Below are 72,089 nucleotides of genomic sequence, written 5' to 3' on the forward strand. Positions count from 1 at the left end.
ATGCCACAAATTAAAATAATAATAATAATAATTAACTTCCTAGCAGAAAAAAATAATTCTCATGTTAATAGAATATAATTTTTTAATACAGGAGAAGCTAAGCCAAGTAAGGTAATATATATATATATATATATATATATATATATATATATATATATATATATATATAGATATAGATATAGATATAGATAGATAGATATAGATATAGATATGTAATTCACTAAAGAGAACACATGCATACACATACACAATCTCATCAGCTGCATTCTATACTTATGTGATGCTTCCCAGGAATTTCTATGAGCTTCACTTTCCTTATCAGTTAAACAAGGAGATTGGGTTATATCCCTTCTGACTGCAACAATCTGTGGTTCTAATATAAAAACCCATTTAGATTGCACTAGAAGATAGTTTTCTCCATGGAATTTTTCAACACAGGCCCAGCTGTTTTTAAAGTTGTATATTTCTTTTCAGAAACAAGATTTCAAGAGAAAAGGCAGATTCCAGTAGTGTAATAGACTGCCATTTTCTATGTATGTTTTTAATTATTATTCATTCAACAAATATTTATTGAGCACCATGGGGTTGCCAATAATATATTCATCACTGTCAATACAGATGTGGTGCTGCCCTCATGGAGGCTGAAATTTATTTAGAGAAACTCTTAAATATCATGAAAAATGCTAAAATAATAATAATTTTTCTTTCAGTGAAAGATTTCCTTATCCTGATCAATATTCAATAGAGCAAAGAACAAGTATCCATGGACAGGAGCTCTAATTCATCTTAAGAGAAGGCAGTGAAGGAAAACTTGAACTCTGCAAGGCTGATCATGCAAGCCCATGTGATATCAGGTGTCCAAACCCCTGGATAACTAGGGGCTCTGCCTATGGCTGCTGTGCTTATAGTCTTATCACCAGTCCAGGCCTCTGAACTGTCATGGGAGATTTCTGCATTGTGCACTCCTGCATGGCTTTCCACCTACAAGCCTATGCAGCCCCTTGCATTTACATATAGTTGCCCTTCAGTGGATATCTCTGGACCGGGTGTCCATATCAAGGGATTTCAGTTTGTTCTAGTGGTGCCTCCAGCTATAATCCTTAGATGGCAAGCCAGCAACCATCTAGCTTCCTCTCCACCATATGTCCTTATGCGTCGCACACATACTATGTTGCCCCTCCCACTCTGGCCAGAGATTTTTCCTCTCACTGTCCCCCAGTAAGATACCAGACCGGAGCCACCCCACGCCCTAGGGAGCTAGAAGAGGCCTTTCCAGAGGGGCTGGCTACCATAGAGGTGCAGAGTACCTCTGTGAGAAAGGCCCCCCCCCACTTCAGCATTTCAGCACTGCCCAACATCCAGCCATGAACTCTGCCCTCTGCCCCCTTCCCCTGTTGAAGACACTCAGTTCAGTCCCCACTACCCCCAATTTCCCTGCAGGTCACCCTGTAGGGCCCACCGCTGCGTCTTTGAGCACTAATCAGTGCCCCGGAACCAACCACCACCCTTTAGTCCTGTGGAGTACAATGAGGTGGGCTCTGCTTGGATTTTTGTGTTTGACCTCAAATTTTTAATATTTTGTTGGTACCAAATTGAACCCAGGGCTGATAAACCACTGAGCCACATCCCCAGCTCTTTTTTATTCTTTATTTTGATTCAGGGTTTCACTGAGTTGCTCAGGTACTTGATAAGTTGCTGGGGTTGGCCTCCAACTTGTGATCTTTCTGTCTCAGACACATGAGTTTCTGTGGTTAAAGGCATGTACCACTGCACCTATTTCTCTTTGCCTTTTACATGGCATCTTTTGATCAACAGTTTGAAATTTCATATAAATATAATGTATCATTTTTTTGCTTCATGCTTTATAAGGCCTCTGTAATAGCTTTGTCTACCTGGAGGTATGGACATATTCTCATATGTTTTCTTGAACCTTTATTATACTCGTTTTTATATTTATATATATGATTAAACTCCAATAAAAACTCAGTGGTGTCTTTTGCAGAATTGACTGATTTTTTTTCCACGTCCTGGGTATTGAATCCAGAGAATTACAGGTATGTACTACCACTTCTAGAATTTGAAGAGTTTTCACTAAAAGTAAAATGGAAGAACAAAATGTCACAATATTCAAGACAGTTTTAAAGAAAATAAAAAGGCAGCCTCCTTATTCTAGATATTGAGATTTATTATAGAGACTTTGTAATGGATATGATGTATTATTAGTGCAGAATTCCTAAGTAGCCAAAGGAACAAATAGAGACCCCCCCCCCCCAAACAGACCCTTGCATACATAGAATCTTTGTGCACCACTCAGGTTGTAAAAAAAGAATTATCAATCAGTGGAGATGGAATAGACTTTAATAAATATACTTGGGAAAACTGGTAAAACAGAGGAACATTTCCAAAATAAGAAAAAAAATACAATTCTATCTCATATAATATACTAAAATTTCCTCAAGATGTTTTACAGGATACCTAAGCAATCAAAGGCTGAAGATGTCACCTATTCTGAAGCCTATCATATCCTCTTGGTAGAGAGAGATGGAATCAAAGGTACTGTGCAAAGGGTAGGTATTACTCATCTGCTGCACAAGATGCCACCATGAAGGAAAGGAGGCACGGCTCAGTGAAGCAGTGAGGGACAGAGGTGATATTCTTCATTCTGTCACAATTGAGCTCTTCTTGGAGCATTTACTGATGTCTTGCAACCATTTTCCAATGAATCTTATGCCTTGTATGCTATCTCTGGGTATTTTCTTTGGCTCACTTTCACCTACCCACTGTTTTGTGACAAATGGATTGTGGAATTGACAGCAGCATGGCCATGAACATCTGTTGAGTGTTTCTTCTGTTAGACACATGCAAGTTTTCAGACTGGAGATATATCCTGAGCCACTGTGGTTAAAGGCATGCACCGTGGCATCCAGAATATTCTCACATTTTGCCTTACTTGATTTTCATTGTCTTTTAATTTAGAAAGGTTTACAATGTCTCCCCCTTCTTTTAAAGAATATTTATACTTGTTAAGGAATGGTTGCCTATCTTCAGATCAGAAATTCATGCCCAATATTTTCTTGTTAAACATTAGTAGTTTTTTTGCAGAGGGTAGTGTCCCAGGGATAGAACTCAGAGGCACTCAACCACTGAGCCATATCCCCAGCCCTATTTTATATTTTATTTAGAGACAGGGTCTCACTGAGTTGCTTATTGCCTCATTATGTCTGATGCTGGCTTTGAACTCATGAAGTTCCTGTCCCAACCTCCCCAGATGCTGGATTACAGGAATACTGTATCCCACACCCAACTTTTTTTTTTTTTTTGCTTTTAACACTTGCTTTGACATTGTTACTTTACACAGTAGTTATATAATTAATTTATTACCCTAAACAGGACACTTCTAAGAATAAAAGTGGGTGATAATAACAATTATAAAGAACAACAGGTATAAAATAAGACTATCTTAAGCAAACCAGATGTACACACATTAGATACCTAGAGTTCTATGTACAGTAACAAATGATATGAATCAAATTTCATAGGCAGGATCATATCCTGTCTGGTAAATAACCCTGGCCTTTGCTCTGCATCCCCATTCTTCAGAAAGAGGAAAAATGGCTATATATAAATAAAATGGGAATCTCATTTAATTGTTATGCATAGTTTAAATGGAATATAAAATAGAAGACATAATTAAAGAAAGATGGAAGTAATGCAGAAACTATTTTGGAATAAGGGTTAGGACTTAGGATAATAAGAAGTGAGAATTATATTTCAATAGCTGTAACAGTGTGAGCAAAAGTTAGGACCGGTTGAACAGTTACAGATTATTGGACTAGAGAAAACAAGCTGCTTGGTAAAGACATAGGAAAAACCTAGGATCTTAAACATAATTGTGTCAATGTTTGTCATTAATTTGTAGGTGACAGGTGACCAGTGAGTTTTTGAGTACTGCCCAATATTGCCTGAAGCTCCTGTGTAAAATTGAAATGCACTGTGTCAAGGGTATTAATTGGAAAGTTGAGAAATTGGAAGTATGGAGGCCACTTAGTGTTATAGTTACTTAAGGGGAGAATAAATGTGGTTCTAGAAATAGACTTTCTATAGGTATTCAGCAGTAGGAATATCAGGGGAAAGGAGATGAGGGCAAGAGTCTCCATGTGTGATAATGTGGAGGGCTGTATCTAGGCAGATATGTAGTAAGGTTTCCCAGTTTCAACATATCCATGATGGATGTACTAACCATAATTAATTAACATGAATGGAGCATACTTCCAGATCTACAATACTGATCTGTGTCTTTTTTTTTAGAATCTAATACAAGAAGGACTTTCCTCTAACAAATTTTCTACTGACAGAAACAAGTTTTTACTTATATTTGTGTACTAATTATAGAAATATTGTGGGGGGAAAAGCCAGGGACCCTGATGGCTTTGTTATCCACTAAGTAGGCTAGTATGGTGCCAGGTGTACAGTAAGTGATAGCATATGGGCACACAATAAATTACCTTGAAAAACAACCTCTCAAACATGAGGCCATATGCACATCAAAGCTTACTGCTGAATGAATTAGAATTTGGAGAGTGGAAGTCTTGGAGATAACCAGCTCTGGGACCAGGAACATAGCCATTAGGTCCATTGAACATATCAAGAGAGTTCCTGAAAATGGGCCCAGCACAAGTTATCACAATAAAGAAAAGGGTTTGGGGGATTTGGAATTATTTCTTCTAAAGGAGCTCTATTATTGATGGCATGAGTCACTCTGGACAGGTGTGACAAGCTGAGCTGAACTGATTGTGACAAGCTTAAGTTATAAAGGGGAATGACAAGAAAAAATTCAGTGTTGGATGAGTATTATCAGAGAGGAATTAAATTTTTATCTCTAGGTTAAGAGACAAACAATTTGTGGCATTAAAAAGTAATATATGTTTTTCCCTTTTCTTCTGACAATCATCCTTGACTCCTAAAACTGCTCCACAGATTCTCGTTCACTGCCCCCACAATACAGAAACTGATCCTGGACTCTCTTCTTGGTTTTCACTTTTCTGCTCTTTGTGATTCACCAATCCTCTACCATCATATTACCATTCAAATCATGGCAAAGAAACTGACATCAATATACATTTAAGTAATTGTTTTTGGCTGTCACTTTCTGTGGAGAAATAATGCCCTTGTGAAAGCACAGGGTTCTGATCTTCCTGCGGCTGCCCAAGGATGGAAAATCATCATCACTCCACCAGGAAACCTTTCTCTACTATGGTCTAATAGACACTTTCCTCTCTGCAATTGTATTTGGCATAATCTGCATTTCTTCTTTCACCCTTGTGGTGAAAAGTAGCTATTAGACTGATGAGTTTTCCAGGATCCAACCTTCCCCACCTTCTCTCTCACGCTCACCTCTCTCCTAATCAAAAGAAATGTGTGTGTATATACTACAATTTGGCACCTGCTCATAATTATTCAGAAACATGGCTGTTTTGGAAGGAGGGTAGGAAGCCTGAAAAATCTTCCTTGTCATAGTGTGAGAGGAGAATAGACAGGAGATGGGTGACTGTTCATCTCCCCCTTCCCAAACATTGGTAGTTCACTGTGTAATATTAGTTTTCTTCCTTTGTGTCAATAAAACAGGAAACACATACATACAGTAGGTTTCACTGTACATCTGATTGCCTCAAATGCATCAAACATAGAACCTGGCAGATGGAAAACTACTTAACAAATTTTGCCCACAATGTTGAGAAAAGTAGAAACTAAATACCTAAGTACACAAAATAAAAGTGTATGTGGGAAGGAAAGTCAAGTGCTGCCACTTGGGTCTTCAAAATGTGTCAGAATATTCTTTAGAATAAATAATTGATAGTTTTCACAGAGGAGAAAAAGTAAGAAAATTTGAACCTGAACTTTGATGGGGTTGGGGAAAGCACTGGGGGATGAGCATTCTGAATCTCAGCTGGTAGCATAAATGGATATGATATTCTCTTGGAAGAAAACAGTGCTTTGCAGGAATGGGAAATTAGAACAGTAACTAAAATAGGTATGGTTATTGCTAATTCATGCATACATAGGACATGCTAAATCATACTAAGTGTTTGGTTTTTCACTAGAAATTCCATTTCTAAGGAAAACTTTGGGAAAACAGTAATAGTCCTAACTTTATCAATATTATTCACAATCAGAGATATTAGGGGCAACCCAAGTATCCTACTGTATGAGACTGGATAAACTGGTGGACATATATTTGATTATATAGATTGTATAGCAAAGGGAATATTGAAAAGATCACAGATAGATGAATTCTACAAAATCCACAACTGTCCCTTCTAGTTTACATGGTTCGTCTTCTGTTTCTTTATCTGTAAAATGCATATGAGAAAAAAAAGTCTTGCCTAATAAGGTCATAGAGGTATCTAATGAAGACTGTATCACTGTGGCTAGGACATGGTGGATATTTCTTAAATGTGAGCTGCTATATAGAGCTATGAAATACCAAATGTTAAAACAGAAGGGAGAAATCCAAATGCTATTGTATGGTGAAACGACATAGTATTCTCTTCCTCTCTCCTTCCTCTACTGGTCTTCTGTTTATTAATTTATTAGTTTTCAAACTGGTGTTTTATAGATGTACATAAAGTTGAAATTCACTGTTGTATATTCATATATAAATATAATTCAGTCCATTTCATTCCACAATACCTCTCTTTCTCTATCCCTCCACCTTCCTCTGACAATCTTTTTCCACTCCACTGGTGGCCCATCCACTATCACAGGCTTTCCTCTGCTTTGATCAGCCTCTTTCACTCTAGCTTCCCCATATGAGAGAAGCATTTAACCTTTCACCTTATGAATCTTGTTGTTTTCCATTTCCATCCATTTATCAGCAAGTGCCACAAAAGGCAGCTGGTGTGGTGACCTTCGTGTGGGCCTCATGTGGCAAGTCAGTCTGCAGCCTGCCGCCCTTCTTGTGCCAGGACCTGGAGTAGCAGAGAGCAACGTGGGCAAAGGTGTTGCCTGAGGTGTTGGGCTCTCCGGGAATGTTGTCTGCTTCTGGGTGGTGGTGGTGGCCATGCATATACTGGGTGAGACACAGCACAGGCTGTGGCAGGACAGGGCTGGGGAGAGGGAAATGCATGCTTTTCAGCAGGAACAGGTGGAATGGAGCGCCTAGGGCTACACACATAGTCCTGACACTCCCTCTCTTTCTCAGAGCTCACAGCCAGCCTGTGTTCCACAGCCATACTAGCGGTCCTTAATGAGGAGTCTGTGCCTGAGCCTGAGGGTTAGTGGACTACCCAAACCCCAGCACCCATCCATGGAGTGAGGTGTGAGGAAGCCCAAGCCCTGATTTCTCAGACATCAAGTCATTCTGACTCCTGGGCCAGGTCTTCCACAGAATTTGGCCCCCCAATCACAATTCTGCCTGCTAGAGACCTAGAAGTTGTGCCTTCTAGAGCAATGGCATGCTTTATGAGTGACAGTGCTCTTGTTAGAGCATCATCATGAGCTATGCTTTTGATGTAGAAAACAAGTCCGCATTCATTGTAAGACTTTTCCAAGTAGAAATAAGATTAAGGGATAAAGATATTTTTCTAATGTTACCAGGGATTGACCCTAGGGGCACTTAACCACTGAGCCATATCCCCATCCATTTTTTAAATTTTAGCCAGGTCTTGCTAAGCTGCTTAATGCCTCACTAAATTGCTTAGACTGATGTTAAATTTGAATCCAACTGCCTCAGCCTCCTGAACCACTGGGATTACAGGTATGGATCACTGTCTAGCTAAGAAAAAAAATTCTTTTCAACCATCAACTCTTGGTGGATTCTTTCCACTATTTTTATCATAGGTGTGCACACATGTGCAGATGAAGAAGTGCTGAACTTTGTTTTCCTTTTATGAAAATTGGAATTTCATGATCTTTTTACTCCTAGGGGCATGTTTCATGTGTCCCTCTGAATCCTGAAACAATGGGTAGCCCTATATACTTGGGTTTTTTTTCCTACACATGCCTATGAAGAAGTTGAATTTATGAACTTAGTAAGAGATTAACGTTAACAAATAATAAAATAGGACAAGTAGATGGCATAGCGTAGCACCAATCATTTAAAACTATCTTTTTTTCTGGATGTTTCCATTTAATATTTTCAGGCCACAGGTAACCATGGGATGCAAAAGTTAGGCTATGGAAGGACAACTATATGTATTACAGTTTCCTTCCTGGAATTTTCACATGAGGTCATACTCAGAAGACAGCACACTTCTCAGCCCTGTGATCAGATCATGAGTAGTGGCCAACCCCTTGCCTCCCATGACCCCCTCTGTATGTTCTCTTCTTTCCAAATCACACTGGGGACAAGTGCATCATCTGCTTCCACCATGTTGCCAGCACCTGTCTTGACTCTTGTGGCCACTCACACTTCTGCAGCTCTTGCACCCAGTGGATCTTCAAGGACACTGCTTTGTGTCCTGTGTGTCACTCATATGAAGGCAACAGCCACACTGTGATCACTGAGATCTGGGGATAGCTCATAAGAGAGGCTCCCAGGTTAGCAGATTGGATCTATTTCTTTAGAGGAAGCAGATGCAGCCATGCCTTCATCATGGCCAAAGGTCATGGAGCCTGGCCAGCAGCAAGTAGGACAGAGGGAAAAAGGGGCTGGTGGTCATTGTACTACTCTTTCTCCAGTGGAAATTTGAACTGGGGCCATTGTAGCAATGAGAAACCTTTCTGCCCATACCAAAATAGACCCCTCTTGCTTTGGTGTGTACAGAGGGGATAGCCTGATTTCTCATTTTACAGCCACGGTTGTTAAATCTGTCCTGCAGACCTAGGGTGTTGAAGACCTGGAGCAGAGAGCCATGTCAGTGGAACTTACTGGGTCATCTCCCTCAACACACCCCAGAAGTGATCTGTGGTTATCTCTCAGAGTGCTTGTGAGATTGTGATGAGATTATATGGCATAGATGATTCCTCATTTGAAAATGTGCTGTAGTTATGATTTGCTTAACAATTATGAAATACCACAATAAAGTATGTCTACTATGACTTTTTTGATAATGACTATGTTCTTTTTTTGCTCAGTGGGAAGAGTTCAAGTTCTAGACTTGTCAGGATGCCAGGGCATTTGGTGACCTGCCAACCTGCCCTCCCTGGACCACCCTTGACTTGTAGTGGACTGCATGGGCTCAAGGCACCTAGGCCCATGTGTTGGCTCTACTGAGCTGAGCATGTATAGTGGATGGTCAAATAGCACCAGCCAACAAGTCTCAGGCAGACTTAATCTAGCAATCGTGAGTTTTGGTGCACTGCCTGGAAGCTCTGGCCCTAGAACGGCAGGAGTAACCTGTGAGCCACTTCAGCAGGTGAGTATCAGGGGAAACCATATCTATGACTTTACTCTTGTTCTTTTCTCTGTGACTGCCTCTAAAGGGTAATTTCCTGGGTAAGAGGGCTATAAAATAGGAGGATCAAACTTACTATGCTCAAAAATTATAATGATGGACACCACCATCACTGGCTTCTCTGCCACCCCATCACTAGCTGGAGAGTCAGGATGTTGAGATGGGCAACATCAGAGTATCCTGCACTCTAAAGTAGGATTTCTCTCTGTCACCCAGGGTGTTCTAACCTTAAGGACATGACTTGACCTTTTTGAGCTTCAATTTATCTGTAAAGTAAAAATAGGATAATATTCTTGCTGTTAAGTTTCAAGGAACTATGCAACTTCGATCTTCAAGGTGCTCAAAATATGGCATCTCCCAAGGGAAGGGACCTAGAGAACAAGCCAGGCACCAGGGTTTAAGGTGAGTCCTGTCTTCCCACTGGCTTTTTCCAAAGGTACCCATCCCACCGCAATTTGGAGTGATTCATAAAGTTGTGTGTATGTGGGAGAGAGAGAGAGAGAGAGAGAGAGAGAGAGAGAGAGAGAGAGAGAGTGAGTTATTTTATGCTGGGTATCAAGATCTACAGTAGTGTCCTGGATTCAATCCCTATTATTCAAAAAAAAAAAAAAGAAAGTAAAGAAAAGGAAAGGAAAGAAAAAGAAAGAAAAAAAAACTCCAGGGGTAGAAAGAAAAGATTGAGGTGTAAACTTCTTAGAAAGCTCCATCCCCCAAAATATTGCCTGTAACTGGGCTCTATGACACACACCTGTAATCACAACTTGGGAGGCTGAAGGAGGAGGATCACAAGTTGAAGATGAGCCTCAGAAACTTAGCAAGGCCTTAAGTAACTTAGTGAGATCCAGTCTCAATTTCAATTATGACGAGGGATGTTGTTCAGTGGTAATTCCCCTGGGTTCAATTGCCAATACCAAGGAGATTGGTACAGTTGCCTGATAAAACTCATTAACAGTATGTTGTTATTTATCCCAACATGGAGCTCTCTCCATGGAAAAGCCCCCACACCTAGGACATTATTAATCCTATTTGGGGCTCTCTGCATGGAAAATTCCTATCGCCAGGATGTTTGTCAGTCTCAATAAGCTTCAATTGCTTAACATCACAGCTGTCTAAATACACTGATACCAGCTGGAGCAAACAAAGTGCTGGCCATGAAGTTAAACAGATGATTAAGGAGGTAAGATGTTGAGAGCCACAGCGAAGTCAGAATGACCCCTAGCATTTTGCCAGAAGTAATAGTTGAGAGGCGAGACATTACGATGATGCTGGATTGATTCAATTGTATATTAGACCTTTACTTTCCAGTAATAGTATGGCTCTTGCTGCATCCAGCACCGGATACTTTGGAGTTCCTTTTGAGTTCTGGGTTTCAAGAGTGAGTGCTGGTGTGCAGCCCGGGGGAGGGAGTTCCAGTTGGTGTGGTGTGACCTGGAAGAAAGCCACGTGGGTGGCATACATGGGAGTTCGGAAATAAAGTTTGTTCCTGTTTGAGTGGCTCGTGATTTGTGCCAGCAGTAAGATATTAAAAAAAAAAAAAAAAAAAAAAAACTTTGAAAATTCTAATATATTTCTAGGGATCCAAAAATCTATGATATGCTCAAGAAAGACCAAGGAAGGTTTCCAATTTCTTGCTGATCTTGAGGCCATGTATAGGCAGGAAGTAAGTACCAAGAAAGAGTTGAAAACTTCCAGGGGACTGAAGGTAAACTCCTTGACAATGGGTGAAAGTTTGCAAGGTAAAGGGGCTTAGGAAATCTTTGTCCAAGTATTATAAATCACTAACTGAAGAAAGATTTCATTTGGCTGCATGTTACAGGAAATATATACTACAGATTTATCCCAGGAATGTCACTAAAACAAACAGCAACAACAACAACAAACCTTGGAGGATAGAATTTTTACTTTTCAGAATTGCCAAATAATGTTACTAAAAACTAAATTTTAAATCATAAAACATATAAAGAAAGAAAAAACTTGCACAAATTATTAGCCACCAGAAACTGTCTCTGAGGGAACTCAGATGATGGGATTTCTTAGACATTGACTTCAAGTTAGCTACTATAAATATGATCAAAGAATACAAAAGGCTGGGAGCATAGCTCAGAAGTAAAGCTTGTGCTTAGCATAGAAGTTCCTTGGTTCAATTCTCAAGACAAAAAGTAAAAGGAAATCCTGTGGAAAGAATTTTTTAATAGTATGTTAGTGATATCTCACCAAGTAGAGAAAGACAGAAAATATTAAAAAAATAGAAATTCTAGAGTTGAAAACTAAAATACATGAAATAAAAAGTACACTGAAAGACTCAACAATGCATTTGATCTGGCAGAAGAAAGGGTTAATGTACTGGAAGATATGAGAATAGAGATTATGTAGTCTAACAAATAGAAAGAAAAAAGGAACAAAGCCTCAGAGACTTATGAGTTATCAGTGAGTCCACCAGTATACATGTAGTGGAAATGCCAGGAGAAGAGATAGACAAAAGGTTTGTTAGTCATCTTTCTGCTGTTGTGATAAAATATCTGAGATAAACAATTTTAAAGGAGGAAAGGTTTATTTTGAACCACAAATTTCAAAGTTTCCAGTCCATAGTCACTTGATTTCACCCTTTTGGGATCTGTCATGAGGCAAAACATCAAAGTGCAGGAGCATATGTCAGAGGAGGATGCTCATGTCGTGGTGGCCAGGTAGCATAAAGAGGATGGGATCAAGGACAAAATATCCTCTTTGTGAACACACCCACAGTAACCTTTCTCCAATAAGTTTCCACCTCCAAAGTCTCCATGGCCTCTGGATAGCCCATTAATTTTGAATCCATCCATGAATTAATCTATTCATGAGGTAAATGCTCTCAGGATTCAATCCCCCCACCCAATATTTCTCCCCTCTGAACATTGCTGCTTGGAGATCAAGCCTTCAACAAATTATTGGTGGGCATCTAACACCCAAATCATGACAAAGGAAATATTTTTAAAAATTGTAAAAGTCCAAAGTTTCTTATTTCAATGAAAGAGATTAACCTATACATACAAGAAACTCAAAAAAATGTAAGTAGGAAAAACTTGAAAGTTAATCCTATTTCTAATGTCCCACTCTGCCTCCTCCTTAATTAGGATTGATGGGCTCCACACTGAGACACACTATAGTCAGAAATTAAAAACCAAGATGATCTGAAAGACAGAAACAAGAATTTACCACATATTAGGGAACCTCAAGAGCAGCTGACTTTTCAGATTATACTCTGAAAGTATTAAAGGAAAAGACTAAAATTCTTTTTTGGTGGAGTATTGGGGATTTAACTCAAGAGCACTTTTGTGGTTGTTTCACCTGGTGTTTTCCTCCTTCTCTCCTACTGGATCTTTCATTGTGGCTCTTGCTCTGCTGCTCCTTTGTGTGCTGTGCCCACTGCCTTTGGTTGATTCCTTGCCTGTGTCCTCCACACCTCTGCCTCCCCATTTGCTTTCTGAAAGCTGCAGGCACAACAGCCACTCATTGCAACCTAATTCTGCCTGGACAGGAAGGTGGGAAAGGAGCCTCTCGTATCCTCCTGAGCAAAGCTGCAGACCCAGTGCTTTCTAACTGCCATGTGAAACCACTGCAGTATAAAGAATCTGAGAGAGGTCCCTGAGCCTATACCCTGGGCTGGTTTGTGGGTCAGCATAGATTCTTTACACTGCACATCTCTCTTGGGCATCTGGGAGCACCTGTTCTTGACTTCTGAGCAGAGGTCATTGTGGGCATGATGGTCATGGAATGGGAGGTGTGGCTACTGGACACTCTGGAAAGATCCTCAGGAGTGAGAAGGCCAAGAGATGAGTCAAGTCTGCCTGGGTTTGACCACAGTCAGCAGGAGCCCCTAGAGCTTCCTCAGAAGAACTCAAAGGCATCCCCAGAAGGTTGGAGAGCCCACTGTGAGGTCCTCACAACCACCAAGAGTGCTCCCTCCCCACCCACTCTACCTCTGAGCGCAAGGGTGAGGAGGGCAGCATGGCAGCTGGGGAAGCAGATTGACTGCCCCACTCAAGGACTTCAAATGCCAAGTCTCTGCAGGCCACATCATGAGGCTTCTTCTTAGCATCCTGATGCCAAGGCTCACAGCCCTCGAGACCCTTACAGCAAGTAAGCACTCCCATCAGGAAGTCAACAATCTCATCCTAGTACAAAAAGAAGCCAGGCAGATGGGTCCTCCACCTGACAACAGGAACCACCAGACAATGTGAAGCTAATGTGACTCCTCCATTGCTTCTGTTTCAGGTGTGCTGCTGCTGTTCCCCATCTCACAGTGCCTGCAACAAAACCCAGCCTTCCCAAACAGCCAGGTGCCTCTATACATACCCTCCACCATTCTCCCACAGACCCTCTCTCTTACTGGTTCACCCTCCTTTAAGGTTGCCACTCTCTTTTACTTATGATTTAGGCCTATCAGAAGCCCTCTTGGATACTCCCACACCATTCAGCAAGCTGCTGCCAACAAGGCTGAACCTCAATGGCAAAAGAAGAGGGCCTTGCTGAGAGAAACATGAGACAAATGAGACAAGTGTTCACCTGAATACATCTGTCCACCATCCTTTGAGACAACCCTTCTGATTTCTTCTTTGCCTTGCTTATTCTAAGAGACAGAAAGAAGAAAATTCTTATAAAATAATCCATAGCATCCTATGAAAATAAGAAAGGATTTTTCATCTGTCATTCTCTGCACCAATGAAACAGCATTTATTAGCCCTCAGGCAGGTGATGCAACCTTTCTTGAGCCTGTTTTCACATTGCAAAAAGGGAGAATCATAATACCTCATTCAGGTAGTCATGGGATTGAACAAAACAATCCATGTGGAAAATTAAGCATGGTGCCTGCTTCATCCCCTCCACAAATACCACACCTCAGTCTGAACAGGTGAAGTCCATCTGGACTGCTAGGCCTCACTGAGAGGTCACTTGGCCCAGCCTCCAACCCTGAGGTTAATAGTTTACAAGATGTAAGGGGGTCCTAGGCTAGTTCTACGGGATAAGAGAAAATGACTATGTTGACTGGATTCCCTACTTTGAAAACTAGCCTTAAAACCCCCAACTTCTGATTGGGAATCCTGACAAAGAGAAAATCAGGTCCCAACATTCAGATGAAGACAGTGAGTGCCCAAATTTCTAAGCAAAGGGGACATTATTAATGTTATCTGTCCAACACTCTCAGCACCATGCAGCCAGGTATGCAGCAACACCTGTAATCCCAACTACTGAGGAGACAGAGCCTTAAGATTGAAAGTCTGAGATCTAGCTCAGCAAATTAGTTATACCCTTCATCATGATCAAAAATTAAAAGTGCTGGAGATACAGCTAGGTTGTGGAGAATCCCTGGGTTCAATCCCCAGTACTGCAAAATAAAAATAAAAAATTTAAAAAAATGAGGCAAATGTTTAAGAATCCCACAAGGTAACTCTGAGGAACAGTAGTCCTAACTCCCTCTACTCCCTACAGCAAATCATCTCTTTCTCATGTAGATGAGAATATCTGAATTACTAAGAAAAACAATGTCAATAAAAACCACACCCTCATTTTCAGTATATTCCATGTCAACATAACTAAAGCTGTCTGCACTCCAGCATCATAAGTAAAGAACAGCCAACTCATTCCTAATTTCAGCTGTGCTTGTACTCCAAAATACATCAAAAAAAGTTTTCATACGAATAATATCTACATTCATTCATCCTCAACAGGGTATATAATCCTCAATAGGGCATTTAAAAATGCAAACTCCAGTGAAACTACATTGACAAAAGCATATTTTACAGTGTCCCAAGGACCTTCTCCCTATTACTAAGGGAAATCAATAATTAATAAATCAATGATAACCACATGAGCAAGGGATTATCAGTGGTGATAAGACAAACCAACAGGAATCCTGTTATGGGAATCTATGAGAAAAGTCAAGAAGCATTTCTGACACATTCGACAGGAAGATGGCCGCTGCGTACAGAGGTTGTTGAAGTGTTGAGCATGGTACTCAGAGCAGCAGCTTTAATCGAGATTTTGCGCAGCTTGTTAGAGCTCCTTTCACCATTAATCTGTAGTGGACCACTTTGCTAAGCAGCAGGCAGAACAAAGAGATCGAAAAAGAGCCGGGCTGTGGTTTCGCTGCTGAAAATCCACTCCGCGGGAGCCGCCATTTGCTTTCGGATCACGGTGTTGATGTCTCTGTATACATTGTCCAGCAGCCGCATCTAGAGGTTGGAGCTGGGCTGCCTGTCGAGTTCTGTTCTCCGAAAGCTGCGCCTTGGTCGCCTGTTCGCTGCTGCACCTTCAGGCAGAGCCTGCACTGGGGTCGTTCTGCACCCCCCTGCGAGGGGCCCAGTGCTCCGGAGGGGGAAGGTGGAGAGCCGCGGCGGCAGCCACTTGGGTCCCGGGGCCGGCACCGGGCTGAGAGCTGCGGAGGCCACGGCCGCGGGGGCTCTGATACGGTCACAGACAAGCACGGCTCCCGTGAGCGAAACCCAGAGGCGGAGGCAATGGTGGCAGGGTTTTATTTCTAGAAATCTGGACTGGAAACAGAAGCAGCAGTTTGTATAATCCCAATAACTTGCTTAAGCCAGGAAGCTGTAAGGGTAACATGAATACCATTGAGGAGATATAACATGGTGGCAGGTGCGGAGAGATCAAGTCTCTGACAACTTCAACTGCAGGAGCCGTAAATTGTCTAAATGCTGTTTGCTCAGGATCACTAGGCAATCCTGAGCTGACGTGGATCTGGGGTGTAAAGTCAGGGCTCCACAGAACACACACACTGAGCCCAGATCGGCTGCATTCAAGCTCCGGTTCGCTCGCTTCCAGTGACTCAGCACTAACTATTCGGCTGAAATAACTGATTGGCCCTTATGAACTTACAGAGGTAAAAGTCAACCGAGCCTTCATAGGCAGTGGCCACAGGTTTGAAACGGGGATTGGGAGAGACAGTCAGGACCCACCCGTTGCGTTGGTCACCCGACATAGGGAACGAATGGTCACCATTTGCATGGGATACCACCTTGGCAGAGAACTGAGGTAATGGGAGGAGGAGATAACTGCATTGAAAACAGTGGGACAGGGCTCCCAGGAACAGCAGGCCTGGCGTGTAGCCAGTATTGTGGTGAGCATCACAGCTGAGTGCGGCCTGGCTTGAGGAAACACAATAGAAGGCCCTAGATACTCAGGGTTGGAGACCTGCCCAGTCTGGGAGAAAGAGCTGCTGCAATGTGAATGATTCCCACCTATTGAGAGGAGAAGCTTGGCCCAGTGGGCACAGCTCCACCTACTGGAAGAGAAGTCAATCGAACTCTAAGACTGCATTTATTATTATTATTCATTTTTTTTCTTTTTCTTTTTTTCTTTTTCTTTAATTTTAAATTTTAATATGTTGTTGTTCTTTAACTTTTTTTCAATGTTTTTAATTTCTTTTTAATTTTTTTAATTTAATTATTATTTTTTAAGTTTTAATATTCATTTTTTATTATTAACATTATTATTTTTGTAAAAAAATTCTTTTTCTCTTCTTTTCTTTCTTTTTTTATTTTCTAATTTTTTTGTTTTTGTTTCTTTTGTCTTTTCATTTCTTTTCAATTTTCTTATTTCCCCTTCCTTGAATTCCACCTGCCTACTCTCATTCTCTTTAGTGACTTCTTCCCTTCGCTTCTAATATCTTTTCTCCCAAGCATCAAATAAATTTATAAGAGTAAACAGTAACTCAGCAATTAAACAGATCAAGAAGTAATATGAGCAGCATAAAAAAGCAAGGAAGAAAAGGAGTACAAACAATGCAGGACAGCCTAAATATTCAGGCGGACCTAGAGTCAGCAGAAAAATGGTCATATAAAGAACTCAAGGAATACCTTAGACAGATGGAATGAAACCTTAAAGAGAATACGAGACAGCAAATCCAAACAGTGAAAGAACACTTTGAAAATGAATTACATAAACAGATAAAAGAAGAAGTTAAGCATCTTTATCAGGAGATAGAGTTTATAAAAAAAAATCAAACAATAATTCTAGAAATGAAGGAAACGATAAACCAAATTAAAAACTCAATTGAGAGTATCACTAACAGAGTGGAGCAAGTAGAAGCCAGAACGTCAAATAATGAAGACAAAATATATCATCTTGAAAAGAGCCTAGCCAATTCAGAAAGGCTGGTTAAAAATCACGAGAAAAACATCCAAGAGATATGGGATAACATAAAAAAACCAAACCTAAGAGTCATCAGGATAGAAGAAGGTACAGAGATTCACACCAAGGGAATGAGTAACCTGCTGAATGAAATAATTACAGAAAACTTTCCAGAAATAAAAAAGGAAACGGATATACAAATTGTGGATGCATACAGAACACCGAGCACACAAAATCACAGTAGACCAATGCCAAAACACATTGTTATAAAGATATCCAATATACAGAACAAGGAGAAAATATTAAAAGTTTCAAGAGAAAGGAGGTAGATTACATTCAGGAGTAAACCATTAAGGTTAACAATGGATTTTTCATCACAGACACTGAAAGCAAGAAGATCCTGGAACAACGTATTTCAAACACTGAAGGACAATGGATGCCAACCAAGTATTCTGTATCCAGCAAAATTAAGCTTCAGGTATGACAACGAAATAAAAATATTTCATGATAAACAAAAGCTAAAAGAATTTGCAGCCAGAAAACCAGCATTGCAAAGCATCTGGAGCAAAACACTACACGAGGAAGAAATGAAAAACAATAACCAAAACCATCAGTGGGAAGTGCCTCTATAATGACAGAGGGTGGGAGGAAAGCTAACCATGGAGAAACAAACTAAATTAAAAAAAAAGATAAACAAATATGGCTGGTAGTACAAACCATATATCAATAGTAACTCTAAACGTTAATGGCTTAAATTCTCCAATAAAGCGACATAGGCTGGTAACATGGATTAAAAAAACAAATCCAACAATATGCTGCCTCCAGGAGACACATCTGATTGGAAAAGACATACACAGGCTGAAGGTGAAAGGTTGGGAAAAAATATACTACGCACAAGGTCCTCGTAAGCAAGCAGGGGTGGCCATTCTCATATCAAATAAAATTGACTTCAAGACTAAGTTAATCAAAAGGGATAAAAAAGGACATTATATACTGTTAAAAGGAACCATTCACCAACAAGACATAACAATTATCAATATCTATGCACCAAATAATTGTGCTGCGACATTCATAAAACAAATTCTCCTCAAGTTCAAGAATCAAATAGACCACAACACAATAATTATCGGTGACTTCAACACACCTCTCTCACCATTGGACAGATCCTCCAAACAAAAGTTGAATAAAGAAACTATAGAACTCAATATCACAATCAACAACCTAGACCTAACTGACATATATAGAATATATCAACCATCATCAAGTGGATATACTTTCTTCTCAGCAGCACATGGATCCTTCCCAAAAGGAGACCATATAATATGCCATAGGAAAACCCTCAGTAAATATACAGGGGTGGAGATAATAACATGCATTTTATCTGATCATAATGGAATGAAACTGGAAATCAATGATAAAAGAAGGAAGGAAAAATCTTACATCACATGGAAAATGAACAATATGTTACTGAATGATCAATGGGTTACAGAAGACATAAAGGAGGAAATCAAAAAATTCTTAGAGATAAATGAAAATACAGACACAACATATTGGAATCTATGGGACACAATGAAAGCAATTTTAAGAGGGAAATTCATCGCTTGGAGGTCATTCCTCAAAAAAAGGAAAAACCAACAAATAAATGAGCTCACACTTCATCTCAAATCCCTAGAAAAGGAAGAACAAAACAACAGAAAAAGTAGCAGAAGACAAGAAATAATTAAAATCAGAGCGGAAATCAATGAAATTGAAATAAAAGAGACTATTGAAAAAATTAACAAAACTAAAAGTTGGTTCTTTGAAAAAATAAATAAGATCGACAGACCCTTAGCCATGCTAATGAAGAGAAAAAGAGAGAGAACTCAAATTACTAACTTACGGGATGAAAAAGGCAATATCACAACAGATGCTACAGAAATACAGAAGACATTTAGAAATTATTTTGAAAACCTATATTCCAATAAAATAGAAGACAGTGAAGACATCGATAAATTTCTTAAGTCATATGATTTGCCCAGACTGAGTCAGGAGGATACTCACAACTTAAACAGACCAATATCAATAGATGAAATAGAAGAAGCAATCAAAAGACTTCCAACCAAGAAAAGCCCAGGACCGAATGGGTATTCAGCGGAGTTTTACAAAACCTATAAGGAAGAATTAATACCAATACTTTTCAAGTTATTTCAGGAAATAGAAAAAGAGAGAGCTCTGCCAAATTCATTTTATGATGCCAACATCACCCTGATTCCAAAACCAGACAAAGACACCTCAAAGAAAGAAAACTACAGACCAATATCTCTGATGAACCTAGATGCAAAAATCCTCAATAAAATTCTGGCGAATTGGATACAAAGGCACATCAAAAAAATTGTGCACCATGATCAAGTAGGATTCATCCCTGGGATGCAAGGATGGTTCAATATATGGAAATCAATAAATGTTATTCACCACATCAATAGACTTAAAGATAAGAACCATATGATCATTTCAATAGACGCAGAAAAAGCATTCGACAAAGTACAGCATCCCTTTATGTTCAAAACATTAGAAAAATTAGGGATAACAGGAACTTACCTCGACATTGTAAAAGCTATCTATGCTAAGCCTCAGGCTAGCATCATTCTCAATGGAGAAAAATTGAAGGCATTCCCCCTAAAATCTGGAACAAGACAGGGATGCCCTCTATCACCACTTCTATTCAATATAGTTCTCAAAACACTGGCCAGAGCAATTAGACAGATGAAAGAAATTAAAGGCATAAAAATAGGAAAGGAAGAACTTAAATTATCACTATTTGCGGACAACATGATTCTATACCTAGAAGACCCAAAAGGGTCTCCAAAAAAACTACTAGAACTAATAAATGAATTCAGCAAAGTGGCAGGATATAAAATCAACACGCATAAATCAAAGGCATTTCTGTATATCAGCAACAAAACTTCTGAAACGGAAATGAGGAAAAACACTCCATTCACAATATCCTCAAAAAAAAAAAAAAAAAAACTTGGGAATCAACCTAACAAAAGAGGTGAAAGATTTTTACAATGAAAACTACAAAACCCTAATGAGAAGTAGAAGAAGATCTTAGAAGATGGAAAAATATACCCTGTTCATGGATAGGCAGAACTAACATAATCAAAATGGCGATATTACCAAAAGTTCTCTATAGGTTTAATGCAATGCCAATCAAAATCCCAACGGCATTTCTTGTAGAAATAGATAAAGCAATCATGAAATTCATATGGAGAAATAAAAGACCCAGAATAGCAAAAGCAATTCTAAGCAGGAAGTGTGAATCAGGCGGTATAGCGATACCAGATTTAAAACTATATTATAGAGCAATAGTAACAAAAACAGCATGGTACTGGTACCAAATCAGGCGGGTGGACCAATGGTACAGAATAGAGGACACAGAGACTAATCCACAAAGCTACAACTACCTTATATTTGATAAAGGAGCTAAAAGCATGCAATGGAGGGAGGATAGCATCTTCAACAAATGGTGTTGGGAAAACTGGAGATCCATATGCAACAAAATGAAACTGAATCCCCTCCTCTCACCATGCACAAAAGTTAACTCAAAGTGGCTCATGGAGCTAGATATCAAATCAGAGACTTTGCATCTGATAGAAGAAAAAGTTGGCTCCGATCTACATATTGTGGGGTCGGGCTCCAAATTCCTTAATAGGACACCCACAGCACAAAAGTTAATAACAAGAATCAACAAATGGGACTTACTTAAACTGAAAAGTTTTCTCTCAGCAAGAGAAACAATAAAAGAGGTAAATAGGGAGCCTACATCATGGGAACAAATTTTTACTTCTCACACTTCAGATAGAGCCCTAATATCCAGAGTATACAAAGAACTCAAAAAATTAAACAATAAGAAAACAAATAACCCAATCAACAAATGGGCCAAAGACCTGAACAGACACTTCTCTGAGGAAGACATACAATCAATCAACAAGTACATGAAAAAATGCTCACCATCTCTAGCAGTCAGAGAAATGCAAATCAAAACCACCCTAAGATATCATCTCACTCCAGTAAGATTGGCAGCCATTATGAAATCAAACAACAACAAGTGCTGGAGAGGATGTGGGGAAAAGGGTACTCTTTTACATTGCTGGTGGGACTGCAAACTGGTATGGCCAATCTGGAAAGCTGGATGGAGATCCCTGGGAAAGCTGGGAATGGAACCACCATTTGAGCCAGCTATTGCCCTTCTCGGACTATTCCCTGAAGACCTTAAAAGAGCGTACTAAAGGGATACTGCTACATTGATGTTCATAGCAGCAGAATTCACAATTGCTAGACTGTGGAACCAACCTAGTTGCCCTTCAATAGATGAATGGATAAAAAAAATGTGGCATTTATACACCATGGAGTATTATGCAGCACTAAAAAATGACAAAATCATAGAATTTGCAGGAAAATGGATGGCACTAGAGCAGATTATGCTTAGTGAAGCTAGCCAATCCCTAAATAACAAATACCAAATGTCTTCTTTGATATAATGAGAACAACTAAGAACAGAGCAGGGAGGAAGAGCAGGAAGAAAAGATTAACACTTAACAGATACATGACGTGGGAGGGAAAGGGAGAAGAAAAGGAAATTGCATGGTAATGGAGGGAGACCCCCATTGTTATACAAAATTACATATAAGAGGTTGTGAGGGGAATGGGCAAATTAACAAGGAGAGAAATGAATTATAGTAAATGGGGTAGGGAGAGAAGATTGAGGGGAGGGGAGGGGGGATAGTAGAGGATAGGAAAGGTAGCAGAATACAACAATCACTAATAGGGCATTATGTAAAAATGTGGATGTGTAACCTATGTGATTCTGCAATCTATATTTGGGGTAAAATTTGGAGTTCATAACCATCTTGAATCTAATGTATGAAATATGATATGTCAAGAGCTTTATAATGTTTTGAACAACCAATAAAAAAAAGAATTATCACACATTCAAGGCCAGTCTCAGCAGCTTAGCACAATTCTTACCAATTTAGTGAGACCTTGTTTTAAAATAAAAAACAATAAAAAGTGCTGGTGATGTATCTTTGTGGTAAAGTACACCTGGGTTCAACCTCCATTACAAAAACAAACAAACAACAACAACAACAACAACAACAACTACAAAAAACTCATGCTATGTAAAGACAAGAGTGGTTGTAGTTTTAAATATAGTATTGCTATTTTTCTGGAATAGCTGACTATAATGGTTAATACTTACATATGTCTTGCTCATAGTTTGATGTCTATAAATCCTAAGGTATTGCCCATTTTGTCCCTCATCTATTTGCTTTTATGTGTGTTCATTTCAACATTAAATAGACTATTAAGTGATAATTTGATTTTCTATAAAAGAGGACTCTAAATATTAGATGGAATATCTTGCTTTAAAAAATTTTTAAAAATCATTTACCCTCAGATTTTTGAGAGTTTGTGCATTTTTTTCCAATTAAATTATTACTTTTTTTAAAAAAAACCTAGCCTTCAAGGGACTAGGGTAAAAGAAATGGGCAGATGAAGAGGAGAACTCAAGAGCACATACATAAATTGTCTTAATTTCTGAGAAGTGTGTGCCTGACAATCACTTAAAACAATGTAGTTGATATAGCTGTCAGGATGGACTCTCTTTAAAAAAATGTTTTTATAGAATATCATTGTGACACTTTCTTAGATGTATGTCTTTAGTAGTATTTGATTAATGTAACGTAATAAAAGAGATGCACACCAAAAAAAAAAAAAAAAAAGCATTTCTGCCAAAAACACATGTCTTCAATATAACCATGAAGAAAATGTCAAAAACCTAAACTGGGGGACAGTCTACAAAATAAATGGCCAGTCATTTTTGAAAGTGTCAAGATCATAGTATGGTGGTGTACACTGGTAAACCCAGCAATTCAGGAGGCTTAGGTAACAAGGTTGAGTCCAGTCTGAGTAACATAGAGAGTCCTTGTCTCAAAATTAAAAAAAAAAAATGTGGTGTCATGGCACCCACCTTTAATTCCATTGGCTTGGGAGGCTAAGGCAGGGGGATCTAAAATTAAATGTGAGCCTCAACAACTTAGCAAATCCCTAAGCAATTCAGTGAGACCATGTCAAAACAAATTTTTTTAAAGGGGTGGGGGGCTGCAGAAGTGGCTCAGTGATAATGTGTGCCTGGGTTAAATACCTACTACCAAAAATAAAATAAAATAAACTAAATAAAGACAAAAAAGGGCAAAGGTATAGCTCAGTGGTAGATTACCTCTTGGCTCAGTCCTCAGTTTCATGGGGTAGGGATGGGGAGACTGAGGAAAGATGGCAACCATAGTCACATGGAATCCTGGATTGAGTCCAGGGCCAGAAATGAACATTTGGGAGACAACTGATGAAATCTGAGTCTACAGATTAGCTAATGCCACCATAGTGATGTTTATTTCCTGACTTTGAGAATTATCCTCCATTTATATATTATGCCAACATTTGAAAAATCCAGGTTAGAGGTATATAGATTTTTCTTGTACCCAATTTTGTGACATTTTTATAGATATAAAATTAACTAAAAAATAACTGCTTACTATTACCTGATTAAGCAGATTAGCCTACAGTTACAGCAACACCATACAGCATTCCTCCAACACTCTGACAACCCCAGGGGGACCTTACCCATATGAGATCATCATCAGCTCCCCCAATGATCACCAAGCTGTTTTCTGCACAGATCTTCTCCCAGAAGTCCTCCATGGCCTCAGGGTGACACTTCAGGGAATTCTGATAAATAACAAAGAGGACTGGAGTCTTCATATACAAGAGGGGATCATCCCCATACTATAAGGGGTATAGGGTTAGATCTGGCCAGTTCACAATCATGCAGAACTGACCCAGCATGTATGAGGATGTGTTCCTGATGCCCCTGCCCCCACTGTGAATGACCTCTGCCACCAGCTTCACCTTACTCTTTCCCCCCGGGGGCCATACACAGTGAACAGAGGAAACCCAAGGCAGACAACAGCAGTGACATATTCCATGAATAACACCTTTGGACAATGGCACAGTCTGTCTGCAGGAAGATGACTTCAGTGTACCTCAGCCTACTCAGTGTTCAGGGGATTGGCAGACCCACCAGCCATTCCCTCTCCCCCTTCCTCTGTCCTAACACAAGTTGTGCTCTCCCATGAGAGCTACCATGAAGGGAAGTCAGGTCCTCAGATGGCACAGGATGGGAGGTTTCTTACTTCAACCTTGTCAACCTAGGCCGAGACATCATCACTTTTCTCCACCAAGAGTTCATAAAACGGTAAAGGCATTGCCTTTCTCCCTTAAGTAGAATAGAATCTCTCTGCTCCAGACATCCCAGATTTTGTGGAACAGCTGCTGATTTCACTTCCCTGGGAGCAGGAGTCAGGTGGATGTGGTCTTCCTCTCTGGACTCTAGGTATCTACTCCACAAGACTGGACAGCACTGGGGCTCTGGACATGTCAGAGGCACTTAAACAAACTAGTGGATATACAATGTAAGACAAAGGAAAAACTCCTCAATATCTTATAAAGGGACAGAATATGAACACGGCATGAAATTCCAGAGCTATTGATTTGTGCCTATGAGATTTATTTTTTCAGTTGGGCAAATTAAATGGTACTTTCATGTGGTTTAAAAAAAAGTAATTCAGAAGTTATTTTTGTTTGTTTGGTTTTTGAAATGCTGATTGATGTACATAAATTATAGAAAATATATAGGGATTTTGTTCAAATTAACCTGAGTGAGAAAGGAAGCAGGAAGGGGAAAGATGAAGCAAGCCTGCCATGAGTTGGTTATAGGTAAAGTTGAGCAAGGGGCCCTGTGGTGTACCTACTAGCTTCTCTCTACTTTAGGTCCTGCTGAAAAATTTCCATAGTAAAGTGAAAAAAAACACTAAAATTTGTTTTCTACAGTTTAAAATGCAATAATCAGGTAAGCATCTAGCACTGGGCTTGAAACACAAGTCAAGGCCTTGATGGCCATCATAAGCAAGCAGTACTGCCCTACAAGACAGCTCCAAATAAGACAGAAACCACTTACCTGACAGGCCACCAAAGCTCCCATGTTCCAGCCAATCAAAATGATGGGTTTGTGTGGGAAATGGCAGTGAATCTTCAGAGGAAGGGAAAGAAGACAGTCAGAAGGAGGCTGCAGACAGGTATAAACACCCCAGCACACTGAGTGTACCACGGTCACTCGGGGTGTGCCAGGGTCGCCCTAGACAGGGTCATTCTCACCTCCAAAACTTTGCTTCTCACTGCCCCGATAATATGCTGAAGGCACTGCAGAAGGCCCACTCCACTGCCATTTTTTTTTGGCAGATGGGTGGCGACAGGGATGACCTAAAGGAAGGAAGGGTGCTATACCAAAGTGCTAGGTTCCAATCTCTCCATTCTACTTAACCTACTCTGAATCCCTCAACCATGCAGCAAGTGGTATCTGAACACCAATTAAGAGTCACGGGATGCTCTACATTTCATGTTCATCCATTTTTACACCCTCCTGTGTTTCTTCTCTTCCATCCTCCTAGATCTTATTCCCATGTGGAGACATCCTCTTGCCCCCAACAAACCTTGCCTAAACAGCACAGCTGAGATTTCCAGAAGCGGTGGCAGTGTGAGGTGGGGAATGCAGAGTTAGAGGGGCCTGATGAGGTGATAAAAATCAGGAAAGCCAGGGAGTTTCCTCTGCAAAGAGAAAATCCCACCTGGTGAGTGAGAGTCTCACCCACAACCATCAAGAGTGGCTTTTATGGCTGCTCACCCAACCCATGACCCATTGCTTTCAGAACTATGTTAGGCACAAATAAACAACTGGTTAATGGAAAAGGTTACAACTTCCTCCAGCCAGGGCTACAGGCTACGAGTCAGAACATCTCACTGCCACACTTAAGCCTGAGCCCCTCAACTCACTGGCTTGTCATGAGGAAGCACCCCTGCAGCAGGGTCCCAGGGCCTTTTCAGCAGCAGTGACAAGACCTCAGTTCCTTTGGCCCCAGTCTTTGTGTTGAGTGACACAAGCATGCGGTCAATCAAGGTTGGGATCTAGAAAGACAAAGTTTGAGATGGTTCAGTGTGTAACAAAGGTACAAATAAGTGGCTGCATGAAAAGTAAACCCCCAGCATGCAAGAAGAGTGTGTATGCTCCTTTTGAAATCAATCTGGTAAAATGCATCTGGATCCTAAGTTTATCCCCATCACTGTACGAAATGATTTCACTAGAGAACCTTCTAAAAGGAATTATATCAATCCAGGTATAGTGGAACACACCTGTATTCCCAGCACCTTGAGAGGTAGAGGCAGGAGGATTGCGAGTTCAAACCAGCCTCAGCAAATGAGTGAGGCCCTAAGCAACTGAGCAAGGAGAACCTGTCTCAAAAATTTAAAAAGGCCTGATGTGGCTCAGTTGTTAAGTGTGCCTTGGTTCAATTCCTGGTTCCAAAACAAGAAATTAGATCAAAAATAATCTATACCCAGTGACATGTTATCTGTTAATAATAATCAAAATACATAAACAATCTAAAGGTATATGTTAGGGAGCAGTTAAATAATTTATCCACCTGATTGAATATCTAGGATTATTTTCTAGTTTTTGGTACCATTGATAGAACTCAGGGATGCATAAAGACAGAAACACATCACCAATTTTTATTTTTTATTTTTATATTGTCTTACTGAAGTTACTTGAAGCCTCAATAGTTGCTTGAGGCTGGCTTTGAACTAACAATCCTCCTGTTTCAGCCTCCCAAGCTGCGGGGATTACATGTGTGTACCACCATGCCCACCATGGGTTAATTTCAAATACATACTAGACAATATACAACCCACAGAAATAATTAGCACTAGGCATGGTGGCCATGCTGCAATCACAGTGATATGAAGGATGATAAGTTTGAGGCCAGCCAGAGTTGTGAGACTCTGTCTCAAAATGTAAATAAATAAAATGCAGGTCAGTGATACAGCATCCTTTGGTTCAATCCCTAGTACTGAGAGACAGAGAGAGACAGAAAGAGACAGAGAAAGCAAGGAACAAAAGAATTTTGCTAAAATTCTACATGTAAAACAAAATATATACAGCACTATACAAAAGGCTGTATGATGATATGAACATTCCAAATGTTCATAGAATTCCTGTGGAACTACGCATGACTTTTTGCATATGTATTTCTGCATTTTCTAAAATTTCTAGTGACTATTTGCTGAAAAAAAAAATATATATATATATACATAAAATTTTTTAAAAATTGCTTTTTCTGGACTAGTATTTTGGCTCAGTGGAATAGCACTTGCCTTGCACATATAAGGCCCTGGGTTCAATCCTGAGGACTCCATAAAAACAAATAAACAAAATAAAGAAATTGTATCCTTATATAAATAAGAAAATTTAAATAAACCCTGAATTTTCTTCTAAAGTACAGCTTTCAAGTGTGGCTTGTTAATGAAGCCTATTATTATGTTCTAAAAACATATCCAACAATAGTGTATATATCATTAATTATACCATATCCTGTTCTTTTACTGTCCAACAAGATGTGACCTTGCAGATGTATAAATATGAGTTTCTAATACACTGATGCTTACACTCCAAAGGAGTATCTGTGTATTCCACACTGCCCACAGAGGTCAAAGTGATCTTAGGGAAAGGAAAAGGTTTTTAGATGTTAGAGATCCTTTTCAGAAAGAAAGAAAAAAGGTTTTTAAAGATTGGAGAATGAAAACTATCAAGGTCTGATGGAGGTTGTTAGACTTCAGAGGGAGCAGGAAAATAAAATCCAGTAATGACATAAGCCAGGGGCTGTCAGGCCATGAGTCCTCTGGATTTCAGGCCCTGCACCTCATTATGGAGATGGCACAAAGACATTACACCAGATCAAATGTAAAAACAAGACCTTGTCTCCTATTTTTATTAGCATACCTGCTAGCCATGCCCTCCAAACTGACCACGTAAAGACTTTACCCAACCCCATGTCTGAATGCATCACAGGGACTGGTGGCCCCCAGCACAGGGCAGACACCAACCATAGCCTTACCTTCCCTTTCAGTGTCTGCAAAGCATCCATGTAGGCAGCCAGCATGGGCAGACTCAAGGTCTCCATCAGGGTCGTGTGCAGCCACTGGATCATCTTGGTGTCCCTACTCTCACTGGCCAGGGCCTGCCGCACCCGCCTTGCACACTTGTCCACAGCTACATGATGCAGCACTGGCTCATTACAAGCCTGAAAAATACAAGAAGAAGGAACAAGAGTTCCACATAGTTAGCAAATAGGAGGTAGGTAGAAATCAGTCAGTCATAGAGGCCTGAACTAGGAAGAGCCCACATTGGCAGATTTCTGATTTCTTACCCCTTCGTTGGCCAAGCGGGCAAGTTGGTCAGACTGCAGGGCTTTGAGGATCTTGTTGAATAGTGTGTTCTTGGCCACTGTCCAGTCAGTCCTAAAGGGAATATCTGAGAAATTAAGGACATACCCTAGGGACACTCCTCATGTATGCACAACATTTAAGGAAAACTCTGTAATCTTTTTTGATCCTCTTCTGAAAGAGTATAACTTGACACAAAATTCTGTTCCCAATCCTGGTGATGAATCATCTCAGCACACATTTGTATATTCTCACCTACAAGTCAATACCAGTCAAAGATGAATTCTTTTAGTGCTACCAAAGCCACTTATATATCTAATAGCTAAAATACACTAGCAAATGAAGATAGGGTACCAGCGTATAGAGAAATTTGAATTGCATAGGTTGTACATTTCACAAAAGCTGAAACATCAAAGCATTTCAGTATACCAAAACCTTAGACTATGGTAAGAATTCTACTTAAACTAGTTTTTAAAAAAATATGACAGATATGTTACTATTCTCCTGGTCTCAATTCTACCCTACAGTAATTTCTCTCCCTTTTCCATGCTTCTTAATTTTTTCTCTATGTTACAAAATTAGTAAACTTATGTCCTATGTAAGTTAACATTTTGTTATCCCAGTATATGACACCACCATACAGATGACCAGCTGTTTACTGACAACTTTTTCTGTCCTCCAAATCAGCAGTAAACTGCAATCAGGAATCTACCCTACAGTTCTTAACCCCACATCAATGAACCCAGACAGAACTGTGGATCCTGTTAACCTGCCCATCAACCCACTCCTGGCAATCTGAATTAGGTACTCTAATTCAGACTTGGAAGCCTCCTAAAGATATGAAAACAAAGGCAATAGAAGAAAACCATTCAGAGCCAGGTACAGTGGTGCACACCTCTTATCCCAGCAGCTCGGGAAGCTGAGATAGGAGGATTGTGAGTTCAAAGCCAGACTCAGCAACAGTGAGGCACTAAACAACTTTTGACACCATATTTCTAAATAAAAAAATAATAATAGGTCTGGAGATGTGGCTTAGTGGACAAATTCAATTCCCAGGACCAAAACAAAACAAAAACACCCACAAAAATAGCAACTCAGTAATATTTGTTTACTGACTCTCCCTGTCATTAGGAAAAAACTACTCAATATTTTTTTAAATATAAGTGATTGCTAGCCCCAAACAAGATTTATATCAAGCTAGTGTTTCTTATCAGTAAAAATAAAGTCAAAAAATAGGGCTGAGATATCCACTAGCAAGGTAGAAAATAGTAATCAATCTACCTAGCCATATACCTATTTCAGATTCAAGTCTTTCTAAGAATGAAATAAGAAAACATCTAAAAAACCTAGAAGACCAACAAAGGAAGATAAATGTAGCTATATGAAAATTTCAAACCTCTGTAAAAGGGAATAAGAATTATAAAGTTGAAACATAGTGGGAAAATGCAACTGCATTGAAATAAGAAAGATACTCCAGAACTGGGTGTCGTGGCACCACACCTGTAATCCCAGCAGCTTGAGAGGCTGAGGCAGGAGGATCATGAGTTCAAAGCTAGCCACAGCAATGGTAATGTGACGAGCATCTCCCTAAATAAAATACAAAATAGAGCTGGGGATATGACTCAGTGCTTTACTGCCCCTGAGTTCAATCCCTAGTACCAAAAAAGTAAGAAACAAAGATACCCCACAGGCCAATGTGGTGACACCTGTACTCCCAGCATTAGGGAGGCTGAGTGAGTCAGGAGGATCTAAAGATCAAAGTCAGCCTTAGCAACATAAGAAGACCTGTCGCAAATAAAAAACAATGGCCCTGCTTAGGGGGGTTAAAACTCCAGAACAAAAAAGGCTCCAGAAAATTAATACAATAAGAAGTAAAAGCATTCGGGCTGGGGCCATAGCTCAGTGACAGAGCACTTGCCTAGCATGTGTGAGGCACCAGGTTTTTCCTTAGCACAACATAACAAAAAACAAATAAAAATAAAGCCATGCTGTCTATCTTCAATGACAAAAATTCTTTTAAAAAAGAGTAAAGTATTAAGCTTGGTGTGGTGGTTTATGCCTGTAATCCCAGTAGCTTGGGAGGCTGAGGCAGGAGGATCGTGAGTTCAAAGCCAGTTTCATCAAAAGCGAAGTGCTAAGCAGCCACTTTGTCAAAAACTCTGGCAGTTTCTCAGAAGTTAAGTACAGAGTTCATATACTTATGATCCAGCAATTCCATTCCTAGGTACTTTACACATACATTCACACAAAAACTTGTACACAGGGCCTGCTGAGGTAGCTCAGTAAAGTGCTTGGCTAGCATGCACAAGGTCCTGGTTTCAATCCCGGGCAAAACACACACACACACACACACACACACACACAATTGTACACAACTTTTCACAGCATCATTTTCATAACAGAGAAAGCAGAAACAACCTAAATGCTCATCAGTGATCAGTGGACAAATAAAATATGGATTATCTAATCAATGGAATGTCAGTCAACAGAAAGGAGTAATGTAACATGGCCTAATAAGCATGACCCTTGGAAACATTCCACCAAGCACAAGCCAAAGCCACCCACCATGGAGAACATACAGTTTACAATCCCATACACTCAAGTCTGGAAGAGGCAAATCTAAGTCAAAGAGTGCACCGGTGGCTCCCAGGGACCAGTGAAGTCAGGAGGAATGGTGATTGACTGATAATAGGAATAGAGTTTCTTATTGAGGTGATAAAATAGTTCATCAAACTCACTAGGGTGTTGGGGTCATAACTCTGAATTTACACTAAAAAGCACTGGCAGTACAAATAAACTGGTGAATTACAGGGTGTGTAAATAAACCTCAATAAAGTTGTTATATAAAGGGGAAATTTTGGGGCTGGGGATTTGGCTCAGGCGGTAGCGCGCTCGCCTGGCATGCGTGCGGCCCGGGTTCGATCCTCAGGAGCACATAAAAAAAAATGTTGTGTCCACCAATAACTAAAAAATAAATATTAAAATATTCTCTCTCTCTCTCTCTCTCTCTCTCTCTTTAAAAAAAATAAAGGGAAATGTTTGCTAAACAAACAGAAAAATGGAGGAATGCTGATTCTGTTGGAGACAGGGGCAGGAAAACAAAACTAGCCAGCAAATCCAGGAAAATAAATGTAAGTATCCCTCAAAACCAGAGATTGTAAATCTTTGTTGGTATATTTGTTTGAGAATAGTGGGGATTATACCTGAGAGCTCATGCATGCTGGGACATACTCTAGTACTGAGTTGTACTCTCAACACTTTATTTTAAAATTTAGGACAGAGTCTAATTAGCATGATGCTGACCTCAAACATGTAGACCTCCTGTCTCAACCTCCCTTGTAGCTCATATTACAGACATGCCACCACACCCAGTTTTAAATCTATTTTTAAAGCCACTCAAAATATCTCTTGGATTTTCATGTGATTCTAAAACATTTGCACTCTACTAGCTATAGACCACAAAAATGTAAAATCATACAAATGTACATTTAATTTTTGGTAGTCTGGGTGAGCCCTATATTGTAATGCAAGCTACAGAACTAGCCACACCAATCAAATTAAATTATTTTTTTTCATTTCACAAACTTTTTTAAAGAGAGTATTCTTAGCTAGGCACAGTAGTGCACACCTGTAATCTCAGCAATTCAGGATGATCACAAATTTGAGACAAGTTTCAGCAAGATGAACCATGTTGCCAAGGTTAGAGTCAAACTCCTGGGCTCAAGCAATCCTCCAGGGATTATGCTGAGCTCTGAATAAAATGCCTACTGTATGCCAGGCAATGCCATAGGGAGGCTGAGATGGCAGAGATGTAGGTCCTACTCTCAATGAGCTCACAGCACAGCAAGCTGACAGTCATGAGACAGAGTTAGGAGAAAATTCCCATTTATGTAGCTACAATAAATGTCTCCTTAAAGAGGATGATACAAAATAATTATAGGATGGTGACATTAACCCATCCCTCTGAGGAGTGTCCTACTATTGACATGCTCCTCCCAGTGCTCTGGCGGAGGAGGGGCATCTGCATCAGGCCTGGCAAAGATGACGGGTCATTCACACTCATTCATCATGCAGCACACCTTCTGGTTGTCATAGAGTTGCATGGGAGACGACGTGACCATCTTCACATCTATTGGGACATCTGATTCTATGTGAACAGGTGAGGAAATGAGACAAGCCAACAAATACTGCAAACAACACCATGGTTAACAATCACCTGGTTACCAAAAAAATGTCTCTTTAACATAGTCTGATTTATATTGCATAAGCACATTATAGCCACAAAAATTTTTGATCCTAAGTCATCTTTCTCACATTTTTCTAGATCTCTTCTCTCTCTGTGGTATGTGCTGAAGGAATATAAATCCAGCTAAAAGTTTAAAAAGTGACCAATAGCTTTTATAAAGAAAGATATATTCCTTAAGCAAATAATAAATTACATAAAGGTAATCATTTTTACAAATACAGAAGCTATAAGCCACATGCGATTACCTAAATAAATTGAAATTAAATAGTGTCAATAAATTTGAAATCCAGTTCCTAATCACAGGAGAACCGTTTCTAATGCTCAGCAGACTGGCCGCAAGATCAGACCACACAGGATTACAGCATTTCTATAACTGCAGAGTTCTGTTGAATAGCACTGGTCTAGAGTTTTAAATCATTCATTAGTAAATCAACTTGTACTTAACTATATGATTGTAAAAGTCTGTGATTATCTAGGATCACCTGTTATGCAGACAGCTTCTATCTAACTCATTTTGTGCAGTGCCTACAACTAAAATGAATATAAATGGATCATTGAAGGATATTTCACATTTTAAAATGAATCTAATAGAATTTTAGTACCATGGGGATCCTTCCCCAACATCTTAGGTACACTGTACAATCTTTGTTTCCTGAAATACCATGCAAATCAATTGGGTCTACTAGCTATCTCCTCAACACCATATTAAATTTTTGACCTCAATGATCTCACTGCACCCATTCCCAATGATTGGAATAATCACATCATTGTTAAATAAAGTGAATAACTGTGCAGTATATTTGGTAGTGGGAATAAGAGCTGATTATCTTCTCAGATTAGAAACTGAGTGAACACTTGTGGACATGTGTGCCTACAAGACTACTCTTGATTTTGGCATCTCAAACCTATACTCCCTAGGTCTCCCCAATTCATGGTACCATCCAGCTACTCAAGCCAAAGTTCTAAGAGGGATCCTATTTGAACCTTTTCCTTTATACTATTCCCATCCCTTTCCAGACTATCAGTAGCTCATCTCAAGCTACTGCAGAGACCTCACTGCTGGTATTCTTAACCCCGCTCTTATACTATAATTTACTTTTTAAAAATCCAAAGTGATCCTCTAAAAATACAAATTGGATCCCTAGCTTAAAATTCTCCAATGACTTCATACCACTCATAATGAACTGAGATTTCTTCTGCCAACCTCTCTCTACCTCCTACTTACAACCCACCTTCCACCATATTCCAGCCACAATAGCCTAAAATTATTTCCTGCAATATGACAAATTCCAATTTTCAGGGTCTATATATGGCAACAGGGTTTATATGAGGAAATAATTTTCTAACTACCAAAAAAATGAACTCTACAGGACCTCACTTTAAGAAAAAACTGTCACAAAGTCAGATGTGGTGGCACACACCTGTAATTCCAATTGCTGAGGCAGGAGGATTAAAATTTCAAGCCAAACTATAGCAACTCAGGAAGACCCTGTCACAAAATTTTCAAAAAGTGTGGGACATGTACCTCAGTGCTTGTCTAGCATGCACATGGCTCTGGGTTCAATCCTCAGAACCTCAAAAATAAAGTAATATAACGAAGCTGGGGCTGAAGGTCAGCAGTAGCAACCTTGCCTGGCATATGTGAGGCACTAGGTTTGGTTCTCAGCACTGTATATAAATAAATAAAATAAAGGTCTATCAACAACTAAAAAAAGAAAAGAAAAGAATTAAAAAAATAATATAATGGGGTATGAATCCAGGGGTTTCAATGTCAGCAAGAAGCTTTACATAACAAAAAGGAAAAGATTTCAAATACTTTTTACAGGAGTTTTCAGTTATGCCTTAGGAGACAGGCATCAAGCTTACACTTTTAGCACAGTGGTCCATGTCTATAGACAGCCCCAGGAGGGTCACTGGGGTGCAGGATTTGGAGAGTAACCTGGGCAACATATAAGTACTCCCCTTTCATTGAAACAAAAACAAAAACAAACCAAAAATAACAAAAGACAACCTGAATTAAATGTTAAGGAGGCCAGGAACCGTGGTGCATGCATATAATCTTTGGAGCTCCTGTGGTTGCCACAGAAGGATAACAACCTCAAATCCAGCCTCAGCAAATTACCAAGGCCCTACACAACTTAGAAAGACCTGTCTCTAAACAAAATTTTTAAAAAATGGGCTGAGGATATGGTTCAGTGGTGGAGGGCCCCTGGTTCAATACCCAGTACGAAAAACAACAACAACAACAACAACAACAAAGATTATGCTAGATATTCCCTAAGTCACAGGTCCTATGTCTTATACAACAAAAATTTTTAACATCATTGGGAAATGAATCACAAACCACAATTCTATGTGTATTTAAAACATATCATGAGTTGCTATGTTTAGAGCCTGAGTTCAGTCCCCAACACTGCAAAATAAAAGAAAAAAAAACACATCATGGTCTCTCTAATTCTTTAAGAATCAAAGGTGGGGTGAAGTAGAATTTAAAGGTCAAAATACAAGGCAAAATAAAAGATTTCTATCTCCAAACAAACTAAAGCCTCTACTTAAGGAAAGATTGAAAATAGGTAAAATTATAACCAGTGTCCAAGAGATTAGGATGTCTGCTTTTCTTACTTTTCTCAGGAAAATTATTCAGTGCAAATGTGGACACCGAGGTCTGATATTTGTATATGCTCAACAGAAATGCACAAATTAATCATCCAACCTTCCCATATAAGTACCCACCAATCATCCCTCAAAAAATCCACTCTAATCCCTACCTGCTCAGTTCTGGCAATAGTAGCCTTTAGGAAAGAATCCCAAATTCACATGGTATTCTGATGCTGCCTCAGGGGAGTGACAAAGAGCATGCAGGTGGGGTGGACATGACTGGCATTTGGGTGAGCACTCCATGGCTTCGCATAGCTATGGTCCAGAAAAAACAGGTCCTCTGGAGGAGGAAGGGCATCTGCCTGAAGCCTGGCAAAGATGACATGCCATTTGTACTCATTCATAACACTGTACACCTTGTTGTCATAGAGTGGCATGAGAGTCAACGTGGCCATCTCCACATCTATTGGGACATTTCATTCACTGTAAACAGGTGAGGAAATGGGACAAGCCCCACACATACTGAATACAACACAATGGTTAATATTCATCTAGTTACCAAAAAATGTCTTTGCATAAGTACCTTATCACCACAAAAAATTATCCTAATTCATCATTCTCATCTTTCTCTCTAGATCTCTGCCCTTTCTGTGGTACATGCTGAAGGAAATAAAATCATTTAAAATGATATTAAAAAGTGACCAACATCTTTGTTAAGAAAGAAATAATACTGGTCAAAGTGGCCCATGCCTGTAATCCCAGTGGCTCGGGAGGCTAAGGCAGGATAATCACAATTTCATAGCCAACCTCAGCAAAAGTGAGAAACTAAGCAACTCAGTGAGACCGTGTCTCTAAATAAAATACAAAATGAAGCTAGGGATGTGGCTCAGTAATTGCATGCTCCTGAATTCAATCCCTGGTTACCAAAAAAGAAACAAAAGGACTCAATAGTGGATATGAAGTGGAATCTAAAGAGAAAAAACACAAGATTTCTAGCTCCCAAAAAAACTAAAGCTTGTGCTTAAGGAAAGATTAAAATAAGATAAAATAAAAAACAGCCTCCAAAATACTATAATTAAGGGCATCATTTGATCATCAGAGTAGTACATATAAACAAATCTCAAAATGTAAGAAATAAGACTGCCTTAAAGTTCAAAACAATTGCCAACAGGTTTATTTAAGCCAATGTAATTGTATCTCCTATCAAATAATAATATCATGAAAGCTGCTTGCCCTATATTACAGATTGGCTGAAAATATTAGACTAAGAAGGTTTTAGATTAACCTATGGGTGGAAGTTCTGTCACACTGAGAAAGCAATGTCTTGGGAATTTGCTCCTAAGATTTATGTGTGAGCTCAGCAAATGCAAAATGACTGTTGTTGTCACTGTCAAGCAAACCACAGCACTACACCAAAGTGACACAGGTCTAACCGTGTATGGCAATTATTTATTAATATATATATTTATTTATATATAGTACTGGGGATTCAACCCAGGGACCATTACCATTGAGCTACAATCCAGCCCTTTTTATGTTGAGACAGGTTGTCCCTAAATTGTGGAGGTTGGTCTTGGAATTGCTACCTCCCAAATTTCTGGGATTACAGGCATGTGAAATCATACATGGCCTGTGTGGCAATCTTTTTTTTTTTTTCTGTTACCAGGCATTGAACCCAGTAGGTACTTAACCACTGAGCAATATCTTCAGTCCATTTTTATGCTTTCTTTAGGGTCTTGCTATGTTGTTGAGGCTGGCTTTAGACTCACAATCCTCCTTCCTCATCATCAAGAGCCACTGGGATTACAGGCACATGCCAACTTGTCCTGCTATATGTGGCAATCTTTTAAAATCAAGATCTCAGCATTTATTTTCATCAATTTAATCCTTTTCAATTTCTTTTTCCCTATATAAGGCTTATCTAAGTGGACACCCTTATCTATTTTCCTTTACATGTCTTGCTTTTCTAACTTTTCTTAGGACAAGTCTTCAATACAAATGTCCACATTTAGGCCTGATATTTGTATGTGCTCATCACAGATGCCCAAATTAACATCCAAGCTTCCCACACAGCACCCTCCCAGTCATCTCCATGAAAGTTCTTACTTCCCAGTTCTAGCAGTAGTAGCCTTTAGGAAAGAAACCCAAACTCACATGGTATCCTGGTGCTGCTTCAGGGGAGTAACAAAGGTCATGAAGGTGGGGTGGGCACTACTGGCATCTGGTTTGGCATTCCATGGCTTGGCATAGCTGTGGTCCAGAAAAACTGGGTCCCACTGTCTTTCATGCACTGAAAGCTGGAAGAACAGTGAGGTGCCCATTGGACAAGCTGAATTCTAAAAGCTCCTCTACCCACCCCTGTGGGTCCTCTCAGTAAAGCAGCAGCAACTCAAGGCATGGATATCTGCATCCCAGTCACCTGCAGCAAAAAGTGTCCACTTAAGTGAATTGGAATATTCTAAATTTCTCCAAACATAGATTATCTAATGGGAGTCAACATGACCTGCTACAGATCCTACTGCCCACATATTCTACAGAACATCTTTGCCCATGCAGGGAGGGCTCCTGACATCCCAGAACCACCAGCAAAAGAGTGATGGTTCCAGGACATCCTCCATACTCCATCTCCACAGAAAACTGGAGAATTGACTGCCTCCATGGTTCACGAAGACTTGCCCTGGACTGACACTGAACTTACTGGGCCAGCACCACACTTTCTACATGGGCAGGAAGGAATCTGGTCATCAACAGAAGTCAATGGTCTCTTGTTTCCATTCTGTAAAGCAAACACGGACAACCCTATAGCAAAATGGCCACGTGGGCCACCACCAGGAAGTTAACCACAGCCTGGGTTCCCTTTTCTCCTCCTGACCCTGGTATACCCCACAACTGTTTTGCAGTGACTGCGGGATACTCTGAAATCTTGGAAAGACAACAAGCATGCTCCCCTGAGGCAGTGTGGACCCAGCGTTGCCAGGGAGCCCTTTCTCCAGGCCGAATGGAGCCCCCAGCAAACTGTCCCCGACTCAGGCACCCTTGGGGTTCCTGCCACCAAACCTGGAGAGGGTACCTCCTGGAGGCAAGGCTTGTGATCCCAGTGGAAGGCTGTGGCCGAGGCTCCTGGGTGCAAGTGGCTTGGCCAAGTTTGCTGTGGGTTTACAATGAAGAGGAGCCACCTGGATCGGCCTTGTGTCATTGTGGCCCCAGGCACCAGTCCCAGACCCCGTATGCAAGTCCTGCCTTGAGCGAGGCCACGACTATGGATCCTTCCCAGGTCCAGCCTGCAGCTCACCCGTAGTAAGGCAGCTAGCCCTTCTGAGCTGGGTTCTAGTGTGCTTGCACGGTACTGCCTCCATGCCCTGGCAAGGAGGCACCATGCAAAACGCCAAAGGATCAAGGCACCAGACAGGAGGGAGAATAAGCCGCAAAGTCCGGCGTGGACTCACCTCCAGGGACTTGGTTAAAAAGAGCAAAGTCAGGAACGCAAGCTAGTTTCTGAAGCAGAAATTTCCATGACCTACATGTTTAGCAGGGAAGAGGAGCACACAGAATGAGGCCAACCCAGACAGCCCTCAATAACTGCTTTCTTCTCTTCAGGTGCTCCCTTTGACTAAGTAATCCCCACAGACCCAGAGCAGCGGTGGGACGGCATGCACCAAACCCTCCTCCAGAGCAGCCTCCTTGGATTTACTCTTTAGGAATATGCATGTTAACTCATTATGTCCTATACAGGATTGAAATCTCAGGACTAATGGGATTTATTAATGAGCCGGCGGTGAAGTGGTATGAGTTTGGCCCTAGGCTCATCCCCAGCAGAGGCAAAAATGTTAAAAATATTTTACTAGTTAAGAAATTTCTCTTAACAGAAGAGACAACCACAAAAAATTAATAAATTAATTTAAAAATTAATTAATCGTAATATAAGTTATGAACCAAAAAATAAATAAATATTCTAATAAATAAACTCTATTAAAAATAATTACTAAGAACTGGATGAGGTTTATTAGTAGAGCACTTGTCTGACACACCAAAGGTCCTGGGTTAGATACCTAGCACCACAAAATAAATAAATAGCAAAACAAAAGTGTTTATGCAGTTTTTCTGAGTATTGTTTGTTCTTCCGGGAAGTATAGAGGGAAGTCAGTACCAGGGCTTTTTCCTGAGGAGTATAAGGAATAAAGGGAAGGTAGTTGGAGGACTTTGAGGGTGTGAGTGGTATCTCACCTCCAACATTCAACTCCCAAACACTAGGTAGGATCCCAGTAGACAAGGCTTCAGCTTTCTCTTATCTCTAAATGAACAAATGCTGAGAGTTCAACCCAGGTCATGAAGTCATCACCTGTCAAGAACACAAAGAGAAAACTAATCAATAAATATATGAGAAAATGTTAATTATATCTAGCATTTACAGAAATGCAAATCAAAACTACTCTAAGCTATAATTTCACTCCAGTCAGACTGACAGTTATTATGAAGACAAACAACAATAAATGTTGGTGAGGATGTGGGGGAAAAGGCACACTCATACACTGCTGGTGGGACTGGAAATTGGTTCAGGCAATATGGAAAGCAGTATGGAGAATTCTTGGAAACCTGGGAATGGAACCACCATTTGAACCAGCTATCCCTCTCCTCATACTATACCCAAAGGACTACAAAACAGCATACTAGAGAGACCCAGCCACATCAATGTTTATAGCAGCACAATTCACAATAGCTAAACTGTGGAACCAGACTATATGCCCTTCAGTAGATGAATGGATAAAAAAAATGTGGCATATATACACAATGAACTTTTACTCAACAATAAAAGAGAATAAAATCATGACATTTGCAGGTAAATGAATGGCATTGGAAAGGTAATTCTAAGTGAAGTTACCAATCCCCCCTCAAAAAAAAAGGCAAATGTTTTCTCTGATATAAGGAGTCTGATTCATATTGGGGTATGGAGGAGGCACATGGGAGGAATTGACAAACTCTAGCTAGGGCATAAGGGTGGGGGAGAGGGAGGAGACAGTGGTTAGAAAGGATGGTGGAATGTGATGAACATCATTATCCAAAGTACATGTATGAAGACATGAATTCATGTGAATATACTTTGTATACAACGAGAGATATGAAAAAAAAATGTGCTCTGTATGTGTAATATGAATTTTAAAGCATTCCACTGTCATGTATAAAGATAAAAGAAAAAAAGAATGCAAATAGATTACAGTATGGCATTACCATGCAGAGACACCCTGCCCCTAAGAGTTACCACTGAGCTGTTGGAGAGCTGCCTAGAAAGGGAAATCGCTGAAGCAGAGTGCTGAAAGACCAGTCAAGTCATCTCAGAGAGAGGATTGTAAGCCTTGAGAGAGCCAAGACAGAAGGGACAAATGACCATTTTCTTTAGCCCACACATTTCTTTCTTAAGTATTAATATTGTATTCAATTGCAACTTTTTTTGGTACTGGGTTTTTATCCCAGAGACCCTCTACCACTGAGGTTCATCAAAGCAGGACCTCACTAAGTTTCCGAGGCTGACCATGAACGTCAGTCTTTCTGCCTCCACCTCCTGACTCACTGTTTACAAACACATCACTCTACCTTGCTTAGTTACAAACTTTTCCTATTGGCCATGTTTTCAGTCAGTAGCTGGACATGGGGGGACAATGTGATAAAAGGGGGAAATTACTGCACCCTGTGAGCTCCAGCCTCCACATCTTACCTGGACTGCTCCTACAGACAACGAAGACCTCTTGGGCATAACTATGAAAATGGTAGCCTGTCAGAAGTTGATGGTGCCCAGTACCAACATGCTTGGGTCCCTGTTCTCAAAGCATCAGCACTTTCTGGTGAGGAACCTCCAGGTTGAAAGTCCCTGTGACCTGCCTGACATCTCTGCTGTTCTCCCCAGCCATCCCCTCCTGTTCACAAGACCCAGGTGAGATCCAGCTTCAGGTCCTGAGATCCTCATTGCAGCCTCTGCTCCTCCAGGGGCCTTTCTGAAGAATGTCAACCTGTGGATGGGGCTGGAGAAGGTCTGGTGAAGCAGGTCCTTGTAGATGCTGGGAGGCAAAAGAAAAGGACCTCTCCTTCAAAGTCCTTGGATTGTTGGCTAAACAAGTGAGGCTCCCACAGTTCAAATCAAACTGTGCAAGAGAGTGTAAGGAGGGTGTGAGGGGCCCAGGGGAAGACCTGCAGATGCCATCTGAATTCCAGAAGCCCATCCCATGCATTTCCAACTTTACTCTGATCCATAGGCTACAGCTGAACATTGCTGCTACAGGTCAGTCTGCTTCCCAGCATGCCACATACCAAGGAGGCCCAGCCAGCCTTGATTTCTCCTCTTCCTGCATCCAGTCAATGGCCAAATCCTAGCTCTTCCTATCACCAATTGCCCCACTTCTTCTTTATCAGGCCCATTCCCTGCCTAGTGCCACCATCGTCACTTCCCTTGACCACACTGACAGACAGCCTCCTCCTGAACTCCCAGACACAGCTCTCTTGTTAAGGTCTGTAAACAAGTCAGAATGGCACCTGTTATTTTGCCAGGGAAATGTTAGAGTCTGTAAACAAGTCTGGATGGCGCCTGGCAAAATGCCAGAGGGAGTGGTTTGTGAAGTAACAAAAGCAAGCCATTAGGTGTGGAGATTCCTTATTGGTTGACTGCTGTATCTATTTTATGCTAATTAGATAAGCTGTGTAAAATGTATAAATATCGCTCAGATCCTACAATAAATGGCTCCTATTCCTGCTGCATCAATGTACACAAGTTATTCGTCACCCCCCGGTTATTTTGCCCAGCCAGCCGGGCTGTGGCACTCTCTGCTCACCATTCTCTTTGCATTTTGAACCCAGAACTTATACATTCTAGGAAAGTACTCAACCACTGAGCTGAACCCCTAACCCTCCTCATCTATTTTTTACTTAATATCGTCTTTCAAAACGGTCTGACCATCAAGTCATACACCTGCTTTAAAAAATCCCAGTATCTTGGGACAAAACCTTGAGCCTTACAATGGTAGCCATGGAATCTCCATCTATCCACAGTTCCTAGAATGCTGTTTATTAGAACAACTTAAAGAAAATCCCCCATAGAAGAAGGGGAGCCTGAGCCCCCAGCATCTCCCACGTCCTTTCCTCTATGGGTTCAGGTGATGGTGTGTGAAGGGGCAAACTCATGGGCAACAAAGTCAGGTAATAGGGAAGGTAACGATTCCAGGCCATCAGCATCACATTCGGATGAAACTGGGAAATAACCCTTTCTTTATGAGGTAGGCTGAGTGGGGCAGGTCAGGCAAGTGGTCCAGTCAGGAGGTGGGCATTTCCTGCAGTCAACCAGTATGCTTGCTTTTTATCTAGGGTGTTTTCCAGTACTTCTCCTGCAATAATTTACTGATCACCTACTGAGGGCTGGGCACTGTGTTTGGGACTGGGAATACAGAATACCATGATTTGGAGCCCTGCATTTGAGGAGCAGGTGGTCCAGAAGGGAGTGGGCATAGCGTTTGAACCCAAAATCAGTTACATCAGGGAAAATGAGGGCTGGCAGGTCTGGGAGAACTATTAACGGAGACATGAAAATGCAGGTCCAGGCCCTGTCCCTAATGGACCCCCAATTTGCAGCATCATGTCTGATCAATAGAAGGTTCTTTGTAAATACTAGTTAATTTAATTGGTGAATAGATGAAAAAACAAAGGCAAAAAGACAATAGATGATAGGAATTGTGACTGAGTAATGAGGCTGAAGCAGCAGAGAGAACTCAAACAAGGCTCCATAAACATTGAAGGAAGAGTCTACCAGGGAAAGATGAACAAAATGGAGAAAGATGAGTCAGGAGAAAGGAAGGAATTGTGTGTTCAAAGGCCTGAAAGCAAGAAATACCTTCATCTGTTGGTGGAACTTTAAATATGTGGATGACTTGTGGGGAGTCTGACCCTTCATTCACATGTGCTTAGTGGTTTTGATCTAGTCAATTCAGACGACTTCTAATTAACAGGTGCCATCAAGATCTAGCCATAAATGCCACTTCCCTCTATGATCAGTATCAATGGGACAATGCTTCCAGTTATACAAAACAAAATATTCACATAGAGACTTTGACATAATTTAAGGAGCCATAGTTTCTATTGCTATATTGAACTATATCAGTTCCATATATCTGAGTTCCAAAGTAAATGATAAAACTCTAAGTACCATGGGCAATATAAGGAATACAAGATATGGCCTCTGAACTAAAAACAAAATGATGAGATAAATAAATGCAAAGCCCTTACCATCTGAGCTATACCATGTCTTTTTAAATGTAATCATAGGTTACCTACTCATTCTGATAAATAAGCGGCCTTGGTCTCAGAGGGATTTAATATTCACTAAAAGTTACTCAGTGAATGCAGAAAAGCATCTCCCCAGACTGTCTTGTTGAGAATTGAGACACAGAAGTTGTTCTAGTCTGTTTTATATGCTGTAGGAAAATACCCGAGAAAGGCCAATGTATAACAAGGGATATAAATGTTGGCATGCTGTCCCAGCTCTGTTACTTCCATGGGTCCCTCCCTGGGGAAAGGGTGCCCACCTCACAGAGGATGGCCAGTGCTCCCGTAGAGGCCCACACACCGAGGATCACCTTAAAAATTCCTTTTGATGCACATCTCTGAAGCCCCACCTCACATTTGTGCCATGAGTGGCAGGGACAGATCTGTACCTCCCCTGCCTGCCTAAGGCCTCCATGACAGTGGAGACAAGGTTGACTAGGGACCCTTGGGAAGGAATCAACTCACTGAAAGTAGCAACCACAAACCATGATGAGGTATATACCAGGGTACATGGTCTATGGTCACAGTGCTTCTAGCCATCCTGGACACCAGGGCTTGGTGGAAAAGTGCAGCCTTGGTGGCAGTTTGTCACAGGACTACTGAATCTGACCCCCTCTTGGCCCAGCATCATGCACATTCCTCTTCTTCCCTACACATGTGACACTAAGTGGCTTCTGGGCCAGCTCTGACCCATACCTGTTCTTCTCATTCCCCTGCAGGGTCCTTCTTATTCCGATGCCACTCTATCCACAAGTATTTGTGGCACAACACAATCTCAAGCAGGGAGCAGACACAGCATCCAGGCCACCATCCTTGGCCACCTCTACCCTGGCCACTGCCTCCCTTTCTGAAAGGATCTGTGCCAATATTGATCTCAGCAGACTCATCAGGCATCCAGAGACCAAGTGAAGTGGTCTCTGCTGACTTATAGCTGAGCTGTTCCATCCAGCCTCTCTCCAAGAAGTACTCTAATGTGAGGTCTCCACTGGGTTGCTCCAAACTGGGGGCAACAGCCAACCTCAGAAGAGACCTTGATCTTTCATCTGGACATAGGTGCTCCATTAGGAGGGTCTGAGGGAGGCTGTGGAGACAGTCCCAGCCCTGATCATCTTTTTCCAGGAAAGAAGAATAGAGACTGATCTCTTCCTCAGTTAGGGAGGTGACCTCTGAATCCTGAAAGTGAAATCTTCCCCCTCAGAGTGTCCACTTCTGTCCTGGTTAACTTGAAGGAGCTGGATAGTTGGCATCTTTGCACCCATTGGTGATGGAAGTGAAATCAAATCATGTGAACAAATATGCAGGCAAGACTTTTCTTTGGGCTTCCAATTTATAAGGGAGACAGCTCCCACTGGAAGACCTCAGGTTGCCTCACTGGATGAAAGTTAGGGGATATTTTTCCCCTGGGGGTGGGTTGTTAGTTGGCTAGAGGTGTTCTCACCTCAGGTGTTTTTCTCTGAGTGCATGCAGTGCATCTGGCCTCAATGATGCAATACTGACATTCGTGGGGTGGCACACATCAAGCTCTTAGGGTCTGCTGACAGCCATAAGCCAAGGCCCAGAGTGCACTGGCCCTTGGCCCCTATGATGGTTACTGTCTAGAATGCATGTTTGGGCTTTTCCCCTGCCACACATTTCCTGGAATATATGTTTGTGTTCAGAAGTAGAGAGGGTGGAGACCTGCCAGCAGGTAGTCCTTCCCTTCCAGATCATTTCGAATGACTCCTTTGTGGTGTAAACAGTGTAATGTGGTCCAAACCCTTAGAGAAAGGTGGGCTGAGAGTTGCTCCTACATGGGGTTTCCTTCCTCAAAGGAGGTTACAGTGGTGGGGTGGCATGCCTCTGGAGTACTCTTCCTATGTACTGGAGTTTCATGGGTGGAACCAGCAATGTGGAGGATAAGAGAAAGTAGCTGATCTGGTCTCATGACATTCCTTTACCTCCCCCACCAGGCAGGGGAGGGAAGGTGTGAGCAGGTGCCTCATAGAGGGGAAAAGCAAGACCAATTATATATATATATATATATATATATATATATATATATATATATATATATATATATATATATAATTGGTCTTGCTTTTCCCCTCTATATATATACATATACACAACATGGTGAATGCCTCATTGAGGGAAGGAGGGTGGATGTCTCATACAGAGGTGGAGGTCAGTGAATGTATCCTAGTGGTGAGGAGAGCAGTGAATGCTTCATTAAGTGAAGTAGCAGGGGTATGCCTCATAGTAGATGATCAGGGGCAATGACTCATAGAGGGGAGGAGCATGGCCAATCAATGACAGAGAGGTGGAGGCTGGCTAAAGCCTCATCATGAGGAGGAGCGTGGCCAAGACACAGAGAAGTGAGGGACATGGTGAATGCCTCACAGTGGAGAGAAGCACAGTGGAGACTTTCACCCTGCCTGCTACAGGGCTTGAGGTGCCACTGTCTGTACCAGCTCAGTTGAGACAGGGGTCCTTGCTTTACTACAGAGAGGTCTGTGAGGAAGCTCCTGGCTCAGCTGGCCATGGGGGTGACCTGGTTACTGGCAGATGCTGATCTCACTGTGACTAACACTGATCCAGCCCCTCATAACTGGGGAGGAGACTCATGTTCTCAGGAATAGGACTAGGCACTAGGCAGCTGTTGGTTGAGCATATGGTGGGTCTTTCACCATCTGTGCAGTGTGACAGTATCACCAGCTCTGTGTCACACCTATGCTGGTGACTTATGACACACAGCACCAAGGTAAAAAGCCTGTGCCCTGATGTACTCTGTGAATAGAAGTGAGGCCTGTCTATGGCCAGGATGAGAGGACCTGGAAGGCTGAGCTCAATGGCAGTGGGACAGAATCAAGATGGATGCTGGTCTCAGGACAAGACATACCAATTGCACACAGTGCAGGCTTCCCTGCCAGGTGGAGACTTTCAGATCCTGAGAAGACTGGGCTGCCCAGAACCCCTGCTGCCAACACCACCTTCTTTCCTTCTCTGTGAGAAGCTGGAGAGGTGGAGAGTGATGGGGACCTCCACTGGGGTGGAAGGCTCAAGACAGTGGCTTGCTACAAAGGATGCTTCCTGTGGCTATGGATCCTGCACCTCACACCTGCCCTGAGCACCACCTCATCCCTGAGGCTGGAGAGGAACTCTGAATGGCCCTGGAGCAGCCCTGAACACACACATCTGGTCATCCTCTCTGGGAGGGCAGAGCAGAGGAAAACAGTGAGAGAGGGAGCAACAGTGTGTCATGAGGGGCTACCTGCTTCTGATGAGGAAGTGGCTGCATGTTGACCCCAATGTCTTCATCTCTGGAGGTGTCAGAGGACTCCCTTCTGCATCTGTGAGACATGAGCTGGCAGAAACTGGTACAGTTCTATTAAGATCAGAGAAACAGATTCTGAAAGAGGGGACTTATTGTTGCTCCCAGTCAAGAGTGCCTGACTTCTATCAGAGTGATAATGGGGCAGCCTGGAATCTGGCCTTCCTGAAATCATCTGGGAGAAGACTCTGAGGTGACACCATGTCAAAACGAGGGGCCACATATGGCACCATCACTACCAGGATTGCCCACAATGGAGCACATTAGTGTGGACTCCATTCCCAGCCCCTTCATAAAAGTTAGGTAGCCCTCTCTGAGTGGCATTTCTATTTGTCTCTAATATCCTGCATGTTCCTGGCCAATGCCACATTACCCCCCAAACAGGACCTACTTGAGCCTGTTCAGGACCTAAAACAAGTTCCTTAACCTCTTTAAATATTGGAAACAGGCAGATATTCATAGCACCTTAGGGGTAGGGAGCTGTGGAGGATGGAGGACATCAGTATCTGTACATATCTGCAGACTGGTCAGAACTCAATGTGAAAACTCAAGATTCCCTCAGATGCCTCAGAGGGCAGCTGACCTTAGATGACCCTGAATGCAGGGAAGGTGATCAAGTCCAGTGTGTCATCTGGAATGTTGGGCTCAGCAGAGGTTAGATGAGCTGAGTAAAACTAGTCTGTGCTCTGGGGACAAGCCCAAGTACCTGGCCAAATCTCTGCCTCTCTGGTCCCACTGAATTGTGATAGTGGCTGCAGTTGCCCTGCCACGGCCTCAGCTTAAAAGGGACATGTAGTTGTCAGCTTCTCCTCCATTTCTGGGATCCTGTCCTTTGTCATCTATCTTCTTTTTTAACTGATACATCCATTGGCACCTCGCTTGTCTCCATGAAGAACTGGGATGAAAGGTCCACGCTGACCTGGTCTGCTGGACCTTCCTTCCCAGCCAGAGGGCCAACTCATCCTGCTCTGGGAATGGAGGCTGAGGGAAGGACAAGGGAAGGGAGGCCAAGCAGGGGCATGGGTATGAAGCCTGGCCCAGAGTCCAGAACCATGTTGTAAATATACAGGGTGATGGGCACCCCAGGAAATGAAATCAACAGACTCTTCAGCTTTTTCAGTGACACAAACTTTACTTCTACATGCTGAAGAGCACACAGGAATCAACACTGAAAACAATCAGCAGGGCAAGAACTTTACTTCCACATGCAAAATGGAACACAGTAATCAACACTGAAAATAAGCACTCTGAGCAAGCAGTCTGCTTGGCTCTTTATCCAATACAAAAAGTACTTGGCTGCTACCCACTGGTTGGGGTGACCACACGATCCTTGGTATGAACAGTTACCAAGGAAGTGAAAGCTGAGAGGTATAGATTTAGAAAGGCAGCCATTGTAGGGAAATGACAGTCAGAAATGAGGGGGCAAACATGGAGTTTATGTGGTTTGACAGAGAAGACTGACAGGCTTGTTCTTTCTCAATATTCATGTCTGGAGGATGAGGGCTGAGGTAGTGGTTTGGACAAAACCTTTCAATAGGGTAGTAGGAGTATAGTTTTGGTGATAGAAGTCTCAACTCTCTTGAGTGGTCAACCCTGGGACACAGGTGTCCTGGGTGAGCCAGGAAGCGACTGAGTCAGTCCTCACATCCCAGGCAAAGACTCAAACCCCTGAAGTTGAGGCTCAGGGGGCAGGAGGTGGGTGTAGGGCAAAGAAACAATTTGGAGGAGTGGTATGGGACTGTGTCATGGCTTGCTTCCCTTGGTAGAGGCAGGGTACTGACACTTGGCTGCTCACTCCTGCATGTAGCGGTGCAGGACTTGTGTCTCTTCATTGTACAATTCAACATAGGAAACCTCATCAGAGGAAACAGATAATGTGGATGGCTAGTGAAAGAGAGGCAGAGTTACCAGTTAGACAGGAAGGGGACACGCAGGGTAGTTCCAGATGAAGGCTAAAGAAGGTGGATCTGCCTGCCTCAGGAGCCCTCTTCCTCTGAGCATGTGCATCAGCCTGACTTCCAATCAACACTGTCCCTATCTTGGAGGTGACAGGCTCTGTGAGCCTCCTGAGGTCCCAGTTCAAGGAACCCAGTCCACTCCCTTGCTGTTTGGATGATTCTTTCGAGGGGAGGCCGTTCATGGTGTATTATCTGTCTGTGCTCCCTGGCTGTGGAAATCAGCCTAGAGCCATGTCTAAACCACTCATTTCCAGGGAGGAGGACTGGTGTGTGGGCCCAAGGGCTTTATGTGTGCTCCCTGGAGAGTTCTCCATTCTGCAAGACAGAACACCACACTGTCTAGACTGGCGGGCTCTTCTGTAGGATGCTATGCCTAAAACTCTGCCCCACTGTGAACACCCCTCAGAGCATAACTCAGAGCAGTAGGCAGGACCCTTGGGCTCCAACTGTCCCTGACTCCATAACCCTAAGCTAGTTGGGCTTCTGAATTCATGTGTGAGCTGTGTGGAGAGAGAGACCCGGTGGGTGTAGTTGGCAAGGCTGAAAGTTAAGGGAGGGGGACCAAGTGATGCATTCCCTGAAGCCTGATCCAACACCCCTAACCCCAGACACCTTTTGGCAGGTATTTGGGCAGCTTGACTGGAAGTCCAGAGCCACATATTCAATACTGACAGTGGTCTTCTCAGGGGCTTATCTATGGGTGCAACAGAGTAGGAGCTGCTCCCCCTAGGCTATCTGATATCAAAAGGAGGAAAAGCAGCCATTGAACACTGCAAACACTGCTGTTGACCCTATTCCTCAGGACATGGATAGCCTGGTTCAGAGAGGTGCAGTGACCTACCCATTGTGAAACAGCTGTGTAGCCATGGCCCCAGGAAATCAGCAGGTTGTCGGTGGGCACTGTGTGTAGGATGTCTCTGGCTGCTCTAAATCAGCTCCCTGGACCCTCCCCCAGTGGCGTGAACAGATCTGCAGATAGCTGGTCTTCCTCCAAACATGGACATTCACATGGCCCTGGGCAACTAGAGCAGCCAGGATCCCTCCCCCACCCCTTTAAAATGTCTAGGATTCTCATGGGGTCCCCTGAAATGATGCAGGTTGACCCTGTGTTCTATGACCAGATGCTGGGAAGCTGTGCCCTGTCAGCAAGGTCATCAGGGAGGACTCCTTGCACTGACTGAGCTTAGTACAGATGGAGGAAGGCACCCTCGGCCTCCCTGCCTCTAGCACCACCCTGTGAAGGCAATGATCTTGCCATCTGCACCCATAAAGATTCTTAGAGACTTCCTGGGAAGAGTGTCTTCTCCACAGCTAATGATGGTGTCCTGTGTTCAGGAAGGACTTGAAGCCAGAGGTGGGGACCCTGGGCTAAGGCAAGTGAGAGGAGCCACAGGGAGCTGGGAGTAGGTTCTGGGTAGCTCACAGCAAGGACGAGCATTCCCTCTCTGTGTTTTGGGTGTAGGCTGTTGGTCCTCGGTGCAGGGACATGGCACAGTTCCTGAGAGGAGCTGGAGACCTCAATGCAGCTGCTGTGGAAGGACAAATAGTCTCAACTGCATGCACTGACATCCAGCTGGCACGAGCTCTATTCCAACCCAGATTAAAATCTGATCTGAGACACAACTATACCCTTCACATACCAGGGTACCCAGCCTCAGGAGGTATTTTAGCCAACAGCAGCAGTGGCTCATGTCCAGACCTCTGGAACCTTAGGTCAGTGATAGCCCAACCATCTTACTCCTCCACCAACCCTCCAAACATGGATGCTCACATGGACCTGGGTGACTGAGAGGAAGGCTGACTGGGGATGCTGACACACAAATCTAGGTCAGCTGCCTTTGCTGGAACAGGAGCAGGAAATCAGTGACCAGTAACAGCAACAGCACACAAGGGCAGACATACAGTATGTTAATGCAGGCCTTCATGGGCCCTCCAGTTTCACATAGGGAAACTGAGACACAGTCTCACATTGTTTTTGAGGCTCCCAAATATGTTTAATATGTTTTTCCACTTTATTTATGGTGCCCACATGTGCAGGCTCCAAAATGTGACATGTGGTTCAACCACAGGTTTTCCTTCCCAGGTTTATGATGGTATAAAATAAACAAAGAGGCTGCATCTGAAGTGAAGTTGGTCACTGGAACCACTGCCTACCCTCCTGGGCAGGCTGGGTAGGCCACTGTGGAGAGAAGTGGCTCCATAGGCCCTGCAGCTTGAGTTCCACACACTGGGACTGAGTTGCTGTTGGTCTGATCCAGTGCTCTTTCTGCTGGTGCTATTGCTCCTGTTCCTCCCCTGGACACCTATCAGTGGTATTTGGCCTACAGAGCCAGGCATTGCAGACCTGAACTTGGAGCCCATCCTCCTGGCCCATTCAGGGGCCAGATCTGACCGCAGTGTCCCAGTTCCTGCACTTGGGGCTCTCCTTCCACAAACCTAGGGGGAAGGCATATTATCTATAATATTTCACAGATAAGAAACACGACTGAGGTTCAATGATTTACCCAATGTCCAAACCCCAAGTTCAGCATGCATCTGATACCTAATAAAGCAACAGAGCCTAGGTATTGTCCAGAGATAGAACAGGGAAAGAGTGGACTTACCTTGCCAGCCTGGCTTGAGGCTGCAGTCGACCATGGGTGGCTGGATATGACTTCCTCTGACCTGGCCTTTGTGTAAAGAAAGGGCTTCAGGTGGGCAGTTATGAGAGCCAAACTGAAGATTCCTTGAGTTCCTTCAGTTATGTACATTTTGGGAATTCCCACCTGCTCCCTCCATGTCCTGCAGGATTGAGAAAACTGTGCTCATGGGAAGGTAGTCATCTTCAGAACTGGCCTTATTCAGATGGCTCACATCCACTCCTGCTGGCTACAGAGAGGACAATGAAGAAACAGCCATAATTGACCAGAAGAAAAAGGAAGAAAGTGAAAATCTCTATTCAAGTCAATATAGCCATCACTGGTTTGGCCAGACTGTGACTGTGGAGCCAGCAGAGTCCAGGCAAGAAGAAAAGTGGGAATGGGAAGAGGAGAAGTCTGTAGGTCTCTTCCAGCTTTCCTGGATCCAGCATCTGGGATAAGTTTGGTGTAAAATACTCCTGTTGGCTGGGTCCATTCACCCCAGAGGTTTAATGGGCATTGACAGCCCTGGCTGCAGACTGCATGAGCTGTATGTGCTTCCAGCCTCACCACGCCAGGCTAGCTTCCCATAGCTGATCAGGGGAAGTATCATGTGTGCAGGCCTGTCCCTGGAAGGTGGGCCTGGAGCCATGGTGCATGCCCAGAAACTTTCAGCACGGGTCACAAGCTGCAGTGGAGGTTAATAGCTCAGCTTCCTGCTCAACCCTGGCCCTTCAACCAGGCATTTCACAGTACTCAGTGCACCAATGTGCTTTCTGTCACCTTGGTAGCCATCTGAGCCTTCCATACCACCTGGGGTCTTCCACTTGATCTGTGTTCTCTTCCATGCGACTCAGCCCCTGATGCACAACATATGCATATATATGCAAATGTAGATACATACACCTATATATGCATATATGTGTTGAACAAATACCATTTTAATCAAAGGATGTTACCATGGAAATTTGTTCAAAATAACTGAGGCACTCAGTTTTAGTAGAAAACATATCCATTTAATCAAGCGTAAATTAACTTTATATAGACTTCTTAATTGACTTTAAGCAACAAACAGGGTATGTTGTAGTCTTTTGCTGAAATATTTTGGGTGCCTCTGATGATGCCTGGTATATGGTAATTTCAGTTTATATCTCATCCCATTCATTTCTCTCCTTGACCACCAGTGAATGCAAAATTCTAATAATTTTGGCTCGATTCTGGTAATGCTGGGAGGAAGAAGCCATACTGTAAGGGAGGGTTTCCCTTCAGCATGTCTCAGGGATTCGTATTTCCTATAATTCCTATATTTCTCCAGGAAACTGGGTTACCTGAGGATCACTCCTCCTTTTTCTATTGTTTAGACTGATGTCCTACTTTGACGATTTTCTGCCTTAGAGAGCTATTTATGACATTAACTAGAGGCACCCTGGAAGAAGCCCATTGCTAGGGTTAGGCAAAATGTGGAGACATTATCCTGGTGCTTGGTTTTCTTAAATGATGTATTCAATAGACATCTCACAATGTTCTCCTTGGAGGCTCCAGACCTCATTTACAGATTCTTTTTACAGTTTATTTCTGTTTGGGAAATTTACTTTGCTGGAGATAACCTCTTTTTCTTCTGGAATTAGACACTCCTCGGTTCAGATTAATCATGCTGTCAATCTGACCCATTTTGCTGTACAGATTCCACAGATCCATCACAGTCTGGGTCAGTGGTGTGTCTCATCAGGATTTTCAATACCAACATCCATTCTTTGGTTGACTTACTGTTTTTCTTAAGATGTTTATTTTTTCTCTCTCCAAAAGGATGGAAGAGAACATGTGGTACTCTCCTGATATTAGAAACCCCTGCCTTAAAAAAATAAAAGGAAAAAAGAAAGAAAGAAAAAAGTACGTAATTCTATGGATTTTTTACCTCTAAAGATTCTGTAGGATATGATCCAGTCAAAAAATATCTTCATTGTTAACATCAGTTTTCTCTTCCCACTTAATACCAATAAATGTGTTTTGAAAAATAAACATGTCATGGTAGTTTTTTTTTTTTTAATGTGAATTATGTACTTGGTGGATAATTTTCTGGAATCTTGGCACACTATGAAGTGCCGAAAGCTAAGAAAGAAGGAAGCAGTTCAGGTCTCAGACACGATCAGTTCAGGACGGATACAAATCTTTTATTTTACTATCATTGAAGGAAATGTTCCTGAGAATACGTTCAAAGAAAAGCAATATGGATATAAACTACTAAATGGATTTCTAATCTCAGACCTGGAAAAATACTTAATTTCCATCTGCCATAGCAAGGGCTCTGATACATGCACAGCTTTCTCCTTAAGTCACTCAAATTGGGTCTTCTTTAATATCTCAATATTTTAGAATGGAGAGGAACCACTTTGAGGTGAACTTTAAAGGATATGCTGTCAAAATTCCTCTTTTTGTTTGCTTGGATTATTGTTTGTTTGTTTTTTGGTACCAGGGATTGAACACAGGAACACTTACCCACTAAGCCATACCCTCCACCTTTTTAATATTTTATTTAGACACAGGGTCTTTCTTAGTTGCTTAGAGTCTTGCTGACTTTTGGGAGGCAATTCTGCCTCAGACTCCAGAGTTGGTAGGATTATAGAAGACATTTCTTAATAAGGTAAATTGATGGATAAGTAGATAGTGTATGTCCTTATTTTTGTAAAATAAATTCGGGTGAAATACACACACACACACACACACACACACACACACACACACACACATATACTCACATCTTTGCAAGGTGGGCTGGGTGGATCACCAGACAAGGGAAAACACATGAAATCATATAATTTAAAAAGCTCAAAGTTGCTGAATCATCAGTTTTGTTGCAAATATGATGGGTATTTTAATAATATATTAAATAATGTATTATATCAAGATGTCTAGAAATAGAGTATGGTAGGTAAAGATGATATGTACTTTCCAAATAAATTTATAAAGGTAAATTTTTCCCTGATAATAATGTAAAATATCCTGATCTTTCATAGACCTTGTGTCTATTAAATACTTAAAGAAGAAGAGGTATTGTATACTGTGACTAAAATCATTTACTGAGTAAACATTTATTGATCTCATTCACTGCTTAATTTGGTGAAGAATATGTAAAAAATGTGAAACAAATATTTTGTGAGAGCACTTGTTGGATAATATTGTATTGCCATGTAAAATAGTACATTCTGCTTAACTTTAAGTGTTGATATCTTAAAGAGAATCTTGAAAGAGTAAGAACTTCATGGGATGGAAGATCACTCATTGAGATAACAACTAGTTCTGCTCCAGGTTGAAGTTTTCTCAAATACACATTGTGGACCTTAGGAAGCTCGGATCCATCATCTGACCCATACACAGGAAGATCACACTCATAATAATCATTGAAACAGGACATAGAAAGCATTCACAAGAAGAATCATGGTGAATTTCATGATCCTGATATGTTTGTAACAGTGTCCACCTCATGCTCTGAACACAACCCTTGCTGCTCAGCTTCTGAGGATTATTTTAAAATGGACATGTTTTCTTTTCCTTTTCTTCCTCTCCCTATCTCTGAATTTTGGGGAAACAGGATTACTTTTTTCCCATCCTGGGCAAAGTTATCTATAGTTGAGCACACACCTAACACAGGAAACAACTAGTAATTCAGACTTCAGGGAAGGCACCAAAGGATCTATGATATGTCTATCTCCCAAATTAACAAGTAAACCACGGAACACACCCTGACTCCTGCCGTACTCACAGACACAGGGAACACCTGGATTTGGATGACTTCTTTAAAAACCCTCTGTTAGCCCTGATGCTCAGAATCATAGCCTCTGAGACAGGAGTCTCCTGTGTTTCTCTTTTGCTAGCACAGCAATAAAACATTCTTTTTCCCTTTTCTCAAAATCATGCTCTCCTTTATTGGACTGGCATCAGGGACAAGGATCCAATGGTACCATGTTTATATGTTACCATTGAATGAAAAAGCAAGCTGGTGAAAATAATAAAGAGGAGCTTATTTGAAAGGAATTTCACAAGGACAGTTACAGATCACATTTACCTCCACCCTTTTTTTAAGGATTATGAGGAAAACATTTCATTTTTCTCTGTAGAAAGAGTTTTTCTCCACTTTGACTTAAATAAAAGTAAATATTGTATCACACCAGGTGCCCATCTGTGTTCATATGTCTTAACAGGGACTAGGAACGTAATGTGGCTGCTTAACAAGAAGTGTAGTCTGAAGCACATGGAGACACTGAGAGGAGCATCAGTATCCTCAGGGTCAGGGAGAAGCCCATCACTTCCAGGAGAAAAGATTAGAAAATATAGGAGCAGGTAAGTTCTACACAGAGTCCCAAAATACCCAAACGATGTACAGTATTTAAAAAAAAATCATTTACTGTTCCATGCATACCTATAAGAAATATTTCAAATATTCTTTATATGGAAATATTTTAAGGAAGCTGTTGCAGCAGTTTATAGAAACTATAAAACACATTTCATAAAGTTTTGAATTACTGCCGTGATATTTCCTTGTATGCAACGTTGTTATCTTTTAGTCATGTTTCATTTGAACTAAGTGTATAGACAAAAAATAATTTTGCAGTTTTCAGTAAGCAATATTTTTCATGTTATTCCTTCAAAGGCCAATTATTAGAATGTTTTTTGGTGGGTTGTAAAATTGGTGTAGTAAGGAAAATATAAATTACCACCTCCAAACTAAACTGTGAGATGCTGCCTATGTATTTTGACCTGTTTGATGGAAAATTCATGCAGTGGATAAATTACATGGAAGGTTATTTTCTGAGTTTGAAGCTTAAAGGAAGGAAAGGGAAATCTGTCAATGAAGTGCTTCCTATACTTGACCCCCTCCCCCCCCACACACACAGACTCATACACACACAGACACACACACACACACACCACACCACAAATTGTAATCAAATGGAGAGTCACACAAATACTGATGCTACTGGCCACTGGCACAGAGAAGTAATCAGTCTGGGGAAATATCCTAGAGCCATGAACAAAAGGCCGCCCAGCCCTTGAGGGCTGCTGACAATGGAGCTGATCCTACAGACATAACCACTGTGAAGAATGATCCCAGAATTGACAGTTAGCACAAGAAGTGAAGAAGTGAAATCCACAAAAAGCAAGAGGAAAAAAAAAAGGAAAAATTAAATAGATTGAACAAGGGAGAGAATTGGGGAGAGAGACAAGATGGGAAAAAGAAATGATTTCAAAAAGAAAAGGCTCCACAGGTCCAGAAGGCACAAGTTCTTCAAATTAAGACAGATGAAATGTACAACTAGAAGCATTTTATTCATATTACAAACACTGAAGGTAAAGACTTAAAAAGCTTCAAAGACACCAGAGGGAAAAGAGTGAGCAATTAGGAAGTCAAGACAATTAGAAAAGTGGATTTCTCAGTAGGAAACATTAAATAAAACGGCAGTGCTATCATGGTTTCAAAGTGTTGAGATAAATTAAATGTCTTCTCTGAATTTCATGCCAGTAAAACCTTTCAAGCCACAGAGTGGGGAATGCATAGAAACAAAAACTGAGTTTGACACCAGCAGACTTGTGCTAAAACAATTTGGAATAAAATGCAGGGAAATTGGGGAAATAATTGTAGAAGCAAAGTCTGAACATCAAATAGAAAAACAATTCCAAAGACAGACAGACCATGGTTTTAAAGCGATTCATGACATAAGTTCTTTTAAATAAAATAAAAAGCTGGTCACCCCAAAGGACTAGCAGTTTGCTTTAAAACCATCTTGTACTGATAAGAAGATATAATCTATTCAATCATTGGTTATAATCTTTAAACTGCTTGTTTGAAAAAGCATTGTTTTTTGCTTTGGGGGTCTGGCAATATTGTCAAAGAGTTGGAAAATTTAAGCATTCTGACATGTAGAATTGGCAAACACTAACATTATTGAAAATTGGAATGTTTAGAACATGCAAGAAGAAATAGAAGATGCAAGTAGAGACCAAATGGCTATTCTGTCAGCACATGATTTAATGTGCACATAGTAACCTCTCCATCAAGATCAGCTGTCATTATGATCACCCTCATATTCATACAAAGGCCTTTGTATTTTCTATAACTATATAGATATAAGTGGGTAAGGAATTAAAAATAAAAAAAACAGTGCTAACCTGAATCAAAGGCCATGGGATTACATTAGATGACTGGATAAAACAAATATCAAGGAAACAGGAAAACATTTATGGAATAAACTTTAAAAAGCCAAAACATGAGGTGAAAAAGTGGGAGAAATGTCTTGTTAATATAGTTGGATCATGGTCTCTTAATATAGATCAGAGTTTTCCAATATGATATTGCATGAATGTTGGTTTTCGGTATCAATAGATGTGTTTGTATACATAGAGATACACATTTGCTGTGTTTTACATCTTAGTTATAAAAGAGAATAAAAATGGTATCATGTAAAACAGAACAGACATAATTCTTTTTCTTTCAAGATGATTAATTTCATTTTATTGATTACAACGTAAATCATTTTATATTTAAAAGTCTTGGTGAAATTTCCTTTTATATACTTAAAGAAAAGTGGGGAAAGTGTTCATAGGTACCATAGCACAGTTTCTTGGTAGTCATGAATTATTACATTTAAGCTATGTTATCACAACTGCTAATACTTTTTCTGTGCATTGATGCAGTGACACCCACTATAACCATTAGCAAAATGAAATATTTTTCAAGGTCTTTTCATGAATATTAAACAAATTAATAGAAAATATTCACAATAAAAATGTGGGAGATAAATCCGTTTGAACTGTAGTTTGACTAATACCACTGTTCAACATTTTTATTTTGATAATTACATATGCTTGCAGAATAATACACAAACATACAACTTTATAAAGTGTACTTATTTCAGTTGGGCTTAGTTTATTAAATGAAATACCCAAATAAAATGTTTGGCTACTTTTAGAGGAAAATAGGAAATATGATAAGATTTATATAATTTTCCCCTTCATTCGGTGTTACTATGATTTCTTCATAACTGTCACTTTGTAGAGTTCCATACCTTTTTCAGCTTAGATGTTGCTTTCATTGGTATTTCCTATTAGGATTTATTTTCTGCATATTGTTTTCTTTCAGATAAAATCACTTTGAGCTTGACTTTTGATCTCAACATACCTTTCTTATTTATCCCAGAAACAGGAAGACAATAAAGAAGAAGGAGGAAACATTTTCAATAGAGAATCTCTTAGTGTTGCTGTTTTCACAGATAATTTCCTAGAATAATTTGTTTTTGTATATTTCCTCCCAAACTTTAGGTTTTTTTCTAAATATCACAAAGTATATTATAAATCAATAAATCTTAACAGATATTTACAAAAGCATTATATCTAACATCTGCAGAAAGAATATATTTTCTTTTTATCACTGCATAAAACTTTAGAGTACAACAACATGTATTAAGTCACAGATAAGTCTTAACAAATCAAACACCTTAAAATCATATTTGTATCTTTTTGGATCACAATTAAACCAAACAAGAAGTCAAGCATCCCGTTAGTCAGATTTTCAATGCAGTGAATGAAATCCCTGGAAAGAAAATCTTAAAAGAGAAAAGGTTTACTTTGGCTCATGGATTCAGAAATTCCATCCATAGCTGGCTAGCTCCAAGGCAAAAAGAGAATGGCAGAAGGAGAAGGTGAAGATACACTGCGGAGCCCCTGTCAGTAGGAAAACAGAGAGAGATGGAAAGAAGTGACCTACTCTCTCAGCTAGGTCCCTCCTCCTGTGGCCTGTTCAGCCCTCAGGGGATTAAACCACTGATGCGGTTAGAGCCGTCATGACCCAGGCATTTGTAAAAGACCCTCAACCCCAGCCCTCCTGCACTGGGACCCCACTTTCATTCCAGATCCAAACCACAAAAACTAAAAAGAAAAAATTAGACTTTATACATAGAAACAGAATAAGACATTAGAATAAACAGTGGGTCACAGATATTTCAGCATCTTTGTCAGGCTTCGCTGGGATAAAAATTTTAAATTCAATTTCTTCAAATTGAAGGTAAATTTTGGACATTTCAAAGAATCTCAGAACTTTTCAGATGCTTGTATTACAAAAAAAGAGAAGCTCCTCAGGCTAATTTTCTATGTTATAATCTATGGGAACTTTGTCGAATGAGATAGTAATTCTAAATCCTTTAAAAGTTATATTGATTGGGGCTGGGATTGTGGCTCAGCGGTAGAGTGCTCGCCTAGCACTGGAGCGACTTGGGTTCAATTTTCAGCACCACATAAAAAATAAATAAATAAAGGCATTGTGTTGTGTTCATCTACAAAAAAGATTCATGCTCTTCTCTCTCTCTCTCTCTCTCTCTCTCTCTCTCTCTCTCTCTCTTTCTCTCTCTCTCAAAAAAAAGTTATATTGGTGTGGACGTCAATGTGAGTATGTTAGAGAGTATATGAAATTTATAGCCATCCTGATACGATGAGCCAGTCAGAATTTGAGTCATCTTAAAATGCTATCTGGAATAACTGAATTTTTCAATTAGTAAAATCTCATGAGACTTCTAACCATCTATTTTCTAAGTCATTGTTTTTCATAAACAATGACTATTTCAATTTTTCTCTGAAAGTATGCAGTTGGATTCATGGAAATAAATGACTGACAAGTACCTTTGAATATAGTTTTCTGATCATTTTAAGACCTTGGAGGGATTAAACCTTCCATCTGGGGCCCTGGTTAATGGTCATAAGGACACTGCTACAGAAGCTAGAGGTGGTTTTAATTCTAATAATTCTAATAATTCAAACCTTAATTTTTTGATGAATAATTGAACTTGAAATTTCATGCATCCAACATATAGCCTGGATGTATATCCCCCAGGCTATATGCAACCTTCTGTCTAAAGAGTCCATTACAAACTTTCTTTGATTATTTTAGACATTTTATATAATATTTTTTTCTAATAAATTCATTGAAATTGCCCAAGAAAATTGTCTCTGCCTGAAGAATTTATCAATGAAGTTTATTGAAGCAATACATTTATTAAACCTTTTCTCATCTATCACATGTGTCTTGGTTGACATTCTATTTTATTTTAGAACACAAAGTAATAACACAAGAAATCAATACTTTTCTGATGGTATTACATAAACAAATAAATATAAGAAATATACTAAGTGATGACTCTCCACAAGATTTTCATCTAACTACACTCTCTATTCTCACACAAACTTAGAAGTGAAAGTAATTATCATTCTGTTCTTCCAGATGAGAAAATTCACTAAGAACTCTTAGATAAATAAATCCACACATATCTGTTTTAGGTGGCAGGTAAACTCATTCTTGCATAGTTGAGCCCAACTATTTTCATAATAAGTTTGTTAAATGTTAATGTCTTTTGATTCTTATTGACGAACTTTAAGAAATTACAAAATATTTTCCTTGCTATGATTCTGTAACCTTTTACTTTTCCTAAAATGTTAGCATTATAGAGAAAGCAAGCAAACTAGCAGCCTTCAATTGTAAAGATATTTCAATCAAATTTTGGAAACAATGTGAAGAGATGCATGTGTAAGTAAGAAGCACTTAGAAAAGTCAGCACACATGAGTGCCTGTTGCAAAAATTTTATTTTCAGGTATTTCCATAAGCTCTTGACTTGGAAATATTTCTCAGTTACCCAGAGTAAGAAATAGTTATCAGTCATTCTTTATATCTCCTGAACTCTGGACCTATATGTAGCCTGTAAGTAGCAACTGGCTTTTTATCACATGCCCTAGGCACACAGTATTTTTCTCTTTATTAATTATTACAAATGAGGTTTTGGAAAACTAGCATTCACTCTGATTGTAGAGAAGTCATTTAAAATTTCAGTTTTTCGGCAAGAACTAAACACTCATAATAACAATATTTTATATTTTAAAAACAATTTATGAAAATTTTTAAAAAGAGAAAGTTGTCATATGTGTTTATATATGGTTATCTTAAATGTTATCTTAAGAAATAGAAAGTATTAGTTTATTTTTATTCAATAATAGTAATAGCAATATAACATTTCTTAAGTATTTAATTAAAATGCTCAAGGCAACGTCTTTTATAAATTATTTTTGGGGTACACTGGGAATTGAACACATGGGCACTCAACCACTGAGCCACATCCCAGGCTCTATTTTGTATTTTATTTAGAGACATAGTTTCACTGAGTTGCTTTGCACCTTGCTTTTGCTGAGGCTGGCTTTGAACTTGTGATCCTCCTGCCTCAGCCTCCCAAGCCACAGAGATTACAGGCATACACCACCACCATGCTGGGCTCTTACAAATTTTTTGACAAACATAAGGCTAAGCGAAATTTATCATGATAAACATAAGGGCTAAAGGAAATTTATCATGATAAGCATAAGGCAAAGGGAAAATTATCATGAGGTAACTTCTGAAAATAATTACATAAAAATGTAATATAATGTTGCAGAAGTTAGTTAATATCTCAAATCCTAATTTATACAAAATCTTTTTTCTCCCAATTTTTAATTATACATTTAAAGGATATCTCTCTGCCTCTTAACCATTTATGAAGACAAAGACCATGATATATTTGTGATACAAACAATGTCTAGTTAGAAATTTATAAATGTTTTCCTTATTGTGTTTAAGTGTGTTAACTGAGTAGAAATAATTACTTTATTCTTTTCACATGAACATATTCCTGGTCTTTGAAATCCATAAACAAAACATATTTTAATATATAGTGTGCTACGAGCTTTAGTTGCATTCTCTACATATAATATCAATACAGGTTTCTTGAATCTGAAACTCTTAGTAGATAAAAAGTCAATGTGGTTGTAATGATCATGATCACATGTGCTATAATAAAAATTCTTCTTTGAAATTAAAAAAGTCATTGTTATGATTTAGATGTGAGGTATCCCCCCAAAAGCTCATGTTAGACAATATAGGAATATTGAGAGATGAAATTATTTGATTATGAGAGCTGTTCGCCTCTGTGGATTAGTCCATCTGAAGGGCTAGTAGTTTGAATTTATTACTGGGTGGTAGCTGTAGGCAAGTTTGACCTGGCTGGAGGAAGTAGGTCACTGGGGCCATGCTCTTGGGGGGGGGTTGGACATCTTGTTCCTCCCTCCTCTTGTTCTCCCTGTATTTCTGGCTGTCATGAGCTGAACGGTTTCCTCTGCTCTACTTTTCCACCATCACGTTAGGTCCTTCCACCCTGATGTTCTGCTTCACCGGGGTCCAGAGCCATGAAGTCAGCAGGCCATGGACTGGACCTCTAGAGAAATGTGAGCCAAATTAAAATCCTCTCCTTTAAGATGTTCTAGTCAGGTACTTTATTTACAGTGATGAGAAACTAACAATGTCTTGTAGTGAATAAGCATTCAAATTGCTTTTCAACTAGTAGACCAAATTGTACTTTTTATTGCTCTTTTGTGAATAAAAGTTTAATTATTGAGACTGGGAGTGTAGCACAGTTGTAGAGCACTTGTCTATTATGCTAGTATGTGAGATGCATTATAAAATAAAAGGTGAATTTCATGCCAAGCACAGTGGCATGCCTGTAATCCCAAGTCCTCAGGACCCTGATAGATAGATAGATAGATAGATAGATAGATAGATAGATAGATAAAACTTTTTTATAAAAAGGCTGGGATATAGCTCAGTTGTAGAATTACTCCTTAGCATATGGGAGGCCCTTGGTACTATTCCCAGGACTGAGAAAAATAAGGTTTATTTTCTACAATATAGAAAAGCACCATTTGAACATAGCAACAATGAGCCTATTTGATTGAAAAACACACTGAAGCCCAAGATGAAGTCAAATAATACATTAAATTAACAGATCAACAACAATTAAACCTTAAACACAAACCATTAATTCTATCAGAAGATTCTAAAGCTTTATTTAGAAGTAAATTTATTCTATATTAGAAAAGTAAGTATGTGCAGAAATAATATTTTTTTTCCTAAATGAATTGCCTTAACATTCTTCTTAAATCAAGTGACCATATATACTTGAATGTATTTCTGGACTTATTTTACAAGGAGTTGAAAACATATATTTAAATCTGGCCTATGTTCTGGTTTAGTATGAGTGACAATTTTAAAACTATTTACATTTTCTTAAAAATTAAATGTATTTCTAAATGATGCATAAAAAATAATGTATGAAGTTTTGAGGTACCATGTTATGTTTTGATTAATTGTACACATGGTATAATGTTTAAGTGAAGTTAAATGTATCTATTTCCCAAACATCTATCACTACTTTCTGGTAAAAACATCCAGAATCCTTTCTTATGACCTTTTGAAATATATAGTACATTATTTTTATGTATAGTTACCCTCCTCTACAATTACACACCACAACTTCTCAATCCTAACTATAACTGGGTACCCAGGATAAGGTCATTCAAATGTATGAAACTGACCTGAGAAAATAAGTTAAAAGTATGGTATAAGGGGTTCTTACCTGAATATGAATTACAATATTTCTACAACAAAAATAATAGTACTGAGTCAATTAAACAGTAATACTCTGTAGTACACTTAGTCACCAGGTTCACCAGCACCTAGTGTGCAATAGCTCAATCCTTACCTGTTGTGGGGAGAGACTTTTTTCATCTTTGAACTTTTTAGAAAGAATAAAAACTGGCCTGTGCTTGAGTGTGACCCTTAAAGTCCAATCAGTTTATTTAGAAAGCTTGTCACATAATACAGCTTATCTTTGAAGATGAGACCCAATGATAGCATGATGTGAGGAATGAGTCCAGTACCAATAGGGTCAAGAATCTGGGGACTTTGTCCAATGTTATTTTCTTAAGACTACTATAATAACATGTATCGCCAACAGATTTACAACATTTCTGTTGTGAACATCTATAAAACTGAAGGAATTACATTTATTTGTTTTGTTTTCTGTTTGTTTAGCCTTTCCTAAAAATATATTTTGAGGTAACTGCTAAGAAGACATAAAATTACACTTGCACACTAGGATTGCAATTCATGTTACAGTAGCAAAACAATGGGGAGGAAAGAAAACCCCGTACTCCTGCAGCACTGGGGTTTATCCCAGTAACCAACCCCTGAGGTCCTGCTCTGTGATCCATGGTAGTTATTAGTTGCTTACAAATAGTTACAGAAATCATATTGTGCATTAGCCATAGTCCTAGCTGCTGGACATCTGGCCCAAAAATGTAGCCAAAAAGAAGAATAGGCCTGTTATTATCCTACTGAAGCATGGAGTCCATTAGAGGATGTAGTAATTAAACAGACAATGGTAGTCTGAGATGAGAATGAGAGGAATCCATCTACATAAGGCTCAAGGAAGGCCTTTGAGGGGTAATATTTGAGGAAGTGCATAAAGGAAGAGCATAATGATCAGAGTTAGTGTAATCATGGAATCAAATGTCTAGAAAGTGAATTACTGTGAATCTGCATTATGTATATAGGGTAAAAATGGGAGTTCATAATCCGCTTGAATCAAATGTATGAAATATGATACGTCAAGAACTTTGTAATGTTTTGAACAACTAATTAAAAAAAGAAAGAAAGAAAGAAAGAAAGAAAGAAAGAAAGAAAGAAAGAAAGAAAGTGAATAACTGTGAGAAAGTGGTGTTTAACAGAGATGGTGACCTGATGTGATGGTGCATGCTGGTAATCCCAGCAGCTCAAGAGGCTGAGGAAGAAAGATCACAAGTTCAAAGCCAGCCTCAGCAAACTCTAGGCAATAAGCAACTCAGTGAGACCCTGTCTCTAAATAAATACAAAATAGGGCTGGGATGTGGCTCAGGTGCTTTTGAGTTTAATCCCTGGTACCAAAGAGAGAGAGAGAGAGAGAGAGAGAGAGAGAGAGAGAGAGAGAGAAAGAGAGAGAGAGAGAGAGATAGATTGTGATCTACTGTTTCATGAATGATATTGAGAGGGCAAATAAAAGTTCCAGAAGGGTCTGAGAACTGAAGAATTATGTACAGAAAGAAATACAATGTGTAGAGGTAAGGCATGTGGATCAAAATACACAGATGTGCAATCACATTTAGGAGACCAGAAAGAGTGACAAACCACTCAAAGGTTTAATGATGCCTGAAATTCCTAATATAAGTGGAAGGATGGTACTGTAGGGCTTATTTTTAAAATATGGGTAAAATGTGATGAAATCATGATCATAGTCTTTGAAAAAGTTAGTTTATATAAAATATGAATCAATATTGGGCTGGGGTTGTGGCTCAGTGGTACAGTGTTTGCCTAGCACATTTGAGGCACTAGGTTCGATCCTCAGCACCACATAAAAATAAATAATTAAATAAAGGTATTGTGCCCATCTACAACTAAAATAAATATTAAAATATCAAAAATCTAGTCCCATGACAATAGAACACTTGCTGTACTTGTGATTATAGTTGCTCCCTCACTGTCTTCCCACACAGCGAGGATAAAACAACGTGTTAGGAGTCCTAGGTAATTGGCCACAAGAGGAATGATTTTGATGCAGGAGAATGTGGTAGCAAGAAGGACAAGGATAAATGGACAGCTTTAAAACAGATTAGGAAATAAAATGGAGCAAGACTTGTATTTAAACCAGTTTGGGTTTGGAGCACAGAAAGTCATCAAGAATAGCTCCTGCATCTGTAATCTGTGAAAACGGGTGTCCCACAGGTTGTCTTACACTGAAACAGGGCATGCTAAGAAAGATACAAGGTTTGAAGAGCAACGCAGAGAATCCATTGTAGAGTTTATGTTTAAAGTTCCTGGCAGATATTTAAATGAGGAGTACAGGGACATTTAAGGATGAACTAAGCTGGATTTATTGGAAGAAAAGTTTGTTATGAGACCAGGGGAGAATATGTAGTTATAGCAACCCTGAACAGCAGTACAGAACTGGGATTCATTCTTTCAAGCAAAATGAGTTGCAATTATGCTCAAGGACCAGAAATAAACACACATGTGCATTTCAATCAAGAAACGAAAGAAGGAGCATTTAATGACAAGGAAACCAGGTGAGAACGTGTTTTTATGGGCAAGGTAAGGTCAAAAGCTAAGGAAGATGATAACCAAATCTAACAAGAAAAATAAAAAGGAGAGCACTTTAAAATTTATACACTAAAAAGAAGAAGAAAACAAAGGGGCTATTGTTTTGCTCTTACTAATTGTGGGCCCATCAATTTAGGAAGCTGATTGTATTATGCTCAAGTGGGTGAGATCTATTCCAACCCTGAGACTCTAAGACTATGAGCCATGGTAACCCAGGGGGCATAACCTGGACAGACTTTTCAGAACAGCTTGTTGATAAGACGTAATTGACATGCTGTTATCCACTGGACTGATATGTCATAAAGCAGAATGATATGTTGGAAGAATTTATTACCATTCTGAAATGGGCACTTTTGAGAATCATTGGATCAATAAGACAGTGAAGGGAATGAAGAGGGAAAGATTCAGTTCTTTGAACTTGCCAAGTTTATGCCTTTGTGGTTATATTCATGGTTTCCCCCTGTAGAACGTAAGAATTAAAACTGTTAGTCACAAGGTTTTAAGATGTTTAAAAAAGATGTGATAGGAGAGGCAATCCTCCATCCCAATACAATTTGTAGCACACATAAAGTATCCCATCAATATTATTTATTGAACAAGTAAATAAATAAGTATACATGTGGCAGAAATATCTAGAATAAAAATTGAGAAGGGGGCCTATACACCTGTAACAGTTCATATTTTTAAAATAACCTAATAGTATCTTGCATGTTTCAGAGTATTGCAAACATTTCTTTAAAAGTATATCAGGCCAAAAGAAAAAATACTAAGTCAGGCAAAATAAAATTATTAGTTGAAACAAATTTCTCAAACCACAGATGCTCATATTACTTTATGGAATCATTTTCCATAGTGTCTGAAACAATTGATATATTTTTTGAAACAAAGCATTCCCATTTATTTATTTGTTCATCAATGTTTCCAGTGAGACGTTCAGAAAAAAAAGAATGCTAACATAAAAATGATAATAAACCTAATTTGCAATTATATCCTTCCATTTGTAAAGCTGAAAACAAATTCTTTAGCAAATTGTTTTCTATTTTAAAATTTTGCATATCTTCAAAAACTCATTTCGGTTTATCTTTGTGATACTGATTTGAGTCTATTTTATTTTCTCATGTATTAAAATGCCTAATAGCTGAACAGTTACTTAAGCAAAGGTAGATTTATTTTTTGACATGAGGTGCAATGGTCATCCTGAATGTTCTAAAATAATTTTAATAATCTTGTTCTCTACCATGTTTGTATTCCTGCAATATTACAAGTGTCCTGTATTATTTATTTTTCCCAGTAGTGATTTAAATCCTTTTAAGATAGAATTAAAATGTTTTCTCTCAGCTTATAACTTAAGTTTACGATACTAATAGCACAAAATGCTTGTCTTGTGTGTACCGTGATGTATAGATGAAAGCTGCTTCTAAAATCAGTGGTGAATTTTATATGGATTACAGGTATATTTAACAAATTTCTCACGAATGTGGTTAATTAAAATATGACATTTAGCATGGACTTTTAACCTACTGGTAGCTAGGAAAGGAAAGGAATCTGTGCCATATGCTCTAATGAGCCTTCCCTGCTCGCAACTACTTCCCACACATGAAACTCTAGTCATTTGAAGTACTACTGTAATTTCAGAACATTCCAGCATGTTTCATACTTCCTCGTCTTTGTTTTTGTATTGACCACCAACTACTCTCCACCTTTAAGGTCAGTCTGTCCTAAAAGCAGGGCTTCTTAAAAATCTCTTGACGCCCTCCAATACAATCTGCATGCTCTCCTTAAAGTCCTATCCTTAAAGTATATTTCCACAGTGATACTTGTAGTGCTTTATTGTACTAGGTTTTTTCATTTCAGCTTAACTCTACATAACAAAAGTCACTCTAGGTCAAGGACTGTGTCTTCTCTTTTTGCACGTTAGCATATATTTCATTGCCTAATACTTGGTAGGCAGTTAATGATGGGTAGAAAGGAGAGAGGAACGAAGGGTCAGATTTTTATGAACAGATCTCCTAACTACCAGAGATTGAAACCAATTGTCTTATTTAGTACAAGGTTAGGATACATTTTCAAGCAGAGATGCAGGATTTCCATCTTCCTATACTGAGCTCTTAAGCTGTTGTGGTCCATGTCAGCATTTGAGGTGTTTTCATAATGTGATTTCAATGACAAGATCAAGAAGCAGCCAGGCTGGTTAATATCACAGAAGTGCTAGCAGGATAGAGATTATTAGTTTTCAGTAAGGAGAGCAATTTTTAAACTTCTGAATAAATGAGCTTAATATGACTTGGGAGTACCTGGTCAGATAGTGGGGAATAAATATATTTCCAAACTGAAGTTAACTATGTGGGGTTCAGACTCAAGACTGTCCACATTTGCATAATCACACTAGCTTATTATCATGTGGAGCTTTAATTATTTAACTTATTAGTGTGATTGTGGGTCATTTTGTCCTGGTCATCTATTCCTGGTTATTTTTATCCCTTGTTTAAAAAACTTCCCCTCTAGGTCACTCTGTAAAGCAATGGGGGGAGACGAGAGGATACATTTCTTAGTGCTCTTGCTGGCATGGTACATGTCCCTCTTGCTGTCACTCGATTTGCCCAAGGACATCACATGGAAAACCATGATATACAAGTGTGTGTGGCAGCAGGACATCGTTTGATTTTGTTTTTGTTTTTGTTTTTTAAATGAGGGTTTTTAAGAAGGATCATAAAGATAAGCCTGGATATATTTTGAGAAAAATGCCTACATCCTTAAACAATTTGTTGTGATTGAAATCCACGAAGTTGAGAGAATATGAGATTCATAACACCCGAGGAAGGAATAAACAGTAAACAGAGCAGGTGTCCTTTGAATGTGCCGGCAGACATGGCAATTATCTGAGCACAATGTCTGTGGCGGGTAGATTGTTGGTGGAAAGATGAACCAGACCTCCTCTAGTGGCTTCTGATTTTTTTCCTAGTGAAGCATAAGGCTGGGTCATCAATTGAAATCTGAGAGGCAGCTTGAGGAGATTTAGAAAGATAAGAAGGACTCCTCCCTGAGGCAGAAAAAAATAAGATTTCTAGGGGAAAAAAATCCAATTTGTAATTTTGTTATCAATTGGAAACCCTGATGGTATATCCAAAGATATATCTTGGTTCAGTGCATCAGAAGAAATTAAGCAATGCTTCAACACCTTTTATATTATATGATTAAAAAGTAGGATGTTATCAATATGGAAAGGAGATGTATATTTCATGAATATTTTCTGCCAAATCTCTAATACTTTCTGTAAAATATTTGCCATAAGACCTTAAAAATAAAATAGCTGGGAAGGATTTTTGATGTATGTGTTCCTTAGGATCATAGAGTGTGTGAATTGTATATGAAATCTATAAGTAATCAGTACATTATTTCCACATTATCTTCAGAAAAGAGGAATGAAAACTGCTGTGGTAATATCTTAAATTTGAAATTATATTTAACTACATTACTGAATTAGGATAATATTATTATGTTTATGCATGAGATAGCCATCTAAGAGCTATCTTCTACTGTAACTGGGTTATAGCGCAAGACACTGTAAAACAGGTAACACAGTGATCCCGTCTTTAACAATGCAGAAACTATGAACAGAGAAGCTAAAGGTTCATAGTCAAAAATTTGGGAGTCAATGATTAGCAGTTTGGCTCCAGAGGTCTTTTTCTAATATTCATTTTCATATAGATTATAGCAAAAAAATCCTGAGTTTTATAGCTCTAATTTCAGGATGAAGAAATTAGGACAGCAGCCCACTCCACATGCACCAGAGCTTGAAGAAGGTGGAGTGTTTGCCTCATCAAGATGCTGTGCACATCCCAATTTTAGATTTCTTGGCCCTCAAATAAGTTGGTGGATGAACCTCTATAAAACTGTATATTTACTCACCTACAAAAACTACAGAGTTGATTGTAGAAGATATTTGATTGAGGAAGCATTAAAAAGTTGAATTCAGATTCCTACCCTGAAAAACTTGTGGAGTGAAACCTTTCATATTCGGGTCTATTCTTTCAATAAATATTATGCTAAGATGAAATGAATGCACAATTTTACTGTGTATATTTTCTTTTCTCTTTTCATATATTTCAAGAATGACTATCCAATATAAATTAGCTTCATATTTCTCTTACAGATAGCATATAATCCTGAAATATCTCTTAACATTTACCCGAAAATAAATATTCAGACCTCAGTCATTCTTCAGAGAGCTGGCAAAACTGATCAAAACTTCCAAAAAGACAAATCAAATTAGGCTTCAACTTGAAACATCATCTTACCAATATATTTCTTCCAACTGCAATGAGAGACCCTTACTTCGGAAAGAAACCTTTTCAATTGGCATGGTGGTGGGGTTTTGTTTATCAAACTGACGAACAAGTTCTGATATTTTTCAGTATTATTGAAAACAGACTTCCAGTTTTTAATGAAACAGACTGAACCTCCTGCAGTGAAAATTGACATTCACAACCTTCCCACATGAAGAGGGTAGAAATAAGAGTAACGGTAATTTCATAAAAGATGTGATGGAATGGTCTTGCTGACGTGGAGGCTCACTAATTCTAACAGGGTGCATGTCTTCTCCTTCTAATTGGTTGGCAAGGTCCACAGAGCTGGAGTAGGAATCTATTTCTGGATGCTCATTATAAGTACATGCAGTCAAGCACCATCACATCCTAAAAATCCAGATTGAAAATGACACCTCTAGAAGGCCCATCCACATGCTGTGTAAAAATGTGTAGGAAAATCATTAAACCTGAGAGGAGGCAGTGAGATATCTAAGTTATATTTTCTAAAGATGTAATAAACTCATACCAAGAATAACTGATTTTGTTTTCTACTAGACAGACAAACTCACTGTTGACAGACAGGGCTGGAATTAGTTAGTTTATAAGGATGTGTACATAAATCCCCAAAATTGAGTAAGGTAAACTAACAATGGATAGAGCTGAATAATGCTAGGGCACAAAATTTAAAATTTTTCATGTATTCATACAATAATTTCTACTGACTCCCCAAAACAGTCTTGGTTATTGATTAGCAAACAGAGGATTCGTTTATGTTATCCATATATAAACACAACTGTTGAAAGTTAACAAGCACTAAAAGCACATTT

The 72,089-nt window shown here is 40.0% G+C and overlaps 1 pseudogene; it reads right to left on the minus strand.

Moving 5' to 3' along the window:
- Window positions 1–6,822: 6,822 nt before the first annotated feature.
- Window positions 6,823–38,090, minus strand: LOC143410644 (KAT8 regulatory NSL complex subunit 3-like; annotated as a pseudogene).
- Window positions 38,091–72,089: the final 33,999 nt, after the last annotated feature.

This window comes from Callospermophilus lateralis, chromosome 11, assembly GCF_048772815.1.
Source record: "Callospermophilus lateralis isolate mCalLat2 chromosome 11, mCalLat2.hap1, whole genome shotgun sequence".
In the NCBI taxonomy this organism is placed as follows: Eukaryota; Metazoa; Chordata; class Mammalia; order Rodentia; family Sciuridae; genus Callospermophilus; species Callospermophilus lateralis.